This window comes from Vombatus ursinus, unplaced genomic scaffold (genome assembly GCF_900497805.2).
Source record: "Vombatus ursinus unplaced genomic scaffold, bare-nosed wombat genome assembly UNPS02009062.1, whole genome shotgun sequence".
In the NCBI taxonomy this organism is placed as follows: domain Eukaryota; kingdom Metazoa; phylum Chordata; class Mammalia; order Diprotodontia; family Vombatidae; genus Vombatus; species Vombatus ursinus.
The window spans coordinates 11,627,257-11,699,345 of record NW_020948840.1 but is presented as its reverse complement, the minus strand read 5'-3'; the positions used below and the strand labels follow the sequence as shown (position 1 = coordinate 11,699,345).

The following is a 72,089-nucleotide window of genomic DNA, read 5'->3' as shown; positions in this document are numbered from 1 at the left end:
TTTGTGGCCCAGTCTTGTGGGTATAGAGGTATTGGGACTTCGAAGTATGACTTTTACACGTCTTTATTCCTGAGATGCCAGGTATAAACTAGAAATCATCCAAAGGAGGGCAGCAGGGTTATAAAGGGCCTTGAGTCAACATGCCCCATGAGGAACCATTGAAGGAACTGTAGGTATCTAGCTCAGAAAAGAGAAGAAGGGAATAGTGAGAAAGGGCCATGATATCTGTCTTCAAATATTTGAAGGGCTGTCATGTGGAACTAAAACAGTAGATTAGACATGCTCTGTTTATCTCTAGAGGGTGAAAATAGGAGCAATGTGTAGAAGCTGCAAGGAGACAAATTGAGGCTTGATGTTAGGAAAAACTTCCTGTACTCAATTAAGAAAATGGAATAGGCTGGTTCCATAGGTGGTAGGTTACTTCTCATTGGAGGACTACCAGAAGAGGCTAGAGGACCACTTGTCAGGTGTGATGTAGTGGGGATTCTTTACTCTGGTATGGGTTAGCCTAGATGGCTACTGTGGTCCCTTCAAACTCTAAAATTCTACAATTCTGTGATTCTGTATATTAAATAACACCAGACCCCTTTCCCCTTACAGTTCAGGATGAGGTGTTTGAGTTCCCTGGTGTTGCTGCTGGACATCAGGATCTGGACAGCCGAGCCATCACACTGGTGACAGGCTCCTCTCGAAAGATCTCCGTGCGCCTTCAGCGGGCTACCACCAGTCAGGCCACTCAAACGGAGCCCATCTGGCCTGAGTCTGGATGGGGTGATTCAGGATCTCATACCTTCCCCAAAATGAAATCCAAGTTCCATGGCAAAGCTGGAAAGGACAAAGGCTTTGCCCGATGGGAGAATGAGAAGCCTGGGGGGCAGGTCAACATGATGAACATGGTGACCCAGAACACAGAACATGAACAGGACCAGAATGGAGCAGACACCAATGAAGCCAACCAAGAATGTGAGGTTGGTGTTGATGATGTATAAAAATGGAATTAAAGTCACAGGATTATAGATTTTAAAGCCAGAGAGGACCTCAGCAGCCATCTAGTCCAACTCCCTTATTTTATTCTTAAAATTAAAAACAATTTTATCTCACCCAGGCTGTAAGTACAGGGCTTATCCAAGTATTGATTGGCCCTGGAGCTCTGACCTTCTTCGTTTCCAATCTGGGCCAGTTATCTCTCCTCAGGTACCCTGATGCCCCATTCTCCCTCACCTCTTACTCACTGTTTAGTGCAGACATCTGATCGTCTTAGCCCACTGCAGCTAAGAAATCCCAGGCTCCAGAGATCTACCAGCCTCAGCCTCCTTGGTAGCAAGGATTATAAGCAGGTACCAGCATGCCCAGCCTAGTCCTTCATTGTCCACATAAGGAAATGAAAACCCAGAGATTAAGTGATTTGCCCAAGGTAATTAGTGAGTGACAAATGCAGGATATGAACCCAATTACTCTGATACCAAGCCTAGTGCTAGTCAGATTTTTCATATGGAGGCAAGAATGAGAATATAAGGATATCTGGGTTCTAGCTCTCTCTTTGCCCACTTACTAACTGGCTTTGAGCAAGTTACTCTTTGAATCACACTTTCCTTGGCTGGCTTCTAAGAAGATTGGACTAGAGGATTTTTAATCATGCAGATTTCTAGGGAGAGTCATGGAGGTTTTATGCAACGACCTTATTCTCACTGGATAATGTTGGATTTTGAGTCAGGAAGACTTGAGTTTGAATCTTGCCTCAGACATTAACTAGCTGTATGATCCTGGGTAAGTTAACCTCTCTTAGTCTCAGTTTCCTTAATTGCAAAGTGGGGAAGATAATAGTATCTACCCCCAGGGTCATTTTGAGAATTTGATGAGCTGACATATGCAAAGCCCTTTGCAAATCTTAAGGTCCTATATAAATACTAGTTATCATGTGCATTTTAATGTTTTCTCCACACCAATATGTTTAACCAGATTGTTTCAGCTGAGAAGCAGGGCACAGTATCTGGGGGTGGCAGTGGCCCAGGACAAGGGGCACATAGAGCACTTCTTAAGGGCAGAGACACTTTCATTTTTGTCTTTGTCTCTCTAGTGTCTGGTACATAGTAAATGTTTAATAAATTCTTTCTGATTGATGGATGGATAGGGGTGGGCAGAAGTAGGGGCAGTGGTAAAATTTACCCCACCAAAGGAGATTTCAGTGACATGGCAGGATTTAACATCCTGTAGAAATGAGAGGCAACTATCAGAGAATCTAAGGGGGAGGAAAGACTTTAAAATATCTCTAGTTCAGCTCAATTGCAATGTAGGACTGCTCCTCAAGTCAACCACAAAATATGAAGCATGTAAAACTCATTATCCCATGAGGAAAAACAAACTGAACATGCAAATTGGTTCAAGAAGAATATAGATAAAGTGACTGATGATAGATCCACAAAGATAAAGAAAAGAGAGGAAACTTGGTGTTATTATTCCTAAAGTTTGATGTTTGTTGTCACAGAGAGCATAAGGAAGGACCCTTATTCTATTATCAGACAAAACGCTGTCTAAATGGACCATTGATTTAGAGCTAGAAGGAAGCTTTGAGGTCATCTAATCTAACTCCACTGCACAGATGAGGAAACGGAGAAACAGAGAGGTTAAACCACATGTTGTATGCCCAAGGTCACACAGATAGTAAGTTGCAAAGCCAGGATATAATGAGATAATATTTGCAAAACTTAAAGTACTAGATAAGTGCTTTCTGTTATTATTTTTAATCCAATCTCCCACTTAAGTAAGGATGCTCTCAGTAACCTATGCCTGACTAATGAAAAGGCAAAGTCTCCTTGAACAATGCATATGATAAATCTTTTCTTGGGGGGAAGGGGGGAGTGGTCAAGAAAGGAATTCAATGCATTTGTGGAATGGTTTCGATTGTTAGAAAGTCCTTCCTTATTTTATGACAAAATCTGCCTCTCTATAACTTCTGTCACCAGTGGGTTTTAATTCTGCTTTTAGGAAGAGATAGAGAATAAATTTAACTTTTCATATGATAGTCCTTGAAATATTTGAAGACAGGCGCCCTCTCTGATCCTCTTCTCTCTAGGCTAAGCATGTCCACTCCCTTCAACCTCATCATGTGAGTTCATATGAAAAAAAAAAGTAGAGGTTTTAGTGGACTGCAAGCTCAACATGAGTCCAGAGATAGATCACATGGCAGCACAAAATGAATACAATCTTGTGTTTTCTTGTTTGTTTTTCAGTTGTTTCAGACTCATCATAACACCATTTGAGGTTTTCTTGGCAAGATATTGGAGTGGCTTGCCATTTCTTTCTCCAGCTCATTCTACAGATGAGGAAATTGAGGCAAACAGGGTTAAGTGACTTGTCCAGGGTCACACAGCTAATAAGGGTCTGAAGCCAGATTTGAACTCAGTTCTTCCTGACTCCAAGTGTAACACACTATCCACGGCACCACCTAGCTCTCCTAACCATTAGAATGATTCAAAAGTTTAATGTTGGGGGACTCCCCCCATCTAATAAATGTCAGATAACTAATTCTTAGATACGTCGTAGAAGGAATTCTTGTTCAGTTGTGGATTGGATTAGATGGCCCCTGAAATCCCCTCAAATTTTGAGATATTCTGTTATTTTCTGATTTCCAGACCCTTCCCCATCCTTATTCCTCTCTTCAGGAAACAATCCAGTTTGTCAATGTCCTTAAATTGTGGCTCTCAGAATTAAACCTAATATTCTAGGTGTGGTTTGGCCAATAGAATATGTTAAGAATATTGCCTCCTTTAATATGGATATGAAATTACTATTAATTCAGCTTAAGTTTGCCTAAAGATTTTAAGCAGCCATGTCTGAAATCCCCAAGTCTTTTCCACATTAGCTGCAGTTAAGCCATGTTGTCCTCCATCCTGTACCTGTGCATTAGGTTTTTTAGAAATGTAAATACAGGTCATTGAACCCAGTGTATCTGGTACATTTTATCTTACTTATTTCTGATGATCATTCCAGCTTATTGGGATCTTTTAAAATCTTGTTTCTGTGATTTCTGTGATCCAAATGGCTAGCTGTCTCAGCTTCATGTCAAGTTTGATACAGGCTTTTCCTTTGGCTTCATTTGAGGCTTTGATAAAAATGAGGATCAGAACCTTGGGGCCCAAAACAAGACCTCCTTCCAGCTTGCACTCAATAATAATTATAAGCATTTCTAGAGTGCTTTAAGATTTGTGAAGTACTTTTGCTTTGTATACATTATCTTATCGGAGTTTCACACAGCAAGCAGCCCTGTGAGGTAGCTGCTAGTGGTATTACTAGCCCCATTTTATAGATGAATTAACTGAGACCCAGAAAGACTAAGCACTCATAAGTGGGATTGTTTTCATTCTTCATACTTCTATCTCCCACAATTTATGCAGTGCTTGACACATCGGCAGTTAATAAATATTTGTTGATTGATTAATTACTCTAGCTAGTGAGTATCAGAGATGGATATCTCTGGACTGGATAATCTAGGGCTTCCTGACCCTAAACCCATAACTCTAACCATTATACAATACTGCCTCTCATCAATATTCTTTGAGGGTAATCTCTGAACTTCCCTACCACCCATGGATTTACCATTAGCAAGAACATACCTATGAAGTTGGGAGCTGGCATGGTACAGTGGAAAGAGAATTGATTTGGAGTACTGGGACCTGCATTCAAATTTTGACTCTCTAACTTGTTACTTTGGTCAAGTTCCTGAACATTTTTGGTCTTCAGTTTCTCTGTCTGTAAATTAAGGAGTTGTCTGATATTATGATATTTTTAGTTAGGGAAGGAGAAGTACAATACTTACCTAAAATTAATCACATTTTAAAGTTACTTTCAACTAGAGAAGGGACCATTTCATTTTTGTCTTTTGTCTTTTTTTTTTTTTTGTCTTCCCATAGCTAACATAGTACCTGGCACACAGGCCCAGTGCCTAATAAGTATTTGTTGAATAGACTTGACTATCCTATAATGTAAAACAATTAATGTGTAAAATACTTCACCTCCCCAAATGTCATTAGTCTTCACTGGCAGGAACAAGCAAACAAGCAGTCTTAGATGTGAAGTCTCCTTTGTCTGCTCACACACACAGCTCTATTGTCTGTTCTTTCCTTTGTCCCCACCCCCTATTTGTTGGCCTCCTTTCTGTTTGTCCATCTGATCTAAGTTGAGCTGTAGCCTGTTTATTTTAAAGTGTCTGAGAATTAGTCCTGCCCTTTCTCTTAGCCAGACAGATGTCCTTTTATTTATCAGACTGGTATGAGATTTATTGATTTTGCCTTCAGCACAGTTTGTGAAGAGATCTTGGGTTTGTTTTTTGTTCCTCTCCTCAAAATATTTCAAACAAAAAGAAATCCATTATTCAATGACTTTGCCCTGCTGCTCCATGAGAAGCTCAACACTAAATGTAGCTTTGAGTGAGAAGAATACTCTCTACTAAGCCTCGGGTGTATAAATCAGAGGAAGTGGGTCTTTGAGTAGAAAGGGATCATCTGACATGCAAACACTTGATGGATTTTGGGAATCTGGTCACCTCACCCTGTACTAGACTGTTTCTTGTTTGTGGGAGGTTGTGAATCTCCCAGCTGTCTATCAAGTATTTGGAGGTCAATCAGTTACCTGATAGATTCTCAGCACAGTTAGGTATTGGGGTGGAGGGGTGTAGTGAGGTTGGGACTGTATATGAAAGTGTGAAAGTCCTTTCTCTTAAAAACATGTTTATAATTATGTATTAGTACTTGCTTATTATTATACATAATTATAGTTATGTAATGTATAATACATATTGATCTTCCATTAATTAGTTCCATGTATACACCCATTCTCACCCAAAGAGCCCTCCCTTGTAACAAATAAAAGATGTTAAATAAACCCAACTTTTCTAGTGATCCATTCTGACCATGTGTGTGGCATTCTGTTCCCTAGCCCTTTCCCTCTCTACTGATAGGAGGGAGGTGCATTTGACTGAGTAGCATTTTCAAAGTAATTGTTTCCTGGGAATTTGTCTAATTATAATGTAGGACAGTTTGGTGAAGTGGCTAGAGAATTTGCTTCAAAGTCAGGAATTACTGGGGTTGAAATCCTGTCTCTGACAAATACTGGCTGTGTGACATTGAGCAAGTCATGTAGAACCTTCTTAGGGTTCTAGGTAGCTCTGTATTACTATAAAGTGCTAACCTATAGCTAGGTGGTGAAATGGATAGAGTGTTGGGCCTGAAGTCTGGAAGATTCATCTTCATGAGTTCAAATCCAGACTCAGACACTTACTAGCTGTGTGATCCACAGCAAGTCACTTAATCCTGTTTGCCTCAGTTTCCCCATCTGTAAAAGAGCCAGAGAAGGACATGGCAAATCACTCCAGTATCTCTGTCAAGAAAACTCCAAATGGGGTCACGAAGAGTCAGACATGGCTGTAAAACTCCTGAACAACAACAGGTAGTTGGGGGAAATTTCCTCACCTATACCAATGAGATCATAGGTGCTTTCCCAATCCTTAATTATGATGGAAGTCACTGACAAAAATTTATCAAGATCAAGCATCTATTCGGAGACCAGTATAGCCCTGGGCACTCAATATCTTCTCCAAAACTCATTTTTTACAAACGTTCAGAGAAAACACCTATTATGTTAAAGTTCACTAATATAATCAGTATTTCATTTGGTTTGCAGGATGGCTGACCCCTGGATGGGGAAACTGAATGTCTAATGAGTTTGGCAGTTGCATAAAGCAAGATGAGGAATCCTGAAGACCATGTTCCAAATCTGGAAAAATGATCAAAAAAATATTCCTGCCTTGTGAACTCATCAGGTCATCCTTTCCCAGTAGTGTGATGGAAGGTCCCTGTCTGTGCAGCAGAAAATCAATGTACTATTTATTTCTCCCCCTCCCCCCAGTGACTGATCTGTTAAGCATTTCAGAAACAATAATGAAGACTGCTATATACCAACTCTAATGCTTTTGTTTTTTCTTTCTTTCAAGTCATTTGTCTGTGGGTGAAAAGAATGTTGTTTGTGCATGCACTACCCATTCTCTAAATTGATTGTATTTGCTTTTTTTTTCTGAGAATATTATTTTATCATTTTTATAAACTTAGTGAGGGTAGAGATCAAACAAGTGTCAAATCCCTTTGAGTTGAAGTAGAAGTCTAACTGGCAATTCTGGTGCCTGGTGCCTTACATTCTGGTAAGGAACAAATCAAATTCGGGTGGGCTGGGATGGGGTGAGGAAGAGACTTTGAATTGCAGGGTCTCCCGTAGTGGAAGGGATTACTACTGGGAAGGCAACTGCCAGGAGAGGGAGAAGGGCAGGAAAGGGGTAGAGCTGCCTTGGTTAGGGAATCAATCCATGATCTGGTAGCCTCCTATTCTAACCAATTTGTTTTGCTAAGTAAGTGCTAAACTCAACTATTGCTACCTGCTGAAGGAAGACAAATGCTGTCAGCACACTAAGTTTTGGCTCTGGACATAAACTCGTACCACTCCACTCTCTTTATGGATCTGGGTGGAATCCTTCACCACATGCCCTTTTAATATTCATTTTGGGAGACACCAGAATTTTTTACTTCCTTGTCATCACAGGTATTAAGTTTACTTTGTCTTTTTTTTAATGTTTCTATCACCTTAAGTTGCAGCATCTGAAGCCTCTGTGGAAGTCAAAGATATGGTCTGGAAAAACTTCCTAAACATACTCAGTACCTTATAAAATAGCATGATTGGTTTAGTAGAAAATTAACTCTTTGTTCAGTTAGACTGGGTTTAGAATTTTTTTTTTTGTAGGTCCTGAAATGTTCGAGTCTCAGATGATGAAATCTGAGGGGGGAAAAAACCTTAGCTACAGACAAAACAACAACAATGAAAGCAAACTTTTTTTTTCTTCCAGGAATCTTGTTGCTAAAAAAAGAACTCTTGGTCATTGAAAGATGATTCTCAGTGTTCTTTGTTTGTAACTGATTATGTAATACCCATAAATAAAAACTAGTCTTTGGAGAGAGATGATCTTCATTAATCATCACCATCACGAATCTTTGAGTAATATGGGTATTGAGACACCTGAAGCATTGTATCTCAATTATTATAATTGTCAATGACCCAAAAGAACTAAAAGTTAATTCATTTTTGAGATGGGATGTGGGGAAAGTGGGTTCCAGGTGCCCAGGAGGGGAACCACTTGACTGGCTCTGAAGATTCTCTTAGAGAATATGCTCTTTACCAAGAAGACAGTGAGGAATCTTAATCACAGGATCATAATTCTAGAAGAGATCTGATAGATGTTGAGTGATTTGCCCTAGACTGCACAAAGATGGTAAGTAGGAGAACTGAGATTCAAACCTGTGTTCTCTGACCCCAAATGCAGCATTGTTTTACTGCACCACCTTGGTGAAGATGTAAACCCAGAGATAACTGTTTGATGACCCTCTTATTTATATCAAGCAAAACACAAAATAGGAAGAAATAGGTTGGCTAAAGATGTTTGCTACTATCATGGAAGACATTCATCAAAGGGTCCAATTGGAAAAGTGATTCTATATAGGTGTTGAAATCCTTCAGATGTTCCTATTTTCAGACAACATTGTACTGGTTACATCAAGTTCCAGAATATTGCAAAGTCTATTAAATGGAAACTATAATCATTCAAAAAACTTGGTGTAACTATCCATAAGGAAGAATAAAATGGATGAAGAGTAATTATTGTCCAGACCATGATCTGACTCAAGCTAGTCTCCTAGGAGTTCAGGTTCATGATTGAATGAAGAGACATTTGTGGAACATTTAGCAGTTAACTAAAATTTTTTCTAGTCATACAAAGAGAAAGATATTCAACAATAATATTCAAAAAGGACACCATATTAATTCAGCTGAGCACTTCTCCCCAGTATTGTTCATGCTGTTTGTCCATGATCAGAAGACAAGGAGAGAGAGCTGGAGCTCCTTGTGGCCTCTCTCAGGTGCCCTCTCAGGTGCTCCAGGTGACCAGAGAGGCCTTGTCAACATGCCAGGTCTTAGTCCCCTGAGCCAGTTCAGTATCATGGCCAGTTTCAATACTTTTTAAGAAAAAGAACTATAGCTAGGCCCCTGATTAATTCAAATAATGAATCCCCTGAAGTGGTTGCACATATTCAAATTTGTATTTGAAGTTATAATTATGTAAAACTGCTTCTCGACCAATGGAAGTGTGTAGTGCAAATTCAAATAATGCAACCACTTCAGAGTATTTATTATTTGCATTAATTGAGACCAAGCTGTACCTTAACCTGCATGAAGGGAGGGACCCAGGAAATGCTAGGACAACCCATATGGTAGGGCAGTATAGACTGGCCCTTAGGAAATAGTCTTCCTATCACTGGTGTATAGTTAGATGGACAGCCCAAAGTCCATCAATACATATATATGCTGGAGAGACTGTACCTGTGATTTCATTGGTATAAGCAACAATGAGGAAACTTCCTCAATCCATGTAAATTCATGTAAAGTGTAGAGCACTTGCTCTACAACTTACAAAGTGTAAAGAGTTGCTTTAGTAGTAATGAGAAGTGACTTACCCAGAGTCATATAGTATGTTTCAGAAGTAAGACTTGAAGCCAAGTTTTCCTGACTCATAAGCTGCTTCTCTATTTACTGTGCCATACTTCTTTTCAAACACTAAACAAGATTAATGCTTAATACCTACAGTGTAAAAAAGTTTCCATTTGTGTTCATCCCTTCAACAAAGACAATTTTTTTTGTTTTATTCTCTTGCCAATTACATTATGGATTTAATACCTTCAATTATGTAAAATAATTTTTAAAATGTATATAATAGACTTGGACTAAAAAGATTCCAAGATAAAGAAAATTAATTGAAGAAAATTATTTAGATTTCTTTTGATAAAACTAAAAAATTAGGGCAGCTAGGTGGCGCAGTGGATAGAGCACTGGCCCTGAAGTCAGGAGAACCTGAGTTTAAATCCAGCCTCAGACACCTTACACTTAGTTGTGTGACCCTGGGCAAGTCACTCAACCTCTATTGCCTCACCAAAAAGCAAAACAAACAACCAAATAAAAAAAAAACTAAACTAAAAAGTGAGTATTCTTATGGGTCTATGAGGACCTAACTTAAAAACACTTAAGGAAAGCAGCAGTACGAGTGCTATAGTATATGGAAACCCATTTTTTACTTTGTTTCTTTACTAGAATGAATTAGTGAGAAGGAACAGACAAGTGAAAAGTGTCAGTTTAAAAAAAAAACAACTTACAGAAAACTAAAATAGCCAATAAAAATAAATAAAAAAATCATTTAATAGAAAATTTCTATTTTTCTTCTAAAATGAGGGATAACTATATAATCTGCTATAATGTATTGTTTTGTCTGAAATATGCATACTTATTGGGATAAATATAAAGTTATCACAGTGAAAGAAGACAACTGTCATGTCCCTTTATGGATAAGGATTAAATATTCTATCTCTCTATCATCTTCTGTAATGTCATACTCAGAGCAATGTGAATTTAATCTACTGATTTGTGCCTATAGGATGTATCCTATGTTGCAAGTCTTATGTTGCAGCTCTTCATTAAGAGCTTCATTAAGGTTCCCTATTTCCTCAACCTCTCCGGGACCATTCTCTTTCTAGTCACTGTGCATCAGATGAATCTGACTGCTATTGCTGGTATTTTCTTAAATTTCCCATTATGCCTCATCATTTGAAAATATGCTTAAGTGTGTCCTAGTATTATGCCTTCTGCGTAATGCCTTTCTGAACAAAAGCCTGATTTGTCCACCATTCAGAGGACTGTATATTAAACTAGGACTCTACTATATATAGCTTCATTTTAAAAGAAGTATACAATAAATTCAATGTTTGTTTTAAAGCAATTTTGTTTGTATCTCCCTAAAAACTTTCTTCTATTTTATTCTGTGGATTTGAAAAAAATCTTCAATGCTATTAGTTTATTTCTTGTCTTTTGACATCACTCTTAACAGCCCGTCTCCCCCAATGCCTCCAATTAAAAAAACACAAAACAAAACCCTCCCTTATAACAAAATGAACATATTCAAACAAACAACAACAACAAAAAAAAACATGTTGATCATGCCTAAAATTATGTGACAGCTGCCTCTACTGTCAATCAGCTTTGTCAGGAGGTAAGGTAGCATATTTCATCACTGGTATTTTGGAATTGTGCTTCCCATGGCTTTGATCAAAGTTTTTAAATCTTTCAAACTTATTTTTCTTTACAATGTTGTAGTCACTTCCAAACCAAGCAACCTGTGCTCTGCCCCTCTTCCTCCCATTACCAAAATTCAGTCTGTCCCTGGGATTCTGGCTTTGATGGGTGAGCTTTCACCTTCTCTTTCCCGGGCCCAGGCATCATACTACCAGGCCACTCATATTCTCTATTCCATTGCCTTATCACTTTCCAATTCTAAGTTTCCATTATGAATGGTCTTCCTCTACTAACATGTAAGCTCCTGGAGGGGAAGGAATGGCTTGCTCATTTAGCACAAGGTACTTAAAAATGCTTTTTCATTCATTCACTCATAGTACAAATTGTTCACTTAAAGCTGCATCAGGTCATAGAGATCTTCCCAAGTCTCTCTGAAACCATTCATCATTTCTCAGGGCACAATAATACACCATTACATTTGCTTTGCCATCCCCCCAAAGATAGGCACTCCTTACTTTCCAGTTTTCTGCTACAAAAGTGGCTGGTTTTGTATACATTGGTCCCTTTTCTCTTTCTTTGATCTCTTTTGGCATAGACCTAGCAGTGATGTGGTCAGGTCTAAGGGTAAGAACAGTTGGGTTATTTTTCAGGATTTAGGACACCAGGATTTGGTCTGGTGCATGTTCTAGATCTGTTTGGAGTTTTATGGAGGAAAGATTGCTTCTCTGCTTCCTGCTACGCTGCCACATGGCTCCATTCCCTCACAAATCGTGAAAAGGATCTTCCCAACTTTCTCGAGGCTTCCCTCCAGATCTTCAGACATTCTGTGGTTAGCAGTATGGCACTCAGCCTTTGCATTTCCTATCTTGCTCTTTGCCACATGACTAATTTTTTTTTGCAATTATACATTTTGATACTTTTCCTATTTATACATAGACATATATATACATATATGCACACACATATATATATATGCATATAAAAATCAAGTCTAGAAATGATAAAAGAAACATCTGTTTCCTTTACATCTCTATTTCACTTAATATTTTTAAAAATTATGTTCAGTAACACTAATGTAATGTTAGATTTAATACTAACATCTAATTAAATTAGAGCTCAAGCACTTTCACTTCAAAATATGATTGAAGTTGGGGTCAACAGTAGGTATTTGTGTGCTCTTTTTTTCTTCTATTTTTGTACTCTATTTTTTGTAAACAATTTACATAATATTGGAATTGTTCTTTAAATGTTTGATAAATTAATTTATAAATCCATCTGATCCTGGAGTCCTCTCCCACTCACTTTTGGTAGTTCATTTGTAGCTTGTTCAATTTACTTTTTGTATTCTTATTTGATAAAAATGTATAATTTTTTACATTATTTGAGACTCTTCTATTTCTTCTACTCACCTCAATATTTTACATTTTTAAGTATTCATTATCTAAGTTATAAATTTTATTGGCAAATAATTTCTGTAGTTTCCATTTCTTCTCTTTCAGTCATGAATTTTTGAAACAGGCCCTTTGCCTGTCTTACGAACTTTCTCTACAATCCTTGAAGACAGAGCTAACCGTCTTTGAGAGGATGTGTTTCTTCATCTTCTATTAGCACGATTTATTTGATTTATCCTAAAATAATCCCTTCCAAGTGAAAAAACGGCATTTTTCTGTTCCTCTTCCGCTGGATTTGCAATTCAAAGTTGTCTACTTACTTCTGGGCTCTCCCTCAGGACTACTTGGTAGTCTATTTCATTTAAGGTCCTTTCAACACCCCCTCCCCCATTCCTACCATTAATTTTACTTGTTTTTGGCCAGATAAGTTATTTTTGGTTGTAAGCCTGTTATTTCTTTTATAATGAGGGCCTGTTTTCTAAAAGTTTACATTCTATGGGGGAGTTGGAGAAGGGGAGTATATAACAGCTAAACAAGTCTTGTGCAATTCTGCCTGTGGCTCCTTGAACTTTCTTTTTGGCCATTTGCAAGATTTTTTCTTTTTAACTTGAAGCTTTGGATTCTTGGGAGTTTTCATCTTAGGATTTCTATACGGGGATAACTGTCTAGCTTTGTCTTTGTGGTTAAGGTCTCAGCATGCTGGGTTCAGCACAGGCTACCTTGACATAGGTCTGGCCCTATCTCTTGCTGCAAACACAGAGGTCCTCTAGATTGCTCAGTGCTAGACACTAGACTAGCCTTATCTCCTGCCACAGAAGGGAAGCATGGATATCCCCATGAGAGCTGTGGGTCTGGCCTTGTCTCCTGCTGTGGGACTAAGCTACTTTGTATTTTGCCTTCTACCTACCCTGGATTGTCTCTGCTCTGTACTTTTGTAGGATTCCTAAAGTCTTTTCTTTCTTTCTTTGGTTTAATCTTGGATTGGATGGAGTTTATAGGTAATTCTCCTTGGTTTTATCATTACTCCTTTTGGTGCATTCTTAGAGCTTCACTGGAATGTCTGCTGAGGAACTGGGCTTCTGAAGGTACTAAAACTCAAACTTCCTACAATTTTTAGCAATATATTTTGCTATCACCTGATATTCACAGAATGGTTACTGAAAGGATGACCTTATCTTGAGCGCTTAGAGAAGTAAAAGTTATTACAATTTTGAATCTACAGTCATTTTTTTATTTTTGCCTTTTTTTAAACATTTAGGGATGGAGGGAGAATGGAACCATAGAATCTTACAGTAAGGGTAACCTGATCATTATTCTCTTTTTTCAGAAAATGGTATAAGTTCATACAAACTTTTATAAGCTCCCTTTAATGTCTGAGACTTTATTTTGAACTACTCCTTTATTTTTATCACCTTCACAGACTTTCCCAAACTGCTGGCTTAGAAATTAAGATAATTTTTTCTAGACTAACACATCTAATCCAACCCAACATGCAAGATAAAACTAACAACGAGGCAGGTGTGGGAAACCTGCAGTCTTGAGGCCACCTGTGACCCTCTACGTCCTCAAATGCAGCTCTTTTGACTGAATCCAAACTTCACAGAACAAATCCCCTTAATAAAAGCATTTATTCTGTAAAACTTGGACCCAGTCAAAAGGCTGCACTTGAGGACCTAAAAGGCCACATGTGGCCTCAAAGCTGCAGGTTCCCCACCCCTGAACTAGGGCATTCAGGAAATGTTTCCTCCACAGAAAGTGGTACATAAATTCCTCTTTTAAAAAAGGCAAGTTGAAGAGACGAAAGTGAGGAGGTAATATATGCCAGACATGGGAAATAGCCAATCTGACTATTTTTGATAGTGAATTTCCAAATTTATATTAACTGTATCCAAAGCAGAAGAACTGAAGTCTTGTCATGCAAAATTCTTGCCACCTTTATCTGGACAAAACTGGATTCCTTTGTGAAACATTTAAAAACACTTCTTTTCTGTGACATTCGAAAACAATTCTTTCAAATGCAATATAAATCTCAGATATAGCATTCAAAAGGCAGAACTTTCTATTGCATTTGAAAGAATTGTTTGCATGACAATATACTTCAAAAGTCTTTCACTTTATTGTCTATTTTGCTTGTATTGAGAGATACAGCTTAATTATTTGTAATGTCTGAAAAAATGAATTATCTGATTTCTTAAGAAGAAATGATGCTAAAATCAAAGCAAAAGTGATAACAAAAAACTGGCTTTTGAATCTAAATATAGTAGAAAATAAAACACATTTTCAGCTGATATACACTTCAGGGTACTTTAAAATCTTCAATTATTACTTTCTTGAAAAACTTTGTTTCTGAGTATAGATTAGACAATAGTCTTCCAACTCAGATGTTGTAGATAGAAAATTCTCAAAGGGCAACAATTTCTTCCCATCAAATTTTAATGGAGTTCATTGCACAACCTTACTATTTTCTGTATTCTTTTTTCCATATTCTTTCCTGAAGATAGATGGATGTAGCATCCGTGTTTCACTGTTTGGCTTATTTAAGGATTTTTTCATATACACAACTTCACATACTGGCAGAAGAATGTCTAATTTCATAAATTATCATAAATTTTCAAGAAAATTCCTTGGAGAAAAAAAAAAAAAGAAAAAGAAAAAAAGTGGCTTTTTCTCCCTCTCCAAGACAGGGCTATTAAAATATCAAAATATTTTAACAGATGATATAATTAATCATCTTAACCATTCACATTTCTCAGAGATATGTTTAGAACCTCTCAACCAGAGGTGGGGAACCTGCTCTAAACATTTAGATCCATATTTAGTAGAGGATACCTTTAAACAAATGAACTACTCTACCCTGATGTATGAATGCACACTTTAATACCACAAACTAATTATCAAAATGTCTAAGCAATTTTTTCCAATATGTAGATGAGATGAAACTTAAGACATCACTGAAACCACATGGAAATTGCCTGAACTTTATTAACTCTGCTTAGATTAGCTTACATCAATCACTCGATAAGTTTTTTACGGAGTGTTTAATATTACGTGCCCAACGTTGTGCTAAAGTGCTATCAATACTTCAGGCTGGCTGTAAGAAATGAGAAAGCAAGCAGATTTAGCTCTTAAATAATTTTCATGTAAAATGTTAGCATCCTGTTTTAATCATTGGTATCAGTAGGAAAAAAAGAACCAACAAAAAGGTTCAGCTTGTCCTGGTCTCATGTTTGTTCAAGAGAAAAAACATTTAAGGCTTCAATTTCAAAGACTTCCTACTAGGAAATACGTACTTCTTGTTTCCTCATAAGTATTTTTTTCTGAAAAAATTTTTTTTACTACAATGTAAAGCTCTTTAAACCATTCCCTTATACCAATATGTGTACTTTACAATATTAAAAAAAATTTTTGGCAAGAAAATAAGATCTTGAGTACGCTGAAGAGAGTTACTATTTTTAGAGAACTGGAACTATATAAAGGCAGAAAATAACAGGAACACAATCCATTTTCTGTTGAAAAACAGGAGCTGTAGACATAAATTTTTCAATCCATTAAATAAAAAAAACTTGATCATTTTTCTTCTTAAATGTTGTCCACATTTGTAACACACAGTATATCCTATTAGTTTCTTATTTATTCATAAAACTAGATAAGAAGATACAACATCCTTTAAAAATGTTACTTGCTAGAAAAACTCTCTATGTTTAGTGGGGAGGTTGTAGAATCTGAGAGAAGAAAACTGCAAACTCAGTTGACTGTTGCAGTCAACATAAGTGCATCTGAAATAAAGTAAGTTTTATATCTAAGGTAAAACTTTCAACTGTAAATACAATTTTAAGTATTTAATGAAAAAATATTAAGAGACAAAAATTTTGAAGGCTCAGTATAGGGCTTAAGGTCAAACTATCTTTTCACAAGTCATATATCTGCAAATTTTTCAAGTCATGACCATTTGGAAAAATGTAATGCATTGTATTTAGCAAGTCTTCAGAGAAAACACAAAAATACTTAAAATAATTATAATTACATTTGCTTGATATATGTATCAATAGCTACACCCAGTGGCCACAAAGCAGTTATTAGATTATTCTACTTTAGAAAGGCCTAGGAAAGGTGTTGGATATAAGCTCAAAAATGAATTGGACATCTATTGTACATGAACCAGCCTAGCTACACTGGAGCAAATCATCACCAAAAGGTTGGACACGAGGTGATGCATAATTCTGATTACATCTTATGAAGACTGTAATAAAAGTAAAAAGGGGTTCTAATTTGTATTGATGTTTTTAAACAATGGTGGCAAACATGGCTCAGTCAATCAAATGGAATTACATTAAAAGCTAAACTTAAAAGTTTCAACTACTCTCATTTGAAACTTCTGATAATTAATTATGTTTAAATGCACCATTTTTAATCATCTGTAATGAAGGCAGCTTGGAAAAGTGGATAGAGTGAAGGAGATAGACCTGAGTGCAAATCCCCTCTCTGTCATCTACTAGGTGTGTGAGTGTGGGAAAGCTACTTAACTTCTTTGAGTTTTGGTTTTCTCATCTGTAAAATGGGGAAAAGAACATTTATACAATCTATTTCCCAGGGCTGCTGTGAGACTCAAATAATCTACACAAATTGCTTTGCAAACCTCAGAGAGCTATATAAATTTCAACTATCATAACTAAAGGAAACGCATAGGACATTTAATGTACTGTACTCTTATGCAAGGTCTTAGGATCTCTAATTTTTCCAGTAACTGCTTGAAAATAGCACATTAACTATAACTAATCATTCAAATAAAGCTCAAACAAAACAGAGAACACACGGATACTTTATTGCTCACCTTTCATACAAAGCACACCTTCAGCCATTTTCTTTCACAGCTTGACAATGTTTATGTACACAAAAACCCAGCAAGAAGCATCATGTGGATTTCAGTAAAGAATAGTGTAAAACATCAACTCAGCCAGGCTTTTGTTTCTGCAGCAATAATAAAGGGCCTCCTCCACTAGGCAATATCCTTCTTCCTACTTGGTAGTGCATTTCTTCAATTACAAAAAAAACAAAAACAAAACCAAAAACAAAACCAAAACAAAAAGGCACCTGCCCAAAACAAACTATCTTGTATTTGCTGAGCCAGTGGTATTAACTCGTGCATAAGACAAATTTCAGTTTGCTGATCCTTCTAGTCAACTTCAAGTAAAAATAAGGTTGTAGGAGGAAATTGTTTTGGATGGATGAAGGTCAGTTTGAATTGCTATATTTAACTATATGCCTACACACTAGAAGTTCACAACTTAGCTTGATTTAATGATCTTTGCAGATTTTGGCCATGTTCAAGGTCTTTAGAGTTGAGCAAATGGTAGTTTTTAATTAAAAGAAGATAAGGCTACTGAATGTGCTATATGCAGAAGAGCTCGTATAATAGAAACATACCTATCACCTCCATAGTGAAGCAAATGTGTATAACCTCGCTCTGAATATAAAAGGCCAATTATTAAGTGCAGAACTATACTTTGAAAATATGTACCACATAAGTAAAATACATAAAAAGAAATTATTGATATAAAGAAAGAGGGAGGGTTTCCTAGTGAAAAATCTATAAAGAATCTAGGAGAATAATGCTTATTCTCAGAACTGCACATTGAAGCCATTGCTGGTACTTTCCAAGTAATTTCTTCAAAACATTATGCATGTTCTGACTGTGATATTAGTCTAATCATTAAACACACATGGCTATTCATGTGTTTTGTTGTTTGTTTTTTTTTGTAAATTTTGGTGAAAAGTATGCATTTCTCAAATAAAGAGCATTAACTAAATCCATTTTTAAAATAACAGAATTGCATATCAACCTATAATTTTGTGTTTAAAGCAGGAATTTCTGGTCATATATGGTCACATATTAGTTCAACTAGATATTTACCAGGCCTCTAAAATGAAGTTTCTATTACTTGAGCTCTGCTGAAATGTAATTTTTAGTAGCCTCAACTAGAATACTGTCTTCCTTGTCCAAATCCAGAATGATTATATTGATAACCTCCATGTTGGAAATGTTGCTCAAATTGACCCCCCTGATTATAACTCTGGCCCCCTCTTCCTCCCCAGCCTCCACCTTGACCTCCACGACCTCTGCCTCCACGACCACCCCTCCCTCCTCGACCACCACCACCTCGTTCACCATGATGCCCACCACCATCTTGGTATCTATTGTCCTGTTGGTAGCCACCACCCTGATATCCACTTCCTGTATATGAAGATGTTTGGAAGCCACTATAACCACCTCCTTGGTAGCCACCACTGCCACCATGGTAGCCACCTGTTTGGAAACCTGAATCTCGATAACCACCATCTTGATAGCCACCTCCTCCTCCACTCCCTCCATCTGTCCAGCCTCCTTGATGTTTATTTCCTCTTCCACCCCCTCGACCTCCATGGTCATAACTACCACGTCCACCTCTTCCTCCTCCTTGTTCGTGACCTCCTCGTCCTCCATATGACTGTTCATGACCTCCTCGTCCTCCGTATGACTGTTCATGACCCCCTCGTCCTCCGTATGACTGTTCATGACCTCCTCGTCCTCCGTATGAATGTTCATGACCTCCTCGTCCTCCGTATGATTGTTCATAACCACCTCGTCCTCCTCTGCCTCCTGTTTGCTGTTGAGGTCCATCCTGTCTTTTCTGCCATGGTGGCATCTCTGGAGGTGGAGGTTCAATTTCATTGGGTCTACCACCTCTGTCAGGTACCCTGCCCATTAACACCTACAAAATAAAACATTAATGCAAACTATTTTATTTCACAAACAGAAGACAGCTATTAAGAAAAATGATCAAGTTATACTTTTGTGGTTATCTTCACCATGCTATCTCCTAAATTTTTGATATTGAAATTCATCACAATGACAGCTTTAAAACTAGCAAAGTATTTATATGTATCATCTTTGATCCTTGCAAAAACACCATGAAGTAGGTGCTATTATCATCATCACAATTTTATAGATAAGGAAACATAAGCTGAGAAAGGGTAGGTGACTTGCTCAAAGTCAAATAGTTAATAAGTATCTGATGTGAGATTTGAACTCAGGTTTTCCTAACACAAAGTCCAGTTTTCTGTTCACTATACCATGATGGACTTCATATTTCATGAGCAGAACGAATAACTGAGTTCTAAAACTACACTATCAGAACTCATGGAGAGTAAGGAGGAAGAGCTGTGGGGAAGGAGCCATTTGGTTAAATTTATCATCATGATAGAAAACTAGTTTGTTGACTAAAGGGATGAAGAAGGGTGGCCCACAACCTCTTGTTAAGTATTTCTGATGAATAAAAATTCCCTTAAATTTTCTTGAATGAGCCTGTAATTCAAGATTTTTCTGACAACATAAATGCTAATTTTTTTTCCCCAATAAGTCTTCATAAATTTTCTCACATGCAAAGAAAAAGAATAGTTTGGCTCAACAATCCATACACTAGAAACTAAATGAATAAAGAATATTTTTTGGAGATAGAGTGGTACAGTTGAAGATTACTGGTCTTGTAATCAGGAGGACCAGGGTTCAATTATTGTTTCTGACACATATGATCCTGGACAAGTCACTTTAATCTCTCTGTGCCTCAGTATCTCTCTTTGTAAAATGGGGATAACACAAGGTTATTAACTACCTCACAGAGTGGTTTTGAAGAAAGTTCTTTGTAAACCTCAAAGCCACTATAAAAATGTGAGCTTTTTAAATTGCCTAGACTAAGATACACAATTGGATAGACCACTTATTGAGTTAGTGTATCAGTACATATATCTTGGGCAAATGTGAATTAGGTCCAGAATTAAATAGAAGGAAGAGAATAGGGTAGATTCCAACTAGGAAATTGTGCATCACTTTCAATGAATACAAGATGTTCCCTGAAACAAAAAGCCAACTTTTAAAAAACCAATATTCTCCCAGTGATATTATGTTGCTAAAAATCATGGGTCACCATAATCTCTAGAGAATCAAAATTCTAAGTAACTCAGATGGAAAGATGTATGGTAGGAAAAAACAGATAACAGTTACAAATTTAGAGTTAGAAGATCCCTCAGACACCATCTGGTATATTTCCTACTCCATTTTATATGTAAAGAAATTGAAGCCTAAGAGGTTAAATGATTTGCTTAAGGCAATATAGGTTATTAAGTGTCAGAACTGTGATTACCAACCATGTTTATCTTATTTCAAATCTAATGTTTCTTCTTTACTACTCCATGCTACATGCAGTAGTATCACCAATGATGTTATGTGTAAAGAGGTAGCAAATAAAGATATCGTACAGAAAATGTATAACTGGATAAAGAGGTGGGTCAGTCATATAGTCAGGGTGAGAGATAACAGATGGACAGTTCAAGTGCTGCACTGCTATCCACATCACATTAAAACAGTAGAGGAAAGCCTCCATTACATTCATAAATTCTTCACTAAAGATTTAGGGAGGACACTGATGAGAATCACATAGGATGAGGATAGGAAGAAGAGTTGTGATCTGCACCAATGGTACTCACATAGATGAACTCACAGATACACAGATGTTTAAGGTAATTTTAGAAAGGAAATAACTATAATGGAAATGCTAAATGACTTATGGTAGCATTTTATTTATGAGTGGAATTTGATCCATCAAATCCTTCAAGATCAACAAAAATTGCCAGGTATTTTCAAATCAATAAAATTGTCAAGTATTTCCAAATACAAAAAACTTAATTTCTACATTTTATAAGTTGTCTATTAAAAACAGGAATCACCTGATGTATATAATTTTTACAATACATTTTGGGTGAGAGACTAATGACAAAAGAAAGATGCTTTATGTTAATAACTGACTTTGAGGCATTTTGAGACAAATCTATCACAAACACCTTACCTTATTGATGGCACAGGCAGTTTTTTCTCTAATAGATCCACTGCTTGTCCTTAAAATCTTTGAAAGATCCTGCCGAGCAGCCAGGAGATGAGCAACAGAAATAGTACTTTTAGCAGATAAGAGTGTACGTTTTGGTTGGTAGACCTTTGCTAATTTTTCTGTTTGACTCTGATGAAAGAAAAGAAAAAGACAAACTTGTTTTCAAAATAACAGATATACCAAAGAACTTCATAATTAAAAAAAAAGTTATCTAACATATCCAAAAAGCACAAGAATATTAAACTATGAACAACTTCTTAAGCGCAAAGTTGGTAGGCAACACAAGGAATAGCACAGAATCACAGAAGGTCTGAGCTAGGATGATTCTCAGAGTTCATCTAGTTAGTCTGACTTCCTCATTTTATAGATGAGAAAAGCAGGACCCATAAAGGTTAAGTGACTTTTCCAAAGTTACACTGGGAAAAAAGAGGGAGTGGTAATACTTTCCTGGGAATGAAAGGGTACAGTCTGAATTAGGAGGACAAATATAAACCAAAAAACTAGGCAGGGTATCAGAATACCAAAATCCACGAGCTAAGATTAGTAAGAAGACAAGTTCTAGGTTAGTGATACAGGTCTGCGGGAGTCTAACAATAACTGATATTCTTATAGTGCTTTCATGCTTGCAAAGAACTTTATGTAAATTTTTTCACTTAAGTCTTAAAACAACCCTATGAGGTAAATAAAATGATTATTACTACCCCTATTTTAAAGATGAGGAAACAAAGTCAAGAAGGGTTAATGACCGGCCCTTGGTCACACAGCCAATAAATAAATGTCTAAGGCAGGATTTCTACCCAGGTCTGGCTCCATGTCCAATAGTCTATTACACTATTTTACCTTTTACATGATATTAGGAAGCCAAAATACAAGGAATGTCACAGCTTTAAATGCTTGATTCAACCTGATTCCCTTAAATTTTGGCCTGTTTCCACTCCTTGCATTTCTGACTGGATGCCAGTGTGCTTATGAATACTGTCCATCATACCTCGTCCTTATTCATTTACTTCTCTGGGGTTACCTAGATAGCCTTTCTGCCCACAAAATGGTTCCCTAGATGCCCAGGATTAGTGAGTGGAGTGGCAAGAGTGGAAGGCCTCTGTCAATTCCAGGTCATTGTATGCTGCTGGCTCACAAGACTTCTTTTGGGGAATTTACCTCTGCCATTTTACTAGGTACTAGGGATAATGCCACTCACTCTTTATTGTCACTGTGGACAATAAAGAGGCATTGCATTCCTTTGTCATATCCCCTCCATACCTAAAAAACAGTTCTGATTATACACAGCTCCTTCTATTAAGTTACATAATTCTTTAGTCCTTTCAGTTTTGAGACTCTGCTCTGGGATTGAGTTACCTGGATTGGTCAGTGAACGAATAAAAACTCACCTAATCCACTATATATAGCTAGCCCCAAACCATGTTTCACATCTCAACCAGTCATCCATAGGACACCAAGGCCTACTCTCAGTGGAATCTTTGTATCTCTGCCACCATGCACATACACCCCAATCACTCCTACTTTCTAAGTCTTGCTCTGCAAACAGTAACTAAAACGATTTATTATTACCACTGGAAAGGGTATGACAATATACTACCCTATGGCTCCATTCATAATGTATATGACTACCTAGATCAAAACTTCCTTCTCTGGCCACTATTACCATATATAAGTTATATCTTCCCAATCAGACCACAGACTCCTTATGAGCAATGATTATCTCATTTTTCTTTTTTGCATACTCAAGGCCTAACATAATTTAATCATTATGGCATTTAATAAATTTATGTTCATTTATTAATTCGTTTTTCTGCACCAGATAACAGAGATGAATGCACAGGTCTGGGTCATGGAGAGCAATATGGTAATGGATTTAAGTCTCCACAATGGGCTATTTGTCACTGTGTATCTGGATATTTAAAGATTAGGGCTAAGGCGAATCAACTTTTCAGAACACTAATTTGCTTGCCAAATCTAGTGTTCACTGAAAAGCTTTTGGGGGCATTTCAGGCAATACATGAGAGGTATTACTAAGGGATAACCTTTTGAAATCAAGAAAATGCTGGAGGTCTTTTAAGGAGGTGTGTGTGTTGGCAGAGATGGGGGATGGTAGTGCTTATGATATATTCTGTGCTGCAAAATTCTAACCTCTCCTTAATGACTATTTCTCCAATTGGGCAAAGAGTTGATCCTCCTGTAGGTAGTAGAAGATGACTTGGACTAATCTGACATGATATGCAGGACTTTCAGAAGTAGAGGATAATATAGAGACAAATCACCAACCAACACATCCAGTAATTCTTGAAATACTGACTGTTAACCTTTGACAATGCCTAATATTCATATAGATCTTACTGGATCTTGAAAGCAAACTTCAATTGAGAAATTAGTTTTTAGGGGTTGGGCTGGAAGAGAATGGGGGAGATTGCCACACCACCACCATCACTGAATATATAATTAAGCATACACACATTAATAAATAATTGGGCAGTCTGGTGGCCACATATACTTGGGCTAATTGATTCCAGAAAGTCACAGCCAAGACCTCCAAAACCTGATCCTCTAATACATACAGGGCAAATTCTGACACAAGGTACAGAAGGGAATCACATATTCTATCATGATTCCTGGTCCCTGATGGAGACAGCAAGTCAATTGGTTAAAAATCTCAGCTATTTGCAAAGAAAAGGGAGAATCAAATTTCTTTCTGAGCTCTCGAAGGAACCCCTTTTTCTAAGTTGTCCAGAGGCCATCCTGACTTATTAGACAGGAAGCCATAAGGTAAAACCTTGGTCAACTGTAATGTGTGAAAGAGCTATCATAGACCAGCAATAAGACATCTCCTTGGCAGGAGTAAAGGCAATCTTCAATTAGAGTTGAGAAGGCAGGTACAATTTAGAAGGAGAGCAATTGCAAAACAAAAAGGCAAGGCCAGATTGTAAACATGTATATGGAGATACAAAGGCTGAAATTAGTTGGTAGACCAGTAACTAGGCTGGGAGTCCATATGATATTAAGAAGCCAAAGCTTTGGCAGTAAAGAGAACTGACTTTTTGTATGACTTGGCTTGTTTTCCCAGAGCTTTAGTCATTTTTTAGCAACTGCTTGTGTTTTCTGCCCCCTGCTGGAATTAATATGCTGGCATAGTTATGAGCAGGGCTTGCTAAGCCTTCTTCTTACTCAGCTGCTCCCATTAAGCCACGATAATATACACATACATATGTTATGCAGATACAGACACAATTCCAAACAATTTTCTTTCTTCTTTTTCTCTCATCTTTAGGTTCCTGTGAAGTAGCAGATAATTTTAGAAGGGGCCACACAAGCCTCACTGTTGTTAACAGTAACTCACATCTATACAGCACTTAGTGGACAAAGTATCTTTCACGTTTCATTTATATACACACACACACATATACTCTTATCAATTTCACAAAACCTCTTTTACATTCTCTTACCTGAAAATAATAATAATAACAATAAAAGGCCCATTTTACCAGTAAGACTCTTTTTACAGTCCAATTTTAAAATGTATTCAACTTTTCTCTTTCAAATTAATACGTTAAACAAATCATTGCAGTGCTGCCTGATGCTTCATCTTCGGCCCTCGACCTATTTTCTCTTTTGATTTAATAGCAAATCACACTACAATCCAAGTATGAAATTCCACTGATTTGTATGAAATAATAAATTAGGAATGTTAAACTTTTCTTTTAGTATACGGAAGAAGGGTAGTCCCAAACAGGTAAGCTGTCTTCATTTTTTCAGATCACAGAAAGAATCACTAAAGTACTATTCTGAGATTCTATCACAAAGAACTAAGGTTCTTACTACTCCACCAACCTCCTGATGACCATCAATAAACATTTACTAAGTGCCAGGCACTGTGCTAAACGCTGAGGATAAAAAAAAAGGGGGGGGGACGAGTCTTTGCCCTCAAGGAGCTCACAATCTAATGGCGGAAACAAAAAACAAATATGGAAAAATGAGCTATATACAGGATAAATAGGGAATAATTAACAGACTAGAATTAAAAGGTACTGGCAAAGACTTCCTGCAGAAAGTGGGATTTTAGTTGGATTTATCCCAGAGATAGAATTCATATGGTCGGGCAAAAGCTTTCCTCATTCCAAATTTTAAATTTTACTATTTTTATTTTCTAATTTTATTATTTATTTCACAATTTGTGTATACTGTTCTACATGACACATGCATGTGAGCCCTTAAAGATTTTATTTACATTATCATTTTTTTTAAAAAAAATTCCTTTTCTGATGGATTTCTCAGAAGATATTTCAGAGTACTGAAGCATATGCTGCACACAGAATGTGTAAAAGTGCAAAACTGCACTTGAAACTACACATTCATTTTGTCACAAATTCTTAAGCATACGGCTTGCTAAGAAATTAAGTAACCATGTTCTGGTATGGGATATAAACTAACACTACAAAATTATTTTCCCTCCTTCCTCCATTTTAACTTTTTCCATCTTAAAGTCCTACCCTGATATCTCACTATGGTAGAAAGAAGGGCATGGATTCTTTTTTATTTTGGGCAATTGGGGTTAAGTGACTTGCCCAGGGTCACACAGCTAGTGTTATGCATCTGAGGCCAGATTTGAACTCAGGTCCTCCTGAATCCAGGGCCAGTGAGCCACCTAGTTGCCCCAAGGGCATGGATTCTTGAAGCCTATACCAGTGATATACAAGCTCTAGAATATGTAAATTAACCTCAAAAGCCTCAATGTATCTACCCAATAAATTTCTTTGGATGCAAGGACCAGTTTACTTAAGTAGACAAGCTCAATCCCAAAACTTGGGTGAAGGTAATTAATTTTTTCATCCACAGCAACTCATGAAGATATCTCCTAAGGAACAAAGAGGCTGTGATTTCCACTGTTGAAGGACTTAGACACATTAATGACATCACATTTACTGGAAGGGTAAGTTTTTACACAATGTTGGTACATAGTGGAACAATTAAACAAAGTTATTATTTATCAGCAGCTATTAGTCTAGCATTGTGCTGGGTATTTCAGAATATGAAGTAAGTTTAATATTTGACCCATGTCTAGACTACTCAGAACGAATTCCTTCAAATACCTTTAAAATATTTAATTACATACTGCTGACTCCTAATCTATTATATATAATATATAATCCTAATATAAAACTTCACTTACATACCAAAGATTTCCCACCTGTTATTTTTCCAGATAACAAAGATATATTCCTTCTAGCAGTTAATTTTGTATTTTCAATTCTTTTTCACAAAGTTTTTTTTTCCTCAAACATTCATTATGTATGGCTTTACTATTAAAAGAACAGATTTAGTATAGTTTAATCTTTTATTGATGATTCAGGGTCATCACAATGAACATTCATTATTTTACTGCAAGACGATATCATTTTTTTGTCTGTCTTTATATTTTCAATTTCCTCTCTGTTAAGGCCATTACTGTCTTTTGGGCCTTTTACAAAAGCATCTAACCCACTTCTAGTTTGCTTCTTCCAATCATCTATGGACTGGGACACCAGATAACTGATCCTGATAAAAGATTCATGTCTGATAATGATAATAATAACTGATATTTACATAATACTTTAAGGTTTGCACTAACAACTAAGAGTCAACAAAATGCTTTGAGTAAGAGACAAAGGAGTAATGGGAATAAAGGTTTTCATTACCAGTTAAAAGCTGAATTCTGAAAAGCTGAGGGTTGTCATAAGTTTGATCTCAATAATAAATATCATATTATCTTTATGAAAGCATATAAGATTTTAATATGCCTGCTACTATATTTCTCAATAGATGGAACTGGACTCTCAGGCTATGATCTTATTTTTCTTTGAAAGTCCCTTTATTTTTTTAATTTAAAAAATTTTTGTTTGTTTGTTTAAGGCAATTGGGGTTAAGTGACTTGCCCAGGGTCACACAGCTAGTAAATGCCAAGTGTCTGGTCTGAGGCCACATTTGAACTCAGGTCCTCCTGACTTCAGGGCCAGTGCTCTATCCACTGTGCCACCTAGCTGCCCTGAAAGTCCCTTTATTATAGCATAATGAAAGGCTCAGCTTAAGTGTTGTTTAGTTGTGTCAGACTCTTCGTGAATCCATTTGGGGTTTTCTTGGCAAAGATACGGTAATTTGCTATTTTCTTCTCTAGCTCATTTTAGAGTTGAAGAAACTGAAGCAAACAGGATTAAGTGACTTGTCCAGGATCACACAACTATAATAAGTATTTGAGGCCAGATTTGAACTCAGGTCTTTGATTTCTTTATCTGTAAGACAAGGGAACTGGACTAGATGATCTCCAAATTCTCTTCAAGCTCTAAAATACTATTAATCTATAAATATCCAGGCATAACAGCTGAAGAACTAGCCAAATGTAGTCATGTGAAGGCTTTACATATTTAAATAAAAAATAACCTAACAGTAAGATAACTATAAGCTCTGCTTCTTAATAGGCTGGTTCAGTTTCAGAGGGGAAAACTAATTAATATAATGGCAATAGTTAAGAGAATACACATTTGGACAAATTCAGGTATGAGTCAATAACACATTCCCAATTCAAGGTCTGGGGGAAAAAAACCCCTAAAAAAACCCCCTAAATTCCACCAGATTATCTTCTTTGCAGATAAACGTGCACTACTAATATTTTAAATGGCAATTACTAAATCACACAAAAATTTAAACTTTAGTTAAACAATTTCAAAGAAATTTCTACTGATTCATGTCTCTGTTCTTTTATAGTGCCATGTATACCTTAGCTCTGTCTGACCAGCCAAATGACTGTACGGTGACATCCAAACGTTTCACTAAAAGCTTCCTTCGAACTTCATATTCATTGGTTATGGCTTGGTTAACTGCTTCTATTTTCTCCTGGAAAAAAAAAATAGTCAATATTAGTTGAAATGCTCAACTCAAATGTTCATTGTTTTGATTTTCTCCTTCTACTACAGCAACTGAAATAATTTAAATCCTAACAAATTACGTTATGATTACATTTCTAGTTAAATTCAAAGTACAAAATAACAATAGCTTACATTTATTTATATAGCAATTTATGGAGAAAGCTATCCTCCCCAAACCTTGTGAACTGGTTAGTATTAAGCACTGCTAAGTAGCTTGTCCAAAGTCATACAGCTGGTAGTTACTACACTGACTTCAAACATATTGCTCCTTTCTATTACACCATACTGTCTAACAGTGTGATGACAGATATTGAAGAATAGGAACATTAAATTTCAAACAACAGAAATAAAATTAGATTTTTATGTTTCTTATTAATTTGTAAGCACTCTGGCTTAAAAAAAAAAACAGGTAACTTACAACCTATTTTGATTTAAAATTTCTTATACTGAAGGCACACTGACAAAATATTTTAAAATTATTGCCTGAAATTTAACTCCTAATATTAGGAGGCCTAGCCAAATTAAATTTACACAAAATTTTAATCTCCCATTTACCTATTTTTAATGCTAAAATAAATTAAAAGCTTAGGGGAAAATTCTTACTTTTACGAAAGAAAAAGTACCTTTGGACTAGATTTAGAGACAGTACTCATTAAAACAGTTATTTTAAGACAAAAAGTTCAAAAAGCATGTTTTCTAATGTCAAAAACATGAAATGTATCATGGTCTACCAATTTACTTCCAAATGAACCCCTACATACCCAGTGAGCTGGTCCCATTGTTTTCTTCAACAAAGGTTTTCCCACATGATTAGGAGGAACTTTTGCTAATGTTTCCTTTAACTGAAATAAGTAAATAAATAAAACGAGTTAAAGATTTTCCCCACCTTCAAAAAGATTCTTCTCATATCCTTATATCAGAAGATCCTAATAACAGAAAGGCAGTCATGAACTAAAGATAAATGAAGGCCCTAAGGGGAGGTGGAGGAGGAACCAGAAAGCTGGTTACCCTGGCTCTTGTCTCACTGTCTATTTCACTGTACAATTATCAAAGCATATATATAACTTGTAACGGGATAAATTAGGGCTCATTTTTGTACTGGGAACCACTCCTGCATTATTTTATTATGGCACTCCTTATTATACTCTTATTTATACTTAATTTGCAGACTACGAGTAGTGCATTAAGAAAAGCATAAGGAGAAAAAAAATGTGTGATATCTTTGTTCTCTTCTGCTCCATAAATCTGTGACATTAAGTATACATTTGCTTACACACCAGACTGTTATTACTTGAAAAACCTTATTTATAAATAAAGCATGTAAGACACAATAGTGATTGAACTGAGAAATTTAAGTATTAACATCCTAATTATTTCTACCTGAGAGGAAGAAGTAAAGAAAACAAAAAATATTTTTTGTATGATTTTTTCTTTACATATTTTAAAATGATAGCATGCAGGGGAAAAAAAATCTTTCAAAGCATAATTTTTACTATTTTATAATAATTAAGATGACCACTAAACCAAAACACTCTGCAAAATAGGACATCAATGAATTTTGATTTTGAAAAAGAAACAATACTGTAACTCCAACATTCATGTTATAAGAACCACAACAAAAATAACAACTTATTTTTAACATCTGAACCCAAAATTCACTAAAAGATAAAAAAAATTCAGTCTCTTTGGAAAAAATTCATTGATTCACTTCAGACAAACAAACAACTAGGTTTCCCTTAATGCACTGTATTTTGGTACAAAAATCTTACTTTTTTTTCTATGCCGCTGAAGAACTGGAACATGGTTATATTGGCTGGAGGTTTGGACATTCCCAAAGCAATACATATGCCCTTCAACTCTTGAAAAACCTCACTACCACCTCCTTCTTGTGCTTTTTTGGGAGGAGAATTCACACACAGCATTCTGGCAGCTTCTAGTTCTGAAATGAGGTATGCTGAAAGAAAAAAACGAAACTTTACAAGATAGTTATGTCTAGCATGACAAAACTTTGCTCAGAATTCTATGGTACTTAGGAGAGCTACTTTGGAAGACTCCAGTAATCCTAAATAAAACAATTTTTTCAATACTTATGACTTTAGAAGTAGATTATTCTTGAAAAGCCATCTGACCCCTACAATAAAATTTCTAAAGCACAAGTCACCAACTAATCTTTGTGTGAAAGAACCATAACCTCTCACCACTTCTTGCTGTTATCCCCTACCCAAATACACAGAAGCATACTGTATCAACACTAAGCAAAATGTCAAAGGTGGCAAAGTTTGCTTTGTACCTTTCTACCTCCCTTTTTGTGTTATTTCCTCTGAATTCAAGGTTTTATGACCTAAAATTATCTAAGCCACCCCACAAATCCAAACTTTCCTTCTTTGGTATACTGAACTCAACTGTGTTAAAAGACAGAAATGTGTTTAAAATAATTTATACTCATGACTGATACCCCTCCTTTAATTCTTGAAAAGGAGGACTTTTAAAAAGAGGGCAACCCAAAAAGAACTTTTAATTGGTAGGATTTTAGGCTAAGCAATAATTTTAAAAATTAAGTAAGATTTTCTTGTTTCTTTATTTCTTATCATGAAGATCTAAGTGTAAAGACAACTCTTACGCATATAGGTAGTGTAGTTGATAGTATTAGACTTACAACCAAGAAGACGTGAGTTTAAATTGTCTCAGACATTAGCTAGGTGACTGAAGGCAAATCGCTTAACCTCATTCAGACACCCTTTCATTATCTCTTAAAATGGATAATAGCATCTAACTCACAGGGTTGCTGTGAAAATCAAAAGAGATATGTAAAGAGCTGTCCAAACCTTAAAGTGCTTTATAATTAAATGTTAGCTACTAAATTATTATTAACTCTGAGTAACCCTCTCTTTACCCTCAATCAGAGGGGTTAGAAAAATTGGGATAAGAATCTTGACATAACAGTTTTGAAAGTTTGCCAACCCTTGATGCAGAAAGAAAAAGTGAGTCAAATTTTTTGGGGGAAGTTCTTTAAGACTCAATGTTTAAGAACCCCTAACAAATCCATATTCTATATTTATTTACTAATGAGAGCACATACCACCTTTGAAAGGTGATCTATAAATTAAAATCCCACCAGTTTTTAAAGTACTTGACACATCTAATTTGAGAAATACTATGCTTACTATTTAGAACTGCATTTATTGTTAAATTCTCATTGGTCAAATCAAGTAGCAATCTTTGGGAATGCCATGAGCATTATGAGTATATGAGAGGATTTTAAGTTATCTATGACATTTAAGTAAATGGACTTTGATATTGTGTTAATGGAACATACATTCATGATACTTATGGACATTACCACTAAGACATAATTAAGCTTAACTATTTTTTTTAATGTTTCTTTTTTTAAGCAACCAGAAGAGACTTTTTTTTTTGAGTGAGGCAATTGGGGTTAAGTGACTTGCCCAGGGTCACACAGCTAGTAAGTGTCAAGTGTCTGAGGTCAGATTTGATCTCAGGTCCCCCTGACTCCAAGGCTGGAGCTCTATCTACTGCACCACCTAGCTGCCCCTAAGCTTAACTATTTAGGACACAACAAGTACCAGGGAATAAGTAAAGAAGATCTCTGAACAGCTTACAGATTTCTCACAAAGTTCATGCTTCAAAGTTACTCGCTTTCCTCTCAAAGGATAGTCTCTTGGACTTACTCACAGCCTATTTACTTCTAAATGACAAAATTATAACAAGATTTTTATATGGAAATCTTATATGAAATTAAGTCATTTCCAAACTGACAGAATGGATCAAAAGTACAAACCAAGAGAGGAGCAACAAGGGAGTAAACAGAAAATCACAAAAAGTTTTAGTACAAAAAAGCTATAATGACCAAACATGGCTCAAGAAGAAATGAGAAAATGTACCTGTCTCCCTTTTGCAGAGGTAACGGCAAAAATTCCTAAGTACCTCAATACATTATGAGGGTATCAACACACAGCTATTAGGAACCCACTATATTTAGTGTACTGTGCTTGGCACTAGGAATAGAAAGATGAAAAATTATTTCATTTATACCTTAGTGGAGCTTACAATATTTTATAGCACACTAAAATAACTGATGTTTATATAACAATATAGGGATAGCCTGAAGCCAAGAAAAAATTTATCATACTCTTTGCAGAGAAATTTCTACGGAAAATGATTAAAATATCTCTTCAACTCTCCTACCTTCCAATCCCACCCTTAAAACAAAAGTTCTGGTATGAAATGAACACATTTTCAATTGTCTAGAACACTCAGCTATCGAGAATAACTACTTCATTGAGTGTTCCTGATATCTAAGATTTTACCACATGAGGTTTTGTTTTTGAGTTGTTTCAGGCTCTTCGTGACCCTATTTGGGATATTGGCAAAGATATTGGAGTGGTTTGCTACTTCTTTTTTCGGCTCATTTTTACAAATGAGGAAACTGAAGCAAACAGGGTTAAGTGACTTGCCCAGGGTCACCTAGCTAGTAAGTGTCTGAGGCTGGGTTTGAATTCATGAAAATGAGTCTTCCTGATTCCAAGCCCAGAATCCACCATGCCACCTACCTGCCCCCACTACATGAGGTTGCAAATGTCAAACAGTTCTTGCACACAAGTGTGTTGGTTGCTGACTTGTGCTTTAGGGAGTTTAGAGATTTCAGAATTAGTTAATGACATCAGATGGGTTGCGCTTTTAGTTTTGTGGAATTAAGGTAAAATTAAGATTTAACCACACTTTAAGAACTTAGGCTGCATGTGATAGAATGAAAACGGTTAATAGACTTTATAGCCAAGATAAGTTGGAAAATAACAAGTAGGCAATTAGCAGTCTCTGATGAATTTCAGGCACCAGACCCAGCTAATCTACATCTTAGGATGCTAAAAGAACTGGTGATTATGATTTGCAGTTATTGATGACGTTTGAAAGAAGATTAATAAGAGGTACTACAGGACTAGAAAATGGCAAAGGTCCTGGATTTCAAAGAAAGAAGAGAAAGAAGTAAACAAGCTATAAGCTAATGAATCTGAGTGATTCCTATGAAATTCTGAAATATAGTTAAGAGAGTTCCAATTTAACCTATTAAAACAAGCTATGGATGCTGAAAAATTGGAAATAAATAAATAGTGAAACAAAAAAATTTCATTTCATAAGGAAGTTTATCTAATGTAAATCAGTAGCCACAAAAGTACCCTAAAGCTGCCTAAAACAACCCGATAAATACTCAATCGTTTTGCCTAATACAAAGAGCTGGTAGCTTAAGGTCAGTTTAGAATCCTGCAGAAAAAGAAGAGCATCAGATTTGAAGTTAGAAGACCTAAGTTCAAATCCCAGTTCACCATTTCCTACATGTGTGAGGTGTAAAATATCTATGGCCCACTGTTGTTTTATTAGATGGCCTCTAAGGTCCTTTTCCAGTTCTATGTCTATGATCCTAAGGATGGTAGAAAACTATGAAAAAACAAGAAGTGGTGGAGGAAAAACAAATTTACAGAAGGCCTGGCCAGATACCAAATTAAACCAGATTATTCCAAAAACATTTAAGAATGATACTAAAAGCAAACAGATGAAAAATGGAAAAGATACCAAGATTCTCTTTATGACAAACTTTTCTTCACTAACAGTGAAGTCACCTTATATTCTAACATAACAGATTCTGATACGCTATATGAAGAAGAAAAAATGCTAGAGAAAACAAAGATGACTCAAGTAACATGGTGTGCCAGGCAATATGCTAGAGGATCTATATGTCCACAAATAAGAAAATACCAAGAGTAAAAGTAGCTAAGCAGAGATTGGAAGGTGAGGACTGAAAAGTAGGAAATATCAGGAAAGTCATTTTAAAGAGGGCATTACTTAAGGTGTGCCCTGAAGGGTATTAGGAAATTAAAAAATGAAACAAAGGGAGAGAGAGCATTCCAGACTTGAAAACACTGCCTTTACAAAAGGCACAGGTATAGGAGATGGAATATAGTTTACAGGAAACAGCAATTAAGTTAGTTCAGCCTAGAAAGACAGGATGGGGTCTGAATGAAAGAACTTAAATGTCAAAAAGAGGAATTTGAATTTTGTTTTAAAGACAATACGGAGCCACTAAAGCTTTTTGAACTTTTTTTTTTTTGCCATGGTTAAAACCATGCAGCCAAATATGGCAGCTGTGTGGAAGCTGGATTGCATAGGAGAGAGACTGGCTACAAGCAAGCTAATTTTCAGGCTACTGCAATTGTCCAGGCAAGAACTGATGAGGCTTGAACTAGAGTGGTTATGGTACAAGTAGAGAAAACAGACAGATGTAAGAGATGTAAAGGAGATGAAATAATCAGACTAGGCAACTTTGGCAAACTAACTGGATATGGGTTTGAGGATAAAGCTATTGAGTTCTATCTTAAGAGTTTTATTTTGAGATTCCTGAGGAACATTGGAACTTGGAAGATAAGGGACTAGAGCTCAGGAGAAGACAGGGGGTTGGTTATGTTGACCTGAGAATCGTCTGCATGGTGATGATAGTTGAATTCATGGGAGTTGTTGAATCCACCAAAAGGGGAGAGGGAGGGAGGAAAGGAGGAAGGGAAACAGGGAAAAGGGAGAGGAGAAGAAGAGGGAGTAAGGAGGGCCTAGGACAGAGTTCTAGGGATATATCAATGCACAGGGGCCAAGACAGATTATAATTTTGCAAAAGAGACTGAAAAGGATTGGTCAGTCAGAGAATGAAGACAGAGAAGTGTTAGAAAAACTTAGTGAAGGGTGAATTTAAGAGAGAAGCTAGATCACACCCAAGGATGTGTACAGTAGATCTGCACTGGAAGGGTTGCAATTTGAGGGTACTGAGAAATAAATTCTCAAGCCCTCTCAAAGAATGAATACTTCCCTCCCACTCCCCCCACCCCAACCCCAGGAAGACAGACTATAATGAGAAACTACCATTTAGTACTAATGATGGGAAACTATCATTTACTAGTGACCCATATGCCTACTTTCTCATCTGGATAAAATCTTTATAAGAATAATTGACAATCATATCAAGGACATCCTTGATGAAGACATCGTCACATAATTGACTAAGATGTAGAGAATAAAAGATACCACTCTGCTTACAGTTTGATGAATGTTCAAAACAAAACAAAACAAAAACCTTTGATCAGGTAAAACAATATGCTGTCATAAAGACTCTCATCACAAACACATTAAAATAGTAACAGTAATAATAATAATAATAATTAATAATGATAGCATTTTTATAGCACCTTCTATGTGCCTGGCATTGTGCTAAGCACTTTACAACTATTATCTCATTTGATCCTCATAAAAACTAGCTATTATTATCCTCATTAAGTTAAGAAAATTGAGACATACAGAAGTTAAGTGATTTGCCCAAGGTTACACAGTTAATAAGTCTCTGAGGCTGGGTTTCAACTTGGGAGTCAGGAAGACTCTAAGCCCAGCACTCTATTCACTAGGTCACTTAGGTGCTACAAAAATTATAGGCTTAAAGATGAAGAACAGGAAGGGACTTTAAAGTAATCTAGTCCAGTTCTCCTCATTTTACAGATGAATAGTCAGAGAAAGTGACTTGCCCAAGGTCCCACACTGGTAACAAAACAGTGCAAGTAGGATTCAAACCTATGTTGTCAGACTACAAATTCAATGGTATTTCTACTGTATCTGTTACAGTGAAGTTTAAAAGCAGTTAAGAAATATATCTCTATGGGCTAGCTGGATGGTACAGTAGGTAGAGTACCAGCCCTAGAGTCAAGAGGACCTGAATTCAAATGCAGCTGTAGACAGTTACTAGCTGTGTGATCTGGGCAAGTCACTTAACCCCAACTGTTTTTAAAAAAAAAAAAAGGAAGAAATATAATTCTGTTCAACAATCCTCAGACAATAAATATCAAATATAAAAAGAGAGAGGTATGCTTGCCAAAAGTGATTGCCACTGTCATGGAGGATATCCAGTGCAAAATCCAAACAGAAGAGAATCCTCATAGATGAGGTTATCCTGTGGGCCACTGAATTAAATCTTTATTTTCACTAATGTCTAATTAAAATTTAGTTTTTCCTTCAATTATTAATTTTTTAAAAATAATTGTCAGAAGGAATCCAGAGGCTTCACCAGACTGACAAGGGAGTCCATGACACAAAAAAGGTTAGAATCCCTTTCACAGATACTGAAATTCCTGTTATTGGATGACAATGTGTTGATTATATCATAACCTAGAGCAGTGCAAAACTTCTTAAAAAAGAACTATCATGGTTAAGTATGCAAGACACAGTAGTCAATGACTATAGTAATCAATTATTTGATAAACCCAAAGACCCCAGCTTCTGGGATAAGAACTCACTTTTTGACAAAAACTGGGAAAACTAGAAAAGAGTATGGCAGAAACTAGGCTTGGACCAAAATCTCATACCATATACCAAAATAAAGTCAAAATGGGTTCATGATTTAGATATAAAAGCTGATACTGTAAGCAAACTGAGAGAGCAAGGAATAGTTTACCTATCAGATTTATAGAGAACGGATGAATTCATGACCAAACGAGATAGAGAACATTATGAAATGCAAAATGGATAACTTCAATTACATTAAATTCAAAAGTTTTTGTACAAACAAAGGCAATGCAACCAAGATTAGAAGGAAAGTAGAAAATTGGGAAAGAATTTTTATAACCAGTCTCTCTGATAAGGGCCTCATTTCTAAAATATATAGAGGATTAAGTCAAATTTCTAAGAATACAAGTCATTCTCCAATTGATAAATGGTCAAAGGATATGAACAGGCAGTTCTCAGATGAAGAAATTAAAGCCATCTATAGTCATATGAAAAGATGCTCTAAATCACTATTGATTAGAGAAATGCAAACCAAAACAACTCTGAGATACCACATTATACCTATCAGATTGGCCAACATGACAAAACAGGAAAATGATAAATGATGGAGAAGATGTGGGAAAATTGGAACACTACAGCATTGTTGGTGGAGTTGTGAAATGATCCAACTATTTTGGAAAGCAATTTGGAACTACGCCCAAAGGGCAATAAAAAGGTCATACTCTTTGACCTAGCAATAGCACTTCAAGGTCTATAGCCCAGAGAGATCATACAAATGGGAAAAGGACCCACATATACAAAAATATTTATAGCAGCTCTTTTTGTGGTGGCAAAGAATTGGAAATTGACAGGATGCCTATCAATTGGGGAATGGCTGAACAAGTTGTGGTACATGAATGTAATGGAATACTATTTGCTATAAGAAATAATGAACAGGATGACTTCAGAAAAACCTGTAAAGACTTGCATGGTCCGATGCTGAGTGAAGTGTGCAGAACCAGGAGAACACTGTACACAGTAATAGACTAATATTGATAGACTTAACCCTTCTCAGCAATACAAGGATCTAAGACATCTCCAAAGGCCTCATGATGGAAAATGCTATCCACAACCAGAGAAAGAGCTATGGAGATTGAATGCAGATCAAAGTATACTATTTGCTATTTTTTTTTCTTCTGTTGTGTTTTGTTTCCTCTTTCTGGTGGTTTCTCCCATTAGCTCTAATTCTTACTTACAACATCACTAATGTGAAAATATGTTTAATAGGAATGTATATATATAGCCTATATCAGATTGTGCACCGTCTTGGGGAGGGAGTTGGAGAGAGAAGGGGAGAAAAATTTAAAACTCAAAAGCTTATGGAAGTGATTGCTGATAATTCAAAGTAAATTAATTGAAATAAAATAAATTTAAAAAAAGGAACCATCATCACTGAAGAACTTGACTTAACCATCTATACCACAAAAACAAAGTGGACTAAGAATGCTTATTACCCAGATATGATAAGCAATTAGAGGAAGAGTTCATAATAGAGATGGTCCATCAACAAATCTATCTTGTCTATTCATATATAAAAACGAATGATTGCCTGAGCCCAAAATTGAGCAGGCTAGATTGCCTTTGGAAAACTATTCAGTGCTTTAAATGATACTAAGCTCCTGCTTGAGGAGGAAAGAACACTTTAAAAAAAAAAAAAAGAAGAAGGAAACAAGCATTTATTTAGAGCCTACCATGTGCCGGGCCCTGTGCTTTACAAATATCTCATTTTAACCTCACTTTGATTCTGGTGGTACCAGATGGGTGCAAATCATGAAATACCACAATCTCTAAAGAATCACAATTGTAAATCACCTTAAGGACAATGGAAAAATACACAGTGGGCACAAACGCACTGAGGTGCATTGCCAAGAAAGAATTATGTTCAAAAGCAATGTAAGAGAACACTGACGTGATGTGTGAAGAGAAAGATGTACCTATCATGTAGAGAGAAAGGTGTGTCTATTTTGCAAGGATTCATAAGAACAGGTCATGCCAGATTAAAAGGCAGCAGTTTGTCTGAGACCCATCTGGAGGTTGAAGTGGTCTGTGAGTCATCAGTGTTACACTCAAATGGATCTACAACATCATTAATTCAGGAGTTCTCTCCAACTGTGCAGACCTATCAATGCCAGCCTGTCCTGTGCTTCCTTTGTCCATCCATGTTTTTCTTAAAGTTTGCTGTACATGGAACCCCTACCATGACTTTCTTATTTTCTCCCAATATGATGAGGGTATCAAAAGAATACCCTAAATGTTTACTTGTTATCTACTCTTCAGCCATCATCCTCAGCCACCAGAATCTTGAACTTTAATCCAGGTGTTTCAGATCTGAGAAGTACACTACTTGCTGGGGCCCATGTATTCACAATACTTTCTCAGCTATTTCCTTACCATGAAAAAAAAAATCATACCTCCCCACCCTCCCTTTCTAGTACCCCTCCACTGTTATCTTCCTCCATTATACTGTAAGGTCCTTGAGGGCAGGGACTATTCCTGGCTTGTATGGGTATACCTAAGATTTAGCACAATGAATGGCACAGAGTAAATGTTTATGCTCTAGCTTTATAGCTACATGTCCATCCATTCATTCATCCATCCATCCATCCATCCACCCATCCATCCATGCATCCATCCATCCATCCATCCATTCTTGCCATGTGACCAGTTTATCTTTTCTTCCTATCTTACAATGACTTGATGATGTCCTCCATTCCTGTTCCTCTTTGGTGTTCCTCATTGGTCATGTGTTACACAACTACTCACACTTCCACCAGTGTGATCTGGTAGCCAAAAAAGTTAACACAATCTTGGGTTGCATTAAGAGGCATAGTGTCCAGGTGATTGTCCCCAAATGTACTCTGCCCTGGTCAGAACATATCTGGAGTATATTTGTTTGGTTCTGGGCACCACATACTGATAAGCTGGAGATCATCCAGAGAAACTGGAGATTTTAAGCCTGAAGGAGACTTTAGGGGTGATGTAAAAGTGTCTTCCAAAAGCTAAGGGCTGTAGAAGAAGGATTAGATATGCTCTTTCTGACTCTAGAAAGTGGAAGTAGGTGTAAGCTGTAAAGAGGCAGATATAGGGCTTGATTCAAGGAAAAAACTCCCAACAATTAGAACCATCCAAAAAAAAAATGGAATGGGCCACATCAAGAGGTTATCTGTGGTTTCAGGCTTTTAAGCAATGCTGGATGATCATTAATATATATGTTGTAGAAGGGATTCTTGTGGTAGTGAGGAAGAGCAGATTATGTGCTGGATTTGGAAGCAGAGGATTTAGTTTTAAATCTCAGTGTTGTGTGACCTTGGTCAAGGCACATAACCTTGCTGGGCTTCAGTTTCCTCATTTGCAAAATGAGGAGTATGAACTGGTCTCTATGGATTCCTTCCAGTTCTAAATCTATGATCCTATATTCAGGTATAGGCAGGACTAAATAAATGTTATGTCCCTTCCATCCTTGATTCTAAGAATAAAATCTTTATTTCTGCATTATATTCATCATGGCAAGAGCTGTAATATTAGTAGTTCTGTTAACCTATAGGTTCCCTGGGAGTAGGAATTATGTCTTATGCCATCTTTGTATTACCTCACAGTACCAACGTGGAACCTTGCATAAAACAGTGCTTAGTAAGTGTTTACTGAATGAATAGAGTTCATCAAAACCTTATTTTCTAAACTAGTCATGTATTATAAAAATTCTGGCATTTATGTTAAATTGGGGATTTACTCACTATTTCCTTTAGCTAAAAAAAAGCAAGAATGGTAGTATGTATGCTCAAAAATTATGAAAGAAATATTCTTTCAGAAAACACAGAAAAGCATCCTTGAGTACTTTGGAAAGCGCTAGAAAAATTCGAGTATCAGTTACAAGATAAATCTTTATACTATACATGTCATTGTATAAAAATAAAACTCTTTCATCATTAAAATAACATAAGTTTGAAGGAATATACTAATTTACTACATATTATTTAAAACTCAATTGAACTAAAAATGACCACATTCTATCAGTTAATTTTTTTCTATGTTTGAAATATAAGGGTGTGATAAAGTGACAAGTATAATTTTTTATTACATAATCTCAGGACCCTTGCTGTTGCAGCCACTTTGAAATGTCAAGTATCAAACTGACCCTTATTTCCTATACTCTCAGCAAATAACCTCACTTGAGAAGATCAAGGCCAAACAGTGTGAGTACCCTCCATTCCTGGAAGTATACCTATTTTAATATATTAGCTTTAATACAGTAGGTTTTTTTGGCTACAATAGCACACTGTTGACTTATACTGAGCTTACGTACAAGAAACCCAGAAATTTTTTTCAAAATAATGACAATCGAACCATACTGTCTTCATGCTGTACCTGTGAAGCCAATTTTACATTAATCTCTGTTAAATTTCTTCTTTTTCCTATTATTAGAGTTAATCTAAGCTTCTAGCCTATCAAGATCTTTTTGGATCTTGCCTTTGTCATCTAATGTGCTAGCTATCCTTCCCAGTTTTGCAGCCTTTGTGAGAGGCATTATGGTATAACGGAAAGAGCAATGGTTTTGGAGTCAGAGAAATTGTGGTAAAATACTGCTTGTCATTTATGACTTGTGTGATCTTATGCAACCTCTAGGGGCCTCAGTTTCCTAATCTGTAAAATGAAGTTGGACTGGAAGGCCTTTAAGGTTCCTTTTAGATCTAAACCTATGATTCTATGATCTAAAATTACTAAGAATACTATCTATGCCTTTGTCCAAGTCAATGATAAATATATAAATCAGCACAGGTATAAGCACAGTACATTGGGGTTCCACAGTACTGTAGATGTCCTTCTAAGAAGATACAGAACCATTAATGATTAATCTCTAAGTCTGGCTATTCAACCAGTTCTAAAATCATATAATTTTCTATAGGCTAAATTTCTACACCTTTTCCCAAGAACAGAAAAAGAGATTTTATCAAATGTATTGCTAAAACCTATGAAAACTATATCTATAGCACTTTCCTAGTACCCTAGCATAAAACGAATTAAGGTTAATCTCGTCTGTCTTGTTCTTACTAAAGCCATGCTAGTGATTACTGCTGCCTTTCCTAAATGTTTACTATGTTTATTTAAATTATTAGCTGTATGACTAGGGGCAAGTCACATAATCTCTCTGAGCCTCAGTTTTACTCTATCAAATAGGCATTATAAGATCATCTACTGCACAGGATTATTATAAGGATTAAATTAGATAAATTATGTAAAACACTTGGCAAACCTGAAAGTATTACACAAATGTGAATTGTGATGATGATGATCTGTCTTCAACCTACCTTTCCAGTCTTATTTCATACTATTTCCCCTTACATATGCTGTGCTCCAGGTAAACTGGACTATTCACTGTAAGGTCTCCTAAGCATGACCATTTTGTGTGTCTTTAGATATAAAAAACCACTCTTACACATCAAATGTCCTTTCTTTATCTCAATCTATAGATAACTAACAATTCAATGCTAAAACTCAACTTCCATCCTACTATGAAAGCAGTATACTGAATAGTACTGGGGACATGGAGTCAAGGAGATCTGGGTTCAAATGCCACTGCAGACATTTATCAGTTATGTATTGATTAAGAGGAAATATCTTAACATTTCTGAGTCTCAGCTTACTCTCTGTAAAATGGTGGTGCAAATACTTGAATTAACTACCTCACAAAGTTACTGTGAAGGAGATTTTTCCTCCCACTTCTATCTTTCTTTCATGTGATCTCATAAGCAGTCAACATCTATTATCTACTATGTGCACAGCAATATCACATAACAGTTCTTCATCTATTTAGTTTCTATGAAATATATTTCATTTATTTCTGTATCTGCTTTATCATCCTGAAGAGGAGTTATTTTTTTCTTTGCATTTCTTTCAAATGCCCTTAGTTCCTAATAGTACAATGCACAGAGCAGATGTTGAGTAAATGCTAAATGAATGAATGAATGAATACCACTCTCATTAACAATAATTATACTGAATGTAGCTTTATAGTTTAAAGAAATTGTCACTATGTGTTGAACTGAGAAAAACTATCAGTTACACAAGAAATAATGTTACCTATACACTGACATTAAAATCCTTCTTACATTTTGAAGTTTAAGAATATATTTCCTTAAAAAGAAAAGTTTTTTTTTTCCATATATAACAAGTATCAGTCAAAGAACATGTAAAATGCTACATAAAGGTAGCCTTGAACTTACTGAGCAACAGGAGGCAATTCTTCTGGTTGAGAAGGCGCTTTGTCACATCCCCAGATGTCAGTGAAATATATGGACAGTTCATTTCCCCAAGTAGCCCACTCACCTCAAGCTGGAACTCATCAGCTTCATTTGGGCCTTTAAAAAACAACAAAACAATACTGTTAGTAATAGTTTTATTTCTAAAATAAAGATCATACAAATTTATTCTAATTGAGTTCCCTGACTCCAGCTTCCCATTCCTATACCACAAATCCATGCACTCTTAAATATCACTTTCATCATGTTACCCTCCAGCTCAAAAAGGTTTAATGGCTCCCTATTTTCTGTCATGTTAGATCTTCTTGGTCTTTTTATAATCTATTCTTCCATAGGCCTAGCCAATCTTACTTTTTTCCATTTTGAAACATACAACCTTTGCTCTAATTACACCAGTTATCATGCCTTCTCTCATACTGTCCCCCTTTCAAGGAAATCACCTTTCTTCTCATTTCTACCTATCAAATTAGCTCAGTGAAGCATTCTTTGCCCATTGCAACCCCCACTGTTCTCCTATCTTCTGAATGTTGACAGCACGTATAGTTTATAGCACACAATTTGGCAATCAATTATATTCCAATTTGAGTTTAGCAGGGAAGAGCCATTTTCCTCACTGTGATTTGTATAAGCACCATGTATAATAAATATTTGAGATGAAATATCACCTTGCACTGCTTTCTAATTACTTCATGTGATCTGCCCTGTCCAAATATACTAAAAACTCTGAAGTCAGGGGTCATGTTTTAAACTTCTTTTGTTAACAGCTGAACATAAGTGAGGTACATAACAAATACTTGCCAACTGAACTAAATTAAAACTTATGTGTTCCTTCTCTTCTACTGCAATGATTCCCTACCAGGTGTGGTATAGTAGAGAGTAATTGCTGTTAGACACAGCATATCTTCTCCAGGTGGGCATCAGTTTCCTCATGTATAAAATAAGGAGGCATTCAGTTAGGTCAGGGCTCAAAAAACCCTGAGGACTAACACCTGGAAGAACTGAGAAATTTCATCTAGGGACCTAATTTTTTTTAATAATATTTAATACACTGTAATATGAACTTTCATGATTAAATTTTGATATTGAATTCTATACATTAGGATGTTTATTAGACATTTGAGGCAGTATAATGACTCTGGCTCTTGCCAGGAGTGGAACTAAGTATCTGTCAGAGGGGATGGACAGTGCTGCTTAGTTCTCACTTAATATTTCTACCTCCTGCTAGCCAATGACAGCAGCTAAAGAATCCAGGCCTGAAAAAGTCTTGGGGGCTGGAGTAAATGAGGATAAAGCATAGCATTTTAATTTGGAAAAAAAACTTCAGAGGTAATCTAATCTTAGGCTCAACACATTTGCCTTAAATCTAAAAGCCAGCCCAAATATTTAGGAACCAGATTAATTTATTAAATAAATCATATTAAAAAGTTCTTTCAAATGGTTAAATGTGTTTTAATTCGTACATATAATTGAGGTGGCAGTAGTGGGAGTCTTCAGGGCTGAACTGCAATTTGACCCAAACTAAGCACAAAATAATGGAATTTTTCCTTTGTGGGGAAAAGAATCTTTTTTTTTTCTTAGCAGTATGAAGGAGACTATAAAGGGTATAGTACAAGAAGGTTTTCACATAGTTTTCCCATATAATCACATGGTGGTATAAGACATATAGGAAGAAGTAAAATGAGATAGAAGGCAAAGGGACAGAAATTGAGTTTCTCCATTATGTCTTAACAATACTGATGCTCATTACAAAACATAGCTCAACCTGTACAGAATCTTCTTGCCCTAAAAAAAATCCCCAACATACCACACAGACCTATAGTATCAACCACTATTTGCCTATACTCTAAAGTCTGTCATTTTCCACATCTTTTAGTCACTCTGACCTTCCAACATTGCTTTATGATCAGATGAAGAGAAGGTACTGGAAGAGAACTGTCTTTCTAAATATAAAAGGTTATAAAAGAGACCCTTAGGGTCTCTATTCCTTCCTGTATCACAGCCCTCCCAGGCTACCTCTTTCAGGTTTGGTTTGGAAAATGGCATTGTCCAATGGGGAAATTCTAGTATTTTGTAGTTTGGTTCTGCATTTCAGTCCTGAAGCCTCCCCCCCACGACCCTGGACTATATGCATGAATCAAAACACTTTTAATCATCTGAAAATACTTTAAAATAATAATTCAATAAATTAATGGTTCCTAAGTATTTAGGTTAACTTCTTGATTCAAAGCAAATCTAATGAGTCTAAGAACTAAATTATTTCCAAGGTACCTTCCAGCAGACAATGATATATTTTGTTTTCCTTACACCAATTAGAGCAAATAAAGGATGCAGTTATCTAACTGTTCCCCAGAAATCATTAAGTAACCCAAACATGCAAGACATTGGATATCCTCAAAGTGTGCTACTCTGTACAATTCATATAGGTAAAAGGTTGCCTTAGACACTGCAGGTTTCGATCTCTGGGAAAAAAAAACTGACTAGTAAAGTGTCAGGTTTCAGGCTCTTGTCTCATTTGCAAAGAAGAAAATGTAGGTGCTAAAACTAAACTAAGACTACATTACAGCACCTTTCAATTCTATGGACTTGGTTATAATGTAGCTTAAATCACATTCACTTTGTATATAGTAATACACATTATAATCTTTTAAAGAGGATGTTCTCTCTAATACTTCAACAAAAGTATTAAATGAAATTGTACTAGTTTACTTTAACTTCTATACAGGTCTCCAGATCCTGTCAGCTCAGCTAACAAAGGAAGTTTAACTCTATGTACTAAATCATACTCTCACAAGGCTATAACCACAGTAAAGAGTGACTATTGGACAGTAATGAACTCACATAATTTTTAAAGTTATATAAATCTCCAGAAGCTTTCGTCTAACTTTCTGAAGTATATCTAACTTCTGAATTGTCTCTTCTGTAACTACATATTTTTTAAATAGTTTATTGCTTCCAAACAGAAAGCAAGGAAACTGACAATTTCCTTGTATATGGAAAAACTAGGGAAATAACAAACCAACTCTATTACAAAATGTCTGTTTTTGCCGATTGGCTTTGCCTATGGGAACTAACATTTACAAAGAAAAACGTGGCTTAACAACCCCAAATGTCTAAATTTCATTCCATATCAGGCATCTACAAATAGATGTTAACTTTTAAAAAACAGGCCTGTTACTTACTGTTAGTTGCTTGCACATTTTCTTCTAGTTTACAGAACAGTCTTAATTCAGATACCAGCCAAGCACAGAGTTTGGTGAATTCAGGGGAACTGGCTCCACCAGTGACTGCCTGAGACAAAGCTCCATCTTCTAACAAAGGACCTTTGTAACTGGTGAGTAAAAGAAATTATACTTCTTAAGATAAATAAAATAACTTTTAATAAATCATAGATAATACATTTACTTACAAGTACAACAAATTTAACTGGAAAAACATAAACAATTACTTTAATATAAAATATAAAATATGTGACTATATTGAAGTTTTGGGAAATTACACTACTTTTAGGGAGTAGTATATGGAGTCATCCAGCTGGGTGAGTTGGGAGAGAAGGTAAGGAAGATGTTGATCACTGTAGCAACCTACTCCTCCAACTAACTTCACTCTGTGCCCTCTTCTCTGTAATTGTTCCTCCCGTCTGTGAGCATCCATTACCAGTGGGTAGCACTAGGCTGGGAAGAGGAATGGAGAAAAAGCCCAGTCCTTGCTTAATCAAAAGGAGGCTACACTTTACTCATTCTTTATATGACAGGTTTTTGGGGGCCCATAAAACGTGGTTGAGAACTATTCATAACAATCTATTAAACACTTTCTACATGGTCCTATATATAGGTTTATGTCTGGTTCGAGGGGTAAAGAGATGAAAAGAAATATAGAACAGCTCCTAAGGACCTCAAGATCTACTAGGTTTGGGGGAAAGGAGGAGGCAAAGGGAGAAAACAAGGGAGAGCCATGCATGCAAATAACTGTTAAGTTAGAAATTGATCAATGAGAGGTTAGATGGCGATATTAAAGTTGAGAGGGAAAGGCAGAAATAAGGGAAGATTTCATGGAGGTTACATCAAAGCTTGGCACTGAAGGAAGGATAGGAGAGGATCTGGCTTCAAATACTTGCTCTGCTGATTATTACCTACATGACCTCGGGAAAGTCACTTCACCTCTCTGAGCTTTAGTTTCTTTAACTAGAAAATGAGTTTGGACTAGATGGCCTTTGAGGTCCCTTGTAGCTAAACATCTATGATTCCATGGCATAATTTTGGTGACTTTGTTTAAAAGTTTAAGCAAAACACACAAAAAAATACTAAAGTATGTGATTTTTTTTTTACAGGCTCAACCTATTTTTATAGTCTACTAGGATACTATTATATAGTGTCATTAAAATGTTTATCTTATTTATTGAAACTTGAATAATAGGCAAGTTAATAAAATTATAGTTACTTCAGAAGTAAAACCAAGATCATCTTTCTATTAACTATGGAAACTGAGAAGGCTGTAAATGTAGTTTTTAATGAAAGAGAGCTGTTTTGGATTACAAACATGCAGTTAACAGAACGCATGAGGAAAATAAAGCCATTAGACAGGTCACTGCCTTTTTGAATCTATAATGTCAAAAATTCAGTCTTAGAGGTGATTCTACCTCCAATACTAAGCAGCCTTACTTCAAAGCCTTCCACTTAGAAAAGTTTAATTTTCTCCATGACTCTTGATTCAAAGCATAGTTACTGATAGTTTTGTTAATAAAGTAGCTGGGCTTCAATCTTTCATTAGTGTTAAAGTAATGAGGCATAATTTCCCTCACAGAGAAATAAGACTTCTGCCTAACTGTTGCCCTAGTTTCGTTAGTAAAATGCTTACAATATTCTTAGTCTTGGTTCAGCATTTGTGGGGCCAGTCCTTTGCATAGCTAACAGCAAGAACTTTTAATTTCTAAGTCAAATTTTTTATGGTTTTTCCTTAGTTCTCATGTTGACAAAGAAGACAGAGCTCTAATGGGGCCCTTTGGTGTTAACAGGCAATTTGGCTTAACTAAATGAATAGTCAAAAGGTGTGGTACGAGCTGCCGAAGACATTTTAACTGGCTTAAAAAAAAGGTATATGTAATAGAAGGAATTATGAATGTAATGAAAAAAACTATAAATTATGGTAAGAATGCATTCCTAATTATATAACTGTTACCTTGACTACTAAATTTTTGGTGGTTTGCTATTAAAAACATATTTATTTGTACTGTCTGAGCAGATGTTATTTAAAACACAATATTTTTTCTAATGGTAGACAAAAACCATAACAAAATACAATAACATACAAATTTATAGGTGTAGAAAAAAAACTGGTTTTTCATCATTTCAACTGGTAGCCTCATAATGCAGAAAATCAGTCTTTGCTACTTTAGTCAGTCATTTCCAATCCCGTCCCTCAAAGAAAACACTCCTTAACATCAGGTTTTTAATTTCTGGAGGGCTCATAATCCTCCATTTAAGACTTCATTCAATAAAGAAAATACTTTCAATAAAGTATTTATTGAATTAATAAAAATACATTCAATAAAGAAGATACTCATGCTTTTTTTAGCCACTTTTTTTTTTATCATTATGTTTATTTCTGTAGAATACTCAGTATAGTTCTTTCAGTACTACTGCTTAGAAAAAATGAAGGGGCATGCTGGTTCTGGAATTGGAGGACATGGGTTCATATCCTATTACTGACACTACTTGTGAAACCCTGGACAAGTCACTTAATTTCTTTGGGTCTCATTTTCCTCATTTACAAAAAAATGAAGCATTTGAAGATGGCTTTTGAAGGCCTTGCAGCTGTAGATCTCTGGTTCTATGAACTAGTAATAAGGATTCTTCTTTTTTTGTGTGGGATTTCATTGCTGTAAACAAAAATCTAGTGTATTAACTCCTCTAACCAATGAAATTCAGCCAGTAGCTTGGCAACTTATTATAGTCTAAGAGTTGCCTGAAGGCACTGAAGTTAAATGATTACTTGTCCAGGGTCATATTGGTAGAATATGATAGAGGCCTACTTGAACCAAGACATTCCTGAGCAAAGCCAACTCTTTATACACTACAACTAGATGCCTTGCATCAAGAAGCATTAAGTTAAGTTTGTTAAAAAAAAATCCATAACTTTCCACTTACTTTCATATTTTTAATGAACTGACAGCACAAATAATGGTAGAGCTGTTGTCAAGTTTATCTTGGTTACTGTGATGTGTTGCATTTTGGATAAGGATTCAGTTACAAGTTTAGAACCCATGGTCTTCATAAATGATTATTTTATAGGATTTAATAAAAAAACTAGAAAAAATATTGAAAGTATTTTTTAAAGACCACTAAGCTTAAATAATTACACTGGCATAATATTTAGAAGACTGTGAAAGTTTTTCAGGGGTTTGAGAATGTCACTATTTGTTCCCTTTAAAAGGGATGCTATTGAAACAATATCACTGGGTTAGAGATGAGATTTCCAAATATGATGAACAAAGAAAAGTTTCTAGTAGTTGTCTTACATTTTGTATGGCCTCTGTGGGGCATGACATTTAGGTTTTCTGGATCTGGAATTAAGACCATACATGAAGCAAAATATAGATATTGTCTGGGTTTAATATACTTAGAAAACCAATTAAATTCTGTGATTTTTTTCCTCTAGTTAATCTTTCAATAGCATACAGAAACCACCAAGCAAAGCTACATATTAATGCCTGAACACCCCTCCAAAGTTAATAATGAATGTAGTAAGCAACCAGGACAGGTTCAGGAAAAAAAAATGTATTTCAAAAACACACAAATGCATTATAACTCATATCCTGATGAACTGCAATGATCATCAATATTACAATAAGTAGTCTTATTTATAAAGGTGGCCTATTTTGTAAAGCTATGCATAAAAAAGTAATTATTGATCAAGAAGACAAAAAAGTTGGGAAGAAACTTTCTGTTGCAAATAAGTAGGAGCCTCTATGTAGAATGAATATATTTAGAGTAGGGTAAAACAAGACATCTCACTAGCTAATTGATTTGATGTGATTTAGCCTGTGATTTCACTAAGAAATAGGTATTTCTCAGGAGTAATTTTGTCTTTACATCAAAGGAAACCAAGAAAATTCAGAAAGAACACTAAAGAAAAAAAGTTGATAATACTAACACTTTAAGCAAAACAAAGTAACAAGTAATACTACTATCTTTGCCAAAAATTCCCAATAGGATAGCAAGTCACTCTAAACTGATAAAATCTAACCAAGTAACTTTTTTTTTCTGATAGAAATAAGCTCCCTAAACCATATGGTGGTAAAAATCTTTATAAATAATTTGTTACTTTGTAAATGAAGTAAAGGGATATCTGTACACTATCTCTAAGTACACATTTAAACACAGTTTCTTAAACCATATTTAGTTTAGAGCGTTTCTTTATTCTCAAGTTTTAATACTGGACATAGATCTGATTGATCTAATAGGATAACTAGTAACGTTTTCAGCTTATTTATTGTTGAATAAGGGTTCTGAAAAGCTAACAGCTATTGGCAGGAGGTGGCATAGGTAGATGTAAAATAAATATGGAGAAAACCTTGGTGGTTGAATGAGGGCCAACAAGTAGTCCCAATTTGTGGTAGAGAAGGAAGTCAGGGGGAAACCATCAATGTTTTCAACAGTGGTATTGATTAGCTGGGAACAGGAGTTGGGCTGATTACTAAAGGTGACTGAGGAGTGCACTTGCCGAAGCTGGGTAGAGATAAAGAAAAATGATTCGGGTTAAGTAAATCGATGGTGATAAGTGGTAGGAAAGGGGCAGGAAGGTTAGGGAATAGGAATAGATGAATAGGATTAACAGGTTAGTGACTAGGCAAAACGTGAACCGAGTGAATGAGGAAGGCGATCCCAGTAAACACATCCAGGAGAAAGGGAGGAGAACTAGGGCTCTAGGATTCAACCAACACTGGATGGATGGCAGAAGAGGGTGCGATCAGGGGTGGTGGTTGGGAAGAAACAGCAGGCCCACGCGGAGACAACGACAAGGATGACTGACAAATTCCCAGGGTCCAGGTCTGAAGTCCCAGTGACGTGACGGGACCCCAGAAGGTATAAGGAGGTTGATACGAATGGGGAGAACTGAGATGGACGAGTCTCCCCCTGGGTAGTGGGGTAGAAGAGCAGATCAGAGCTAGGGGTGGGATAGGGGGAGCTGGCGGGTAGAGGGTTGGGGGAGGGAGGAGGCAGCATCGAGGAGCCACGGGGCGCGGCACCGGGAGGGAAGAGGTGGCCCAGCCGAGGTGAAGGGCCAGGATAACGGAGACTGCGAGATTCAGGGGCTAAGCGACCGGGACTCTTACCCCAGATCCTCCAACGACTCCAAGATGTCAGTCTCCATGAGGTCACACTCCATGCTACTGTGGTATTCAAATTTCCTAGTCGTCAGGCTCCCCTCTTCCCCGGCACAATGCAGATTTGCGCATGCGTCACCTCCCCGAACTTCCAAATCGACAGATTTTTGCCTCGGCTCTGGCACTGCGCATATCCGAGCGTGCGCGCTAGTCTCAGTCCTTTTCTTGACCACTCCCCCACCCAGCGTGGAACATCCTCGCCCTGCAGCTGTGCACATGCGTACTACTGGAGAACGAAGCAGGCTGCCAGAAGACGGGCAAGTGAAGCATGGTTGCGTGGCGGCTGGGCTGGGAGACTCGGCACGCCGGGTGGCCCCCTGCGCACATGCTCCCCTCCCCCACCCACCCTCTCCAGTTGTGCATGCGCAGGTTGTGGGGGCGGGGTAAGGAGTTGCTGCCTCTGTCTGAGAAAGATGGGAGGGACTCTGCCTGCTGATCTCTGGTGCTGAAACATCTGGGGCTTGGGGATTGCCAAAATGGAACTCATGAAGGGAGCTACAAGCCGGAGATGCTAATAGGATAAGCCGCACAAGATCGTCCAAGTACTCGCAGAATTGCTGTGTCTCTAGTACTTGAGTATAGACGGTGTAGAATTAGATGCACAGTCAGGTCTCAGGTAGCTAACACGTTAGATTAGACATAGGAAAATGTCGCATAATCGCAAAATCCTAACCAGAAAGAAAAGCTGTCATGTCCATACCCACCCAGGGAAGCAGTCTGGGAGTTAGTACTGAGTCTCTTTACTGGCCACCCTTTCTGTTATTTTGTGTCAAAGAAAAGGCAAGAATCAGAATTACAGAATGAAAGAACCCTAGAATGCCATCTTGTCCAAATTTTATCTGGACATCTCCTGTACATGTAGTACCCTTGCTCCCACCACACCCTTTCTCTTCCAGCAGATTGCCTCCACTATCATCATTTCTCTAATCTATAATTTCCCTTTCTGTTAGTTACTTTCCAGTTGCCTACAAACATGTCACAAGTCTTTCTCCTTACATAACTAGACCGTTATCACCCCTTCTCAAAAGCTCATGATCATAGGTCTATAGATTTCCAGCTGGAAGGGACCCTAAAGATCATCTAGTTGACCCCTTCACATTACAAATGAGGTGACTGAGTTAAGTGACTTACCAAAGGCCACAGAGATAGTAAGTGTTAGAGATGGGATGTGACCCTAGGTTCTCTAACTCCCAAGTCCTGTGCTTTTAGACTCAAGCTATTGTCAAATTGTTTCCTCCCTTTCTTAGCTGTCTGTTTTCTTTGGGTCCACTTTGTCCCCTCAATCAGTTTATTTATTAAGTGTCTATTATGTGCCAGACACTATAATAAGCCCAGGGAAACAAAGAAAGGCAAAAGATAATCCCTGCTCTCAAGGATCTCCATCTAATGGGGGAGGGGGGAGGACAACATGTAAATAACTATTGATAAACAAGTTATACATAGGATAAATTGGAGAAAAGGCACTAGAATTAAGGGGAATCAGGAAAGGATTCCTTTATTCTGTAGTCTGGCTTCCAATCAGATTGCAACTGAAACTACTCCTTCCCAAGTTACCAACGATTTCTTAATTGACAAATTGGATAGTTTTTTCTTACTCCTCATCCTTCTTCTCCTTGTAGCATGTGACAAAACTGGCTACACTTTTCTACTGGATATTCCCTCTCCTGGTTCTGTCCTCCTAACTGACTGAATGCTCCGTCTCAGCCTCCTTTGCTGTATCAGCATTCAAATAATGCCGCATTACGATAGGTATGCTCCCAAAGATCTGTCCTGGTCCTGTTCTCTTTCTGTATTCTCTCATTTGGTTACCTCATTGGCTCTTATGAGTTTATCATTTCTATGCAGATGTCTACTAGATCTACATGACAAGCTCTAGTCTCTTTTAACTCTAGTCCTATATTACAACTGCCTTTAGGACATCTTGAAATGTTGGTCCTAGCTCTATAATATCTCTCATATTCATCCATTCCTCTCCACTTTCACAATCATTATCTTAGTTCAGGCCCTCATCACTACTTGCCTAGATTATTACAATATTTTCTTTGTCCATTCTCTACTTCAAGCCTCTGTCCTCTTTAGTCTATACTACACACAGTGCCATAATGATTTTTGTAATGTACGGATCCCACAATGGCACTCTCTTGCTCAATAAACTCCAGCTGGACCTCATCACATCTTAGATCAAATATAAATTCTGTGTTTGATATTTAAAGCCCTTCACAAACTGGCTTCAACCTCCCTTTTCATATTTAACGGTGTGATCCAGTTAACAAACACTTATCTCCCAAGTCTAGAAAGCACTCCCTCATCTCTGCCATTTAGAATCCCTAATTCCTTTCAAAGTTAAGCCCACTACCTTCTACAGATGCACCTAGCTGCTAATGCTTCCTCAGGAAAAAACAAAACAAAACAAAAAACTGTCATATTTTATATGTACATATATATGTACATGTTGTCTTCCCCAATAGAATGCAAGCTTCTTGAGAAAAGAAGAGTTTCATTTTTGTTTTTGTCTCTCCAGCTCCCAGCACATATCCATATATGGTTAATTGATTGATAAAGGCTATTAGAATTGTCAATTAGGAAATGATGGTTATGTTGCAGAGAGAAGTTTCAGTAGAGTGATGAGAATGGAAGCCAGATTGCAACGGGTTGGGAAGAGAAGGAGAGGAGAAGAGAAAGCAAAAAAGGGTAGATAACTCCCCCCCCCACCCCCACCCCTGAAGTCTGACTGTGAAAGAGAGAAGAAATGAGGAAATGGTAGAGTGAAGTGAGGATTTTTTAATTTGTTTTCAAGGATGGAAGACACCTGTTATATTTTAGGCAGTAGATAATAAGCTAGTAAATAAGGAGAGGGGTAGCTAGGTGGCACAGTAGATAGAGCACTGGGCTTGGAATCAGGAAGATTCATTTTCATGAGTCCAAATCATGCCTCAGATACTTACTACCTCTGTGACCCTGGGCAAGTCACTTAACCCAGTTTGCCTCAGTTTCCTAATGTATAGAATGAGCTGGAGAAGGAAATAGTATCAGTATCTTTGCCAAGAAAACTTCAAGTGGGGTCATGAAGAATTGGACAAGACTGAAAATGACTGAACAACAATAATAATAACAACAAAATAGGGAGAAAGAGATGATTATAAGGCAATTTGCTAGATGAGGTGAGGTCAAGGACACAAACACAGGTGTTGGAAAATATTCACAGCAGCATTTTAGTGGTATAAAAGAATGGATATCCACTGAGGTATGTCTAAGTAAATTCAAGAATGTTAACATATATTTGAATATTAGTGTGCTGCAAGAAACAGCAAATAAGAAGAATTCAGAAAAGAGTAGGGAATACTTATATGAACTGATACAGAGTGAAGCAAGCAGAATCTGTAAAACAGTGAGCAGAAATACAAAATGAACTGATACAGAGTGAAGCAAGCAGAATCCAGAAAACAGTGAGCAGAAATACAACAACAATGTAAACAGACAGAACAGCAAAAAAAAAAAATTGAACATTGTATAATTATAATTACCAAACTTGGTTCCAAAGAAGAAATGAGAAAATGTACCTCCCTTGCTTCTTTGCTGAGGTGGGAGCTATGGGTCTAGAACATCGGATATACTGACTCAGTTATGTGTGGGTTAGTTTTGCTAAACTGCTCCCCCCCCCCTTTTTTTTTTACAAAGATGATTCTTTGGGTAGGGGAAGAATATATTGAGAAATGAAGGTGATGTAAATCAAACCAAATGTGAACCAAAATAGCAACAACAATAATGAGTCAAGGCCTTCGTCTTGACTAGAAAACAAGACCAGCTTTTCTTCAAAAGCGATCTGAGTTAAAAGAGGTGAGAGTAGAGAATGATGTTGTCATATCTCTACCTGATAATTAACTACTTTCTGTGTATTAATTTTATATTTATGCTGTATATATGTACATCTACATATGTAGATGTACATATATACATGAGTCTTCCATTTGAATGTAAATTCCTTGACTGTACTTTTTCATATTTTCATCCCCAGGGTCTAGCATAATGCCTGATATCTTAGGTGTTTAATAAATATACATTGATTAAATCATTTTGATATGTAAATTAGGGCAAAGATGAATAACCCTTTATTTTCTCAAAATATGAAGCAAAGTTCTCTGAAAGGATGAAAGGGAAAGAGTGGTATGAGAAGTTTCAGGAATGATGAGACTATATAAGTCTTTTGAGGACAGGGACTGTTTTCTTTGTATCTCTGGCACCTAGCACATTGACAAGCACATAGTGCTTATTAATAAATGTTTATTTATTATTAAATGTTTATTAAATATTATTAAATATTTATTTATCTAAACTGCCATTGGGCAGAGCTTTTTTATACTTCATTTTCCTTATCTATAAAATGAAATGGCTGAACTAGGCCACATTTTCAGATCATTTTTCAGCCATCAAAAAATCTGATTGTAAGGAACAACCCTACCTTATGATGATCTGACTCAAGGTCTGGAAGAGTGTGCAGCTCCTCCATCCTTCATGGTAGCAGGCTTTTTCTAACTTTCTATTCCATTCTAGGCCTGGACAACTTTGCCTTTCACACAAATACAAAAGACAATATCATTTGGTCTATCTCTATGAGACAGCTGTTTTTGAGTCTTTCCCTTAGGAGGTAAGAAAAATGTTGTCTTGAAGGCAGGCTTTTTTAGGTTTTCCTGGGCAGATTAAACAAAAATTTTTGCCTTGTTATATGTAAGTTAGAAGAGCAGCTGAATAGTAAACTCTGGTTGTCTTAGGAACTTTAGGTGTGAAAACCCTCACAAGTTTGTGAGGAAAAGGATTTCTATATTCTATATTACTTAATGTACACTACTAAATGACTTAGATCTCAATTTGCCAAGGGAAGTTATTTCCAAAATTTAAAGCAGAAGTTTTTAACCTGTGTTTGTGAACTTAAAAAAAAAATTTTTGACAACTGTTTTTCAATACAATTGGTTTTCTTTGATGTATAAAGTATTATACATTTAAAAATAGTATTCTAAGAAAGCTTCTACAGGCTTCATTAGACTGTTTAAGTCTATGACAAAAAAAAAGTTAAGAACTCCTGATTTAGAGATAAGATCTCTTAATAGGTCAAGATGTAAATAAGAACCTTAAAGTAAGATTTGCTGCAACACAGACTTAATGGCTATCTAGAATACCTAAAACTATTTTTCACCAGCAAAAAAAGAAACAGCAGGATTTTTTCTTTTTTAGAAAATTTGCATGTTAGAAGAAGCATTGATAAGGAGAAAATATACAAAACTAGGGATTATTATTCATTACTATCAGTAAAATGAAAGCTTGAATACATTTCATGAAATCAAAGTACCTTTTATACCACTTGATAAAAACCAAATTCAAGATATCTAGGAAATGGATACAAACATTTATGACCATGATCCTTTCCTCAGTAGAACAACAGATATGAACAGTTTTCAAAAGAATTACAGATTCTCAGGGACATATGAAAAAAAGCCTCAAATAACTAATCATAAGAGAAATCCAAATAAAAACAACTTGGAGGTTTCACCTCTCATGTAGCAAATTGGCAAAGCTCATAAGCAACAATGAAACCTTGAGAAACAGTAATTGTCAGAGGGGTTTATAGGAAGAAATGCACACTAACGTCCTGTGGATGGAGCTGTGAAATGCTCTCTGGGTAGGGAACCTGTGGGCTCGAGGCCACAAGTGGCCCTCTAGTGCAGCCATTTAAGTGAATCCAAAGGGCTACACTTCAGGACTATGAAGGCCACATGTGGCCTAGAGGCCATAGGTTCCCCACCCCTGGACTAATTTGGAAGAGTAACTAAAATATTTATACCCTTTGGCTATGCTAAACTGGATGTTCCACAGACATCACAAATTCAACATGTCCAAAACAGAACTCATTATTATCCCCTCTACCCTCAAACTCAAGCCTCTTCCAAATATCACTATTTCTGTTGAGAGCACCACCATCCTTCCAGGCTCTCAGATTTGCAAAGTTGGTTATCATCACTCTCCCTCACTATCAAATCAATTGCCAAATGTTATAATTTCTCCCTCCACAACATCTTTCACTTCTGGCCCTTCTTCACTCCTTACACAGTTAGATGTTCATCACCTCTGGCCTGGACTATCATAACAGCCTCTTACCTGGAGTCTCTGCTTCCATTCCCCATTCTAATTCATTCTCCCCACAGATGCTGAACTGCTTTAGCACAGGTCTGACTATATCACTTCCCTGCTCAAACCTTAGGGTCCTTATCACCTCTAAGATAACAAGTCTAGTCAGCAAGGGCTTAGTGCTTACTATGTGTCAGATACTATGCTAAGTTCGAGAAATACAAATACAAAGCAAAAATGTCTGTTTTCTATTTAAAGACTTTCACAACCTTTATTATAACAATGTAACATTTACAAAACACTTTTATTACATAATATAACAAAAATATAATGAGGGGATTGGACTAGATGCTTCTAATTTCCCTTCAAACTCCAGATCTGTGATCTCTATTACACTATGGATTTAATTACGAGGAAAAGCCACGAATAGAATAAAAGAGTGCGCTCTGAGTGGGAGTGCTTTTCCTAAGGGAACATTCTGGAAAGTTCAGCCAGGGAGCTGTCCTGTCAGGTCGGGGTGGGTGTGACAGGCCTTCCTCAGCCCCTCACCCTAAGTGTGCGGAGGCACAAGGTCAGGGGCCCTCCCCAAACCCTCAGTCCTCACCTCCCCTTCAGGGCCCTGCCTCCTCAGGATGGACTACCTAGGGTCAAGGCTGCTCCATCTGTTCATTCTGAGGTGACCCCTGGCCAGCCTTGCCCTGCAAGGAGCTGTGTCAGTCATGTGTGCTCTAACATGGCTGCTGGTTCTGGAATGATCCAGGCTAGACAGGCAGCCAGCCAATGGAGAGACCTGATTCTGGCTGTGTCCTTATATGGAAGGCTCCCCTCCACCCCCTTCCACTGAGTCCACTGAGTATAAAAGGGCAGACAGTGAGCTACCCATGCTGGCAGGAAGTCAGGAGCAGATACCTAGATCAGAAGACTGTAGTGCAGATCTGGTCTATGACACTGTCAGCTGTGTGACATTAAAAAGTTTACTCCTCTGTGAAATGGGGATAATAACACTTGTAATTTTTGTCTTACTCTGTCTCTGCCTCTGTCTGTCTTTCTCTTCTCCCCAGTTGCTTCTTTACATAGAAACATTCTCGGGGTTTCCCCATTCCCAAAACAAACAAAAAACCCTCACTGTAAAAATTGGTGAAATTTCTGAGAATTCTGTAGCTGTGCCCCTTTGCTACTTTCCCAAGGTTGACTATGGCTTGCTTGGCTGATCATTTTTGCAAATTATAGTTCAAGATACCTGCTAGTAATACAATATTACTAGACCATGTAAAGTTATCAATCTAATAGCAAAATCAGTTAATGCAGAAGTAATGTACATAATAAGAGCAAATCAGATTATAGAACCATTCTCTACCTCTATCCACAATTGGATACAATCTCCTGGAATTCCTGAAGCATTGGATGGAAATAAAAACTTTCTGGGCAAAGTCTAGAACGGGAAAAGGAAAATCAGTTGGTCCCCATTTCTTCTCTGTAGGGTTTCAGGAACCTGCAGAGCTCATCATTAGTTATTTGTGAACTGATCTTGTGAAAAGGACCACAAGAGGCAGCTTCGTTTGTGGAGGGACAGGAATATGTACTAGAGCCAGCTGGAACTTGTGCACAAGAGCTGATTGTTAAATTTTCAGTATGAGCATTTATACCATGGAAATCGATGAATGTCGCAAGTCTGGACTTGATTTGTTGTTCTGTTGATTGTCTAGCCTTAAGAAAGTAATGATAAAAATGTTAATAATGCAAATTAAACTTAAACGAGTGATATATATGTGCATATATGTATACATAGACACATATTTGGAGAACATTTCATTAAGCATTTCCACACCACTAATTGTAGTTCACATTATAGTGCTAGATCTGTTCTGTTTTGCCCTGGATTGCAGAACTAGGAGTAATGAATGACCATTTAAAATAAGCAAATTTAGAGTTGCTGTAAGGGAAGACTTGCCTAACAAGGAGACTATCTCAAAGTTTAATGGGATTCCTAAATGAATTTCAGCAAAGTCAGAATGATAGATGACCACCTTTAAGGCAGTGTGGTACAATGGGAAGAGGAATTTATCATTGAGTTCAAAAAGGAGTCAGAGTGATTAGGGCAAATCCTGGCCTTGCTACTTCCTACTTGTGACCTTGAGCAAATAACTTCTCTGAGCTTTAATTTCCTCATCTGTAAAATGAGAGGGTTGGATTATATGATCTCTAATCTCTCAATCTATGATCTTGTGTTGTAGAGGGAATTGTCTTGCAGGTATCAATTGGAATAGAGGTCCCTTCCAAATCTGAAATTCTGTGATTCTCTGACTCCTGGGATGGTAATGGAATGGGCAGAAACAGCATCATTTAGAGAACATGATTTACATTTCATGGGTCATCATCTCCTTCTCGAGCTCTTATCCTGTAGTTTCTGTTAGACTTAACTCTTCTGTCTCTCCTTTCTCTCTGCTCTTTTCTTTTCCCCTTGGTCCTTTCCCTCCTTCTGACCCATAAAAGTTCTGGTCCCCAGTCCTCTCATCACCTCCTCTTTGTTTCATTACTTTTCCTCTCCCCGTATTATTCCTTGGTGATCTTAATGACTTCCATTACTTCACTTATTGGACCAATGTAAGATGACCTCTCAATTTCCTATCTACATCCCTCCCTTCTATAAGCTCCAGGGCTGTATTTCTAACTGCCTCCACTGAAATGTCCTATGTCACCCAAAGCTGAATTCATCATCTTCTCTCCACTAAATCCATACTCTTCCTCCTAAATGCCTGTTTTTGTTGATAGTACTAATTTTTACCAAAGTCCTCTTTGACTGTTCCCTCTCACCTCACTCTTCCAGTTCCAACATTTGCTAGGTCCTTTTATTTTTCATTACATCTCTCAAATCCACCCAGGTCTTTTCAACTTCCTTATCTACCTAGGTCAGACCCTCCTAATGTCCTACCTGTTCTATTGTAATAGCCTCCTCCTAATTGTTCTTCCTATCTCCAGCCTATTCCCCCTGGGACCTACTCTTCATACTGCTTCCAGAGTAATCTTTTGAAATTACAGATTTGACTGCCTCTCTCTGCCTTAACAGATTTAGGAAGATTCCAAAAACTAAAATTTCATACAAGGAAACATGGATCTTACATGACAGTTAAGCATTACAGCTTTACTGAGGGGGAAGATGGTTACAAAATGAAGGAGCAGTCAGAGAGATGGTGAATGAAGAATACTGATCAAATCTGCTGGCCACCCCACCCCTTTACCCCGACGGAATTGGGCACCCAGAGGAAATGTAGCACCCACTAGTAAAGTCTTGTAGGTTTTTATAGGTTTCTTATTTGGATGTGCAGGATTAGGTGTTGGGGGAAGGGATTGAGGACCCTGGATCTGGGATGGTTATGATTCAGAGTTCGGAGAGTGGAGAAGGAAAACTATTGGGGAATTGGAGGCTAGTTGATATTCAAACCTCCTCTCTGGCTGGAAAGGAACACTGGAATTATTACTACTTACTTTGACAGGGTGATTTAGCTTCCCTGTCTAGGATTTTTGAGCTTCTCTGAGGCTTCTGTTAGTAGGTTGAGAGGGCTATTCTGTTCCTTATATACACCCCTCCTCAAAATTCTTGTTGCTTCCCATTACTTACTAAAAATACTCTTTAGCCTGGCATTGAAGGCCCTTCACAATCTATCTAGCCACTATTTTTCTTTTTGGTCTTATCATATACTATACCTTGAATATACTCTATGTTCCAGTCAAACTGTTACTCATTGTTCATGTAAGTAAGGTGAATTTTGGTGTGTGTAAAGTGGCTTTTTGTTATTCTTAGAGTTTTCTTTCCCAGGATCCATAGCCATAACAATCTCTACTTTCCTGGTGTTAGATATGAGTTCTCATGATGATGATTCATGAGAATCATCAAAACAGTTTCTACTGTGCAGTCGCAGTAAATATAGAGATGAAGTGATGTAAAATTGTGAGGCTATTGCTGGCAATATGCCTTCTTTGTCTGTTGCCTTATAAAGCAAGTGGGCACTGGTCAGGGACTGGGGACCCTCTTAGGGTTGATTGTGCAGGCTGGAATGCTGTGCATACTTTGATCTGCCCCCAGCAAGGCTTGGGAGGGGGAATCTGTGTGTTTGCCTCAACTGGCCCCCATTGAGGCTTGAGGGGATTTAGGGGAGCACACAAGTTCTGCTGGTCTCAAATGACCCCATCGAGACAGAGGGGTAGTTGCCCCCACTTCACTCTGGCCCCTGTGAGAAGGGTTGTTAGGGAATGCCATAGGAGTTGGAACTCCCATCATCAGCAAACTCCCTTTGAGAAGACTAGACTAGAATAACATAAGCTTATTTAACCCCTTATGATGACTCCATTCCTGTCTTGCTGTCTGACCAGATCAAAAGTGACCCTACTAGAAGAGAGAGGTGCTAGAAGCCCCCCTGTGTCTCTTTCCTAAGAAATGGCGTAGTCACTGTGTTTACTTGTCCAACAGTTCCCCATCTTGTACTATCCTTTCCCACCTCAGTTCCTTTGCATTTGCAAAAGACTTGGGATTTTTTCCCCCTGCTCTTACACCTGTTGAAATCTTTCCCTCAATTGGAAACATGGCTCAGGTGCCACCCCTCCATGAAACCTTCCCAAATCCCCTCAGCAAGATACAGGATCTTGGGGCAGCTAGGTGGGGCAGCTAGGTGGGGCAGCTAGGTGGGGCAGCTAGGTGGGGCAGCTAGGTGGGGCAGCTAGGTGATGCAGTGGGTAGAGCACCAGCCCTGGAGTTAGGAGAACCTGAGTTCAAATCTGGCCTCAGACATATAATAAATATTTCCTAGCTGTGTGACCCTGGGCAAGTCACTTAACCCTGATTGCCTCGCCAAACACAAAAGATATGGTGTGAATCACTTTTATTATTCTGTTTAGGCCTGTCCTATATGCTTATCATATTTGTTTTTGTTGTTCAGTCATGTCTGACTCTTCGTGACCCCATTTGGGGTTTTCTTGTCAGATACTTGAGTGGTTTGCCATTTCTTTCTCCATTTCATTTTACAGATGGAGGCAAATAGGGTTAAATGATTTGCCATAAGTAGTAAGTGTCTGAGGTATCTGAGGCCAGATTTGAACTTGTGAAGATGAGTCTTGCTGCCCTGCTTATCACATAACATTAGACTTAATTATGTTTGTCACTGTCTTCTCCTCTCCTCTAACTAGATTGTAAATTCCTTGAGCATAGGGGTCTATGTCTTGTTCTGTCTTTGTATGGCCAGGGCTCAGGGGCGTAGGACTTTGTGTGTGTTTTTGCTTTGGAACTGTGATTTCATTCATATAAGACAGCAGGTGAGAAAACTATTGATACAATCTGCACCTGCTCTTCAAGTCCCGGTGTTGCTTGGTGCACTGGGAAGTTAAGTGATTTGCCAAGGTCACAAAGCTAATATGCTTCAGGACTTGAACTCAATTTATCCAGACTCTGAGCCCAGCTCTGTCCACTAAGCCAGCTTTGTACTAAATAGTGCTATAAAGTTTTGTGGAGTTGAAGTAAATTTAAAGAAAATACTAAGACTTTACTGGGTTGGAATCTTTCTAGAGAGTCAATCTGGCAGAATACTTCCCACTAATGCATACTCTCTAATTAATCTAATGTCCTCATTCCCTTCCCAATAGGCAAATCATGCTTAATTACTTTAAACTCATTTCTTTTGGAGGAATAGCTCTTGTTATTAGCAAGTGCTTTAAATATTTTGCTTTTAAAACCGTTTTTATCTTGTCATAGTTTTGGTTATTTCATCCCTACTCTTAATAATTATTGTAATGTCTCAATATCTAATTGAAATAATTATCATGTAACAAGTCTAGTTACAATTACACTATCTCTTACACATTCTTATATATTTATATTAGTGCTGTGGTGTTTTAATCCAATATATTCAGTCTTGACTACTCAAGACTTAAAGTGAAGTTTCACGGTTCACTGCCTGATGTTAATGCTGTGAGAGATGCCTCCAGAGACAAAGTGAAAGTTGCTATAGGGTTAATTTACTATTCCTATGGCATATTTGGGGTGCGGGGAAGGGTAGGAAGAGGTTAGATTGCTGCCTCTGAAGGCTTTTGTAAATAAAATTCATTTACATGCTATTAGGAGGAGAGTTGAAAAAAACCAAAGGGGGACATTATGGGCAACTTGTCCTCTAAGTGAACCAGATTTATTGAATTGCTATTCTCCTCATTCTTCCTGCATGTCCAGTAACAAAGTTTTTGTCTGTCCATAAATGGTGAAGCAAGGTCAATCATACTGCCTGGGTAGGTTGTTGTACAGAATGTAAACTTAGGCAGATAAACGTATGTGACTAATTTCACATTTTTTTTGAGACATATCCAAGTGTCCTTCTCTGTTTAAGGAGTGGGTTGTGGGAAGAGACTGTGGCTCTTCTCTCTCTCTCTCTCTCTTTCTCTCTCTCTGTCTCTGTCTCTGTCTCTCTCTCTCTGTCTCTCTCTCTCTCTGTCTCTCTGTCTCTCTCTCTCCCTCTCTCTCTCTCTCAGTGAGGTAATTGGGGTTAAGTGACTTGCCCAGAGTCACACAGCTAGGGAGTTTTATGTGTCTGAGGCTTTATTTGAACTCCAGAGCCAGTTCTCTATCTATTGCACCACCTAGTTGCCCCTCTTTTCTCTCTTTCTCAATAATTCTTTCTCAGGGCCTTGACCAGAGGCTTCTACCAACCACTAAAATGCTAGGCACTCTAATCTCTGATTCCAAACTAGCTTCCTGGTTTTATGCAAGTTCCCCCACAGTATCTGACCAAGTCTCTCAGCCAATCTGAACAGATGCCATAGAATAAATTTGTACAGTAAATCTAAGTATAATCCTGTAAGGGGGGAGACAAGGAATGGATCCTTAATGAAATAAATTTCCAGGAAGACCTAAGTTCAAAAGTGACTTCAGGCACTAACTCTTAGTGCTGTCTGCCTCAATTTCTTCAGCTGTAAAATGGGCATTATAGCAGCATCGACCTCACAAAGTTGTTGTGAGGATCCAATGAGATAACTGGCACATGGGAACTACTGAAAATGCTTATTCCCTTCCTATTCCTGATGAAAAAGGTGAGTACTGAGTAGATATTTTGCAATGGAAATGTAAGGAGCCGAAAGAAATATAGATAGGTAAACATTTGTTTGATTGGAAGAGAATATGTGGGGATGAATTATTTACATGATAATAGAGGATGAGAAACAATGTTTTCACAGAACCCCTACATCTTTATGGATGGTAGAGAAAGATAATTATGACAGAGGACTGTGGCTATTTTTCCTCTGTTTTGATGGTCTCAGGAGAAGACAGAAATGGGAGTGACAGAAGATATACTGTGAAACAAGGAATAAAGGAAGGGAAATCACTACCACTTAGAGAAGTGGAAAGGATGAAGAGTATTTAAATATAGATGAAAGGGTTGAGGGAATGGGTGTCCCATGAAACCTAATTTTTGTCTAAATGAGATAAAGGAAGATTGAATACAATAAGACTCCGTCTAGCTACCTCCCCTCTAGTATCCTACTTTCACTTATTTTCAACCCCTGGCTACTTCTTTACTGTTTATAAACATGACCATGTCCCTTCCCCACAATCTTCAAAATACCACACTTGATTCAGGTTTCCAGCTAGCTATCATCTCAGATCTCATCTACCTTTTTTGGCTAAACTCATTGAGAAGGCTGTCTGCAATTGATGTTTTCTTTTCTCTGTCTGGCTTTTGTCCCCAACATTCAGTCAAAACTGTTCTCTTCAAACTTATTAATGATCTCTTAATTGCTAAATCTCATGACATTTTCTTAATCATCATCTCTATTGACCTCTCTGTAGCCTTCAACACTATCAATCACTCTCTTCTCCTAATTCTCTTCTCTCTAGGTTTTCTGGACACCATTGTCTCCTGGTTCTCTGCCTACCTATCAGACCAATCCCCAGTCTCTTTTGCTAGATTGTCATCCAGGTGACTCTCACTCACCATAGGTGTCCTACAGAGCTCTGTCCTGGGCCTTATTCTCATCTCTATCTGTCCTGTTTAAGTTGGTGATCTTATCAGCTCCCACTGCTTCAATTGTCACTCTATCATGATAATGATTCTCAAATTTATTGATACAACCCTAACTCTCCATTGACTTCCAGTCTTGCCTTTCCAAATGCTTGTTGGACATCTCACTTACATGTTCCATATATACATATGTATATATATATATATATATACACACATACATATACATGTATATACATACATATACATATACATACACACACTAAACAGTAATAGAGAATTTAGGAAGGTGGGGAGAGGTTCAGATATGTGTATATATACACATATATGTAGATATACACATACACACATATATACATATATCACATACATATATGTGTATATACATACATATACATACATTCATATATCTATATCTATACATATCTTAAACTCAACATGTCCAAAACTAAACTCATCTCTCTCTCCCCCTGCTAAATTCTCTATTACTGTTGAGTATATTACCATCTTCCCATCATTCAGTCTTGTAAATCTAGGTGTCATCCTCAACTCATCACTTTCTCTCTTTCTACATATGCAAGCTGTTATCATGTCTAATGATTTTACCTTTGTAACAATCTCTCATATATGCTCTTTTCTTCCCTGACACTGACACCAGGCTGGTATAGGCTCTCCTCATCTCATGCTTGAACTATTAGCCTGCTGACTGTTCTTCCTACCTCAGGTATCTCCTCAATCCAGTCCATCTTCTATTTAGCTATCAAAATGATCTTCCTGGGGGCAGCTAGGTGGAGCAGTGAATAGAGCACCCGCCCTGAAGTCAGGAGGACCTCAGTTCAAATCCAGCCTCAGACCAAACACTTTGACACTTACTAGCTGTGTGACCCTGGGCAAGTCACTTAACCCCAATTGCCTAATTAAAAACAAAATGATCTTCCTAAAGCACAGGTCTAACCTTATTACCCCTCTTCCCCCCCCAACAATAAATTCTAGTGTCTTCCTGTAACCTCCAAGATCAAATACAAAATTCTCTAGTTAGAACCCTTTATGATCTGCCTCCCATCTCCCACCTTTCCAATTTTCTTCTACTTTATTCCTCCACCCTTACAATTACTTTGCTGTTGTTTTTCACACAAGACTTCCTCTGTCTCAGCTTCAGGCATTTTTGCTGGCTGTTTCCCAATGCTTGGAATTTTCTCCTTCTTCATTTCTGCCTTCTGGCTTCCCTGGCTTCCTTCAGAGCCCAGCTAAAATCCCATCTTCTTCTTTTTTGGCAATTGGGGTTAAGTGACTTGCCCAGGGTCACACAGCTAGTAACTGTCAAGTGTTTGGTCTGAGGTCGGATTTGAACTCAGGTCCTCCTTATTTCAGGAGCGGTGCTCTATCCACTGTGCCACCTAGCTGCCCCAAATCCCATCTTCTTCCTTTCCTAATCCCTCTTTTTAATATAATATTTTATTTTCCATGTTAAAGCAATTTTAAAAACTTTAAAAACAAGTTTTGAGCTCCAAATTCTATCCCTTCTTCCCCCCCTCTCCTCCCTCCTCCCTGAGATGGTAAGCAATCTAAAATAGTTTATACATGTGCAGTCATGTAAAACACTTCCTCATTAGTTATTTTGTACAAGAAGACTAGAAAAAAGAAAGAAAGAAAGAAAGAGAAAGAAAGGAAGGAAGGAAGGAAGAAAACAACAGCATGTTTCAGTCTGCATTTAGATAGTATCATTTCTTTCTCTGGAGGCAGATAGCATGTTTTATCATTAGTCCTTTGGAATTGTCTTGGATCCTTGTATTGCTGAGAATTAGCTAAGTCATTCACAGTTCTTCACCATACAATATTGCTGTTACTGTGTACAACGTTCTCCTGGTTCTGATGCCCTTCCCTCTTTTGATTATCTCTGACTTATCCTGTATATCTTGTTTGTACATAGTTGTTTGCATGTTGTCTCCTCCATTAGACTGTGAGCTCATTGAGAGCAGGGACCCCCTTTTGCCTTGGTCTCCCCAAATAGTTCTTAGGACATTCCTAGCACATAACAAGCACTTAATACATGTTAATTGACTGATGGACAGGGTGACTAAGCTTACCTTTTTTTTATTTTAAGCTTCCCCTGGTGCTTCTTTATTTAGCAGATTAGGGAGGCTACTGTATTATTTACAATGATCTATCTCATTAATGCATTTGTACCCTTGGTTGGTTTAGATTTATTTGAAACACTTAAGCCTATCAAGTAACTTAAAATTTTGCTGAACAGATTTATTTGCTGTTCCAGTAAGCAGTGAATTTGCTGCTTTGGAAAAGTGTTTGCTGTGAAGATGTTAAAGAAGACTTTCATGATACTGGGGAATACTCTGATGAGATCTGTTCCAAAGAGGTTAAGTAATTCAGTAGGCTGGTGATTATACAACATTTCATTTTGTTTCAAAGTATGGTGAACAGCTGTTCTCTATCACCCCTGAAAACATAACAAGGGGATAGCAGCTTTAAGTTACAGGAGGAAAGAATTTAGGTTAAGTGAATATGGTTTCAAAAATCTCTAGCTCTCTAGAAAATACTTTAAACTGGAATTTTGTATGGATAAAGGAAATGCCTTGACAAACCTGCAATGCTATGTAACATAGGTAAGTTGTGTATCATAAAGAAGCAACATAGTAGATGGAGATAGTACCCAAAAATTCCCAGTTGAAAATAACAGGGAAGCTGAGTGAGAAGAATCCTTATGAAATCTAATCAATCTACAAACATATAAGTGCCTACTCTAAAAGCAGCATGGAATAATAGCTGCTAACAATTTGTATAGTGCTCTAAGGTTTATAAAGCACTTTGCGTGTATAATTTCATTTGGTTCTCTCAACAACCCTGTGAGCTAGGTTCTATTATCCTTATTTTTCAGATGGGGAAAATGAGGCAGAGAGTGGTTAAGTGATTTGCCCAAGGTCATGCATCTAATAAATGTCTGAGGCAGGATTTGGACTCAGGTGTTCCTGATTCCAAATCTAATGCTCTATCCACTGTGCCACCTAGTTGGCCTTAAACCTCGAAAGACCTTTGACATATATTTGTTATGTGGCAGGCAGAGAGAAGTTGGTGACTTGCATTGATGGGGGAATTTCCTGTTCCAGTGAAATCACAGGTCCAGTCCTTGTCCTGGTTATGAGGGATAGCTAACATATTGGATAACAGAGTCATGATCCGAAATGATATAGACAGGTTAGATCATTGGGTTCCATCTAGTGAGATGAAATTCAGTAGGGATAAATGTAAAGTCTTATATTATAATCGGGTTCAAAAATTTAAGTTCACAAGTAAAGTCTTGTGATGGCATAGTTTAGATGGCAATTAAAAAAACAACATCTGGAGGTTTTAATGGATTGAAAACTCAATATGTCAGCAGTGTGATGGACCATCTAAAAATGCTGATCATGGACAGTCTTAAGTTAGGACTAGCTTCCTGTGAGAAATAAGAAGGCAATAATCCTCTTTCCTCTGAGCTGGTCAGACCACACTGCAATATTATGGTCAGTTCTGGGCACCATAGTTTGTGAAAGACTTATAATCAATAGGGAGTCCAGAAGAGAACAACCAGGATGGTGAAAGTTCTAGAGTACATGTTATATTAGTATTAGTTGAAAGAACTGGAAATGTTTAGCTTGGGAAAGAGAAAGGGGGGATATGATAGTTCTCTTCAAGTATTTGATGGGCTGTCATGTGTAGCAGGGATTAGATTTGTTTTATTTGGCCCCAAAGGGGTTTTGTTTATAGTAAGAATTACAAGATTTATATGATTCATTTCTTCTAGTATTGTTATTACTCACTGGCCAATGGATAAGACCTTACATTTTGAATTTCAATGGTCATATTAAAGTTTATAGATGACTTAAAAAGTTTGATTCTTATCACCCTCTTCCCACATTACTTCCACTCTTTCACCATTACTGAAAACATAGTATTGAGGGACTTTTAAATTTTTATTCTTAGTTTCATGTTTTGTTATGGACAAATCTTATTACTGAATATCTGTCCTTTTGTAACAAGCTTCTTGTATACAGCTGGACTCTGCCTTGGAAATGAGTGGTCTATTGCTGGGACCATACTTGAAGCCTATTGCATATAATGTTTCATTTCTTATTTTGGATAACATAACTGGATTGGTAATGTAACCATTTACTCCATTCTACAGTTTTTGTCTTATTCTGTCTTAATTGCTTTTATTTCTATTAAAGCTTTTAAGAATTTTATACATTCAAAATTCTCTATTTTTAATATTTACCTCTATTTCTAGTTTGCTTAAGAATTCTCCCCCAGCTGTTTATGTGAAAGGTTCCTCTCCTCCTCTTCTAATTAAAAAAAATGATATAATCTTTTGTATTAAGGTTGATTATTTATTTTGAGCTTCTTGTGATATATATATATATATGTAATATGTAATACATGTAACATGCCTAACATATTTGTAATATATTACACGGTACATCTATTACATATTACAAATATATATGTAATATACCTAAACTTTACTTTGGCCAAACTGATTTGTAGTTTTCCCGTTCTTGTCAAAAAGGCAATTGTTTCCCCCTAGTAATTAATATTAGTAGTCTTATAAAAAACTGAGTTACTATTTTCAATTGCTTCTGATTATGTTTTGTCTAGTCCATTCTTCTGATATACTTTTCTAACTTTGAACCGGTAACAAATAGTCTTGGTGAATAATTAGTTATAAGATAGTTTGATGTCTGGTAGTATTGTGCCCCCTGTCATATATACTTTTCCTTCATTATTTCTTTTGAGATTCTAGGCAGTTTGTTCCTGCATATGAATTTGTAGATTTATAAAGTATCTCCTTGGTTATTTTATTGATATAACACTAAACACATAAATTAATTTAAGCAGTATGGTCATTTAAAATAAATTGGCATGGCCCAACCATGATCAGTGAATACCTTCTCATTTATTTAGGCATTTTTTTTCCTGTAAATGGTATTTTACAATTTTATAAATCTAATATGTTAACTCTAAGATATTTTATGCATTATATAGTTATTTCTGAATGTAATTTCTTTTATTGTTTCTTCTTGGTTTTTGTTAGTACTATATAGAAATGATGATGAAATTTATTTTGTCTTGTTAATTTATTTTATTGTTGTTTGTCCTTTATTTTCTTTATTTTAAAAAATAGACAATTTTAATTACATAATTAAAAATTTACACAAATAAAATCAATGCAGCTAAATAGAAGAAAATCCAAGAGACTAGGAAAACATTTTGCAGCAACTTTCTCTTATAAAGGAATCATTTTTAAGTAACAGGTTCAAATTTATATAATAATATAATATGATATATGGACCTGATTCAAATTTATTAGAATAAAAACCATTCCCCAATTTATAAATGGCCAAAGGGTAGTAATAGGCATTTTTCAGAAAATGAAAATGATGCTCAAATTAAATGCTTTGCAAATGAAAAAATGCCAAAAATCACTAATAATTATAGAAATGCAAATTAAAACAACTTTGAGGTTACACCTTGCATCCATTAGGTTGACAAAGTTAACAAACAAGGAAAATTACAAATGCTGGAGAGTTTGTGAGAAAATGGGTACATTTATGTAGTGAAGGTGAAGCTGTGAACTGGTCTCTCCCTTCAGAAAAGCAATTTGGAAAAATGCCACAAAACCTATTAAATGGCACACATTAAACACCAATATCACTACTAGGTCTATATCCTTAAAGGTAAAAAAGAAAGAGGATAATGACCCATGTGTAGAAAAGTTTTTCTGTCATCTTTTTTTTGTGGCAAAGAACTTGAAATTGAAGGGGTGCCCATCAATTAGGAAATGGCTGACTAGTTATGGTATATGAATGTAATGAAATATTACTGAGCTATAAGAAATGACAGAGGATATGGATTCAGAAAAACCTGGGAAAACTTATATGAACTTATATAGAGTGGTTAGCCAAACCAAGAGAATATTTTATACAGTAATAACAACACTATAAAGAAAAAAACAACTTTGAAAGACTTAGGAACATTGATCAATGCAATGCCCAACCATGACTCCTGAGGATTCAATGAAAAATTCTGTTTCCTAATAGAGAGAATGAACTCACAGTTCAAATTGGGACTTTTTAAAAATATGGTTAATGTAGGAATTTGCTTTGCTTGACTATACATGTTCATAAAAATGGCTTTATTTTTCTTGTTTTCTTGATGGGAAAGAGAGGAAAATATTTTTGTTTGAGAAGAAAATGGAATTGAATTTAGGTGTGTGAATATATGCATATGTGTGTGTGTGTGTGTGTGTGTGTGTGTGCTATTATTCCCCTTTTAATCTGCCTTGTTTCTTTTTATTAACACTTTTTTCAGTCATAGTCTAGACTTGGGTTTTATTCCACCAAGTCTTATTTACAGTTATGTAGTCATGTTCCTCATTGTCTTAGGACCTCTAGTACATCTTTCTTGTTACCTAAAATTTAAATATTTGTTCACAGACATTTGAAGCTATGTGCTGTGTGTGTGTATGTGTGTGTGTGTGTATGTGTATGTCCTTTCTTAGATTTAGTCCCATATGAATTTCCAGGTATCTCAACT

General features: G+C 36.8%; 2 protein-coding genes across 9 annotated transcripts in view; one reads left to right on the top strand and one right to left on the bottom strand.

Annotated features, from left to right (window-relative positions):
• The window catches only part of RASGRP3 (RAS guanyl releasing protein 3), a 156,182-nt gene extending 148,183 nt beyond the window's left edge, over window positions 1-7,999 (top strand). For 7 of the 8 annotated variants that reach the window (XM_027850449.1, XM_027850445.1, XM_027850448.1 and 4 more), the window contains 2 exons: window positions 601-968; window positions 6,679-7,999. In XM_027850449.1, coding sequence (XP_027706250.1) covers window positions 601-968; window positions 6,679-6,687 — 377 coding nt within the window. In that variant the 3' untranslated portion in view covers window positions 6,688-7,999. The remainder of the gene's footprint in view (window positions 1-600; window positions 969-6,678) is intronic. The other variant, XM_027850451.1, reaches the window with a different exon arrangement.
• Window positions 8,000-17,346: 9,347 nt separating this feature from the next.
• Window positions 17,347-51,474, bottom strand: FAM98A (family with sequence similarity 98 member A). The gene is made up of 8 exons (XM_027850589.1): window positions 51,334-51,474; window positions 46,181-46,329; window positions 42,966-43,100; window positions 30,144-30,328; window positions 29,136-29,216; window positions 28,226-28,342; window positions 21,425-21,592; window positions 17,347-19,294 (listed from the first exon to the last, which is right to left on the bottom strand). The coding sequence occupies exons 1-8, from the start codon at window positions 51,384-51,386 to the stop codon at window positions 18,518-18,520; spliced, it is 1,665 nt and encodes a 554-aa protein (XP_027706390.1). The 5' UTR covers window positions 51,387-51,474; the 3' UTR covers window positions 17,347-18,517.
• Window positions 51,475-72,089: the final 20,615 nt, after the last annotated feature.

Coding starts and splice junctions, on each gene's coding strand:
- FAM98A (XM_027850589.1), bottom strand. CDS start 51,386: ATGGAGTGTGACCTCATGGAGACTGACATCTTGGAGTCGTTGGAGGAT. Junction 46,330..51,333: donor GAGTCGTTGGAGGATCTGGG/GTAAGAGTCCCG, acceptor TTTACTCACCAG/TTACAAAGGTCCTTTGTTAG. Junction 19,295..21,424: donor CTGCCTGTGCCATCAATAAG/GTAAGGTGTTTG, acceptor TTTATTTTGTAG/GTGTTAATGGGCAGGGTACC.